Genomic DNA, 60,948 nt, shown 5'->3' with positions numbered 1-60,948 from the left:
TGCGACCCTGTAGAAGGATAAAGCGGCTAGAGATGATGAGATGAGATGAGATATAGCGAAACGCGGCATTGCTGAGTCAGCCATTTTGTTGACAAAATTTGCTAATTTTTGTAACTGTAACCAAGCAACGATCTCGCCAATAGCATTTCAGAAATACGGCCCAGTGTTAAGGAAAAAAAGCCCTCCTTGATTGACCAATCAGAATTGAGTAATTTGGCCCTACAGTCACTTTTTCACACAGGGTCATGTAGGTTTGGATTTTTTTCCCCCCTTAATAATAAAACCCTTCATTTAAAAACTGCATTTTGTGTTTACTTTGTCTAATACTTAAATTTGTTTGATGATCTGAAACATTTAAGTGTGACAAAAAATCAGGAAGGGGGCAAACACTTTCACACCACTGTACATACAGTATTTCAGTCAGCTGCTACTTATCAAGCACAACTTGCAGGCCCACAAGCCTTATGCACGTGTTTATAATCAAGGTCAAAACAACCAGTCAGACTTTATAACACTTCTACATGGAAATACCAAATATATCGGTTAATAAATAGTTCTTATGAAATGAAAGGGCACGCATGTATACCGTGATATAATTTTTGCCATAAACCGCACGCTACTCCATGAACCTCCAAACGAATGAGAGATTCAAAGGCTTCTTGTTGTGTGGTGGTTACATCACAAATGACTTCTTATTCAAAACCTAGTGCACTAAGTATGAATTCGAAGCCATTGTTTCTCAGCTACGTAGTGCGCATGTGTAGGCATTCAGGCAGTCATTTGGGTTAAAGCAAAAGGCTTTTACTTGAGCGGGTAATTTCCCATAATTCTGTGCGTGGCTCTGGCGCTTTTAGGAGGTGTGTGTGGCTAATTCTGGTAAGTCGTTCATTCATTAATTCTTTTGGAGAAAAACAAAATGTCGTTGTGTATGTGAAATAATATTTAATTAGTAGTTTGTTGGGAAACTGAGTGATGTTCAAGCTCCTCTGGCTACCAGGCTAAGTGTAAGCAGCGAAGTGCTAGCTCATGTTAGCTAGCCTGCAAGCTAAATAACGGAGCTAATGTTGCACAGATACCTCAGAAAAACATCCAGTCTGTGTGTAGGATTAGATTTTATTTTAGGGTGACCAGACGTCCTGGTTTTACCGGGACAGTCCCGATTTGGGGTTGTGTGTCCCGAGTCCCGACAAAAGTCTGTCAGGACACGGATATGTCCCGGTTTTCGCCACTCGCGACGTTTGCGACTGAGCAGCGTGGAGAAATGATCATTAGCGGAGAAATGGCTGCATTTACTATTTTGATGAATTGACAGGAATCGCAGGCTTCCCTGGTTACTGGCCCTGTGGCATGGGTGTTTATTTAGTCACATTATTCCAGACAACAGAACGTGTTGCCATGCAACAATAAAATAAACATTAACTGGCGCGAATGTTCTTTGTCTAGCAGCAGTAATGCCGCAGCAATTATGCCGAAAAGAAAATGTACCTTTTCCAAAGATTTCCAGGGCACCTAGCCCTTCCTCCGAGAGGCGCAGAACAATGCGCACCAAGCCTACTGCACACACTGTAAGTGCTTTGTTCCTGTACTGAGTTGGGCAGCCTATGCTGCAAATGCTGTGCGCTCCTGTGGGGGCTTTCCTCGGGCTGTCGCGAACCCGGTGGCGGCCATATTGGAAGTCAAACGTCGCTGTGTCAGTGCATTGTTGTTGCTCAGCGAAGCAAAATGCCGAATACGTGTGTCATTGTTGGCTGTAGTAGCCGGGGGGAAAGGGTGGCAAAAGCTTCCACAGACTCCCTAAAGTCGTGACAAACCAGGGAATTGCAGCACAGGAGAAAAGCGAGCGGAGGAGACGACAGTGGCTGGCTGCCATTAACCCATCAAATTTAGGACAACTTAACTGTATCCGGATTTGTTCTGATCACTTTCGCTACGTTCACACTGCAAGGCTTAATGCTCAATTCCGATTTTTTTGTGAAATCCGATTTTTTTGTGAGGTCGTTCACATTAACAAATGTATGCGACTTGTATGTGATCCTCAGTATGAACGAAAAGCGACCTAAAAGTGTTCCGCATGCGCATTGCAGGATACGACGACGTCACACGCAGTGAGCATGGCCAGTGTTTACGGAAGTAAAACCGCCCGGTTGCGGTATGACCCATCCAATCTAGCTTGAATAGCTGCATCCCCCCAAATGGAAATCAGCTCCCTAACCTCTGCGTCCTTCCATTGAGAAGATTCAGAACCTTCACAGCCCGACGCGTCCCTCGCATTGATGTCATGCGCAGGGGCGCAGATACGTTTTTTGAACTGGGAGGGACAAAAAACTGGGGGGGGACAAAGCTGCCAGCAAACCAACCCCAACCCCGATATGCCTGTCAAACTTGTTGTGGGTTACCATAGCAACCAAGCTCGAGCTCGCAACCTGTGCAGTCTGCGCAGCTCAACCAACCGAATATCAGTCTTTGTTTTATGTGAGTTGTTGCAACTATGTATACACTGCCGTGCACCTCAATAAACCGAATGGTAATTAGTCTTTTGATTTTTCCGTGAGGTTTGCCTTATGCAAAGAAAGACAGCATAGACGGTTTTTCCTCCCTGTAAGTGGGGGGGACCGAACGAGGTGAATTTAAATCTGACTCGTCCCACCCTCTATCTGCGCCCGTGATTATGCGCCATGTTGTTGTAACTTTTTTTGAGAGACCCGCCGCCTACTTCAGCGCAGAATAGTGACGTTTGTGGCTTGTTGATGACGTGTAAGTCGGATGAATGCGACCTGGCGGTTCAGACTGAAGTCGCATATGAAAAGAGCGGATAGGAATCGGAATTAGGACCACATATCCAAACGGCCTGGGTCGGATTTGAAAAAATCGGATCTGTGTCGTTCATATTGTCAATAAAAGATCGGATACAGGTCACATATGGGCGAAAAGATCGGATTTGAGTCACTTCAGCCTGTGATACAAACTATTATCTTTTCTATGTCCTTTCAGCAATGATTAATGGATATATTTGTCACATTAGGTAGCTGGGCGGCACGGTGGTGTAGTGGTTAGCGCTGTCGCCTCACAGCAAGAAGGTCCTGGATTCGAGCCCCGGGGCTGGCGAGGGCCTTTCTGTGTGGAGTTTGCATGTTCTCCCCGTGTCCGCGTGGGTTTCCTCCGGGTGCTCCGGTTTCCCCCACAGTCCAAAGACATGCAGGTTAGGTTAACTGGTGACTCTAAATTGACCGTAGGTGTGAATGTGAGTGTGAATGGTTGTGTGTCTATGTGTCAGCCCTGTGATGACCTGGCGACTTGTCCAGGGTGAACCCCGCCTTTCACCCGTAGTCGGCTGGGATAGGCTCCAGCTTGCCTGCGACCCTGTAGAAGGATAAAGCGGCTAGAGATAATGAGATGAGATGAGACATTAGGTAGCTTATGTCTACTGCAGTGCATTTGTTGCATCAAATGGCATTTAAGATCTAGGCCTAGTAATGTTTATGTACACATGCTGTTAGTACAAGTTACATACCAGGCCTACATTTTATTCACTGACTAAAATAATTGATAATTATGCGGCAACAAGTTGGGGTCAGCTTTCGGCTACATTCACACTGCAGGCTGAAGTGACTCAAATCCGATCTTTTCGCCTATATGTGACCTGTATCCGATCTTTTATTGACAATATGAACGACACAGATCCGATTTTTTCAAATCTGACCCAGGCCGTTTGGATATGTGGTCCTAATTCCGATTCCTATCCGCTCTTTTCATATGCGACTTCAGTCTGAACCGCCAGGTCGCATTCATCCGACTTACACGTCATCAACAAGCCACAAACGTCACTATTCTGCGCTGAAGTAGGCGGCGGGTCTCTCAAAAAAAGTTACAACAACATGGCGCATAATCACGGGCGCAGATAGAGGGGGGGGACTCGTCCCACCCAGATTTAAATTCACTTGGTTCGGTCCCCCCCACTTATAGGGAGGAAAAAACGTCTATGCTGTCTTTCTTTGCATAAGGCAAACCTCACGGAAAAATCAAAAGACTAATTACCATTCGGTTTATTGAGGTGCACGGCAGTGTATCACACATGCAAACTCCTCACCTTTCGGCGAAATTCGCCGTTTTGGTCCCAAAATAGGTCACTTGTGTGAATCGTGTAGATCCGAAGAGTTTTTTTTGGGGGGGGGTAGGCAGGCTACAACGTTATTGTTGCCAAACATTTCACTTACAAGGTTTACAGCCAATCGAGATAAACAGTAACACGCGCTTCTTTTCCATTGGAGTTCTGATCAAGCTGGTGCGCAACCCACTGCTGGTTGCCAGTCCTTGCTTACGAATATTCCACAGATTCAGACCGCAGAGTCACCTTTTTATAGAGAGAGCTGGCAACCTCATCTCGCGACTGGATCTGAACATACCAATGGAACAGTTTCCAGCGCGCTCGGGGGTGAATAACTGGAAAAGTCGTTGGATTTTGTTGCTGTTACGTGTTGAGGCAAGTCTTTTACAGTGCCAGAAATGTGTACATAAATGTAACTATGTCTAATATGTTTTAACATACGTGCTGAAATCAAGTTTAAGACGTAACGTTAGCTTGCTCCATAAGACGGCTACAGATGTAAATACCAGCTGCTATAGCTTACTGTCGCCAGATGTGAGAGATATGAAAACGAACACATGATCAGCTTAGTGGTGTGGTATAGAGAAATTCCCTCTTCACAATGGATGGTTTTCAAATAGTTTTTTTTTTCGAGAGCTAGAAAGCTGACTGTGTTTTTCTCCTAAAAATAAGCACCAAGCGTCTTTTCAAATCCCCATGACAACCGCTTGTTCTAGCTTGCTCTGGCTGTAGAGCGCAAGCAATGCAGGGTTTCCCATACACAGACCAGTGTGTTGCGCAGCGCCACACAATCAGACTCGCGATTTAAAAAAAAAAAAAAAAAACCCAATCGAAACATTAATGTCTGCCTGCCTCGCGCATACGACGGCGCGCGAGAGAGCGCATATGACGGAGTGTGCGAGACAAAGAGCATCCTGATTGGGTTACTCAGCAAAATAAGCCAATCAGCCTTCAGTGTGGGCGGGCTTCTCTTTTGTCGAGGACCTAAGTTTTCAGCTGAGTCAGTGCGGCCTACAGGATCGGCATGGCAGAGAGAGCGCGCGCCCCAAAAAACCAAAATACAAAACCCACTTCAGCTCAGATTACACAAAAGAATCTCCCTGCCTGATAATCTCCCTGCCTGATAATCTCCCTGCCTGATAATCTCCCTGCCTGATAATCTCCCTGCCTGATAATCTCCCTGCCTGATAATCTCCCTGCCTGATAATCTCCCTGCCTGATAATCCCTGCCTGATAATCTCCCTGCCTGATAATCTCTGTCTAATAATCTCCCTGCCTGATAATCTCCCTGCCTGATAATCTCCCTGCCTGATAATCTCCCTGCCTGATAATCTCCCTGCCTGATAATCCCTGCCTGATAATCTCCCTGCCTGATAATCTCTGTCTAATAATCTCCCTGCCTGATAATCTCCCTGCCTGATAATCTCCCTGTCTAATAAGGGTCAACAATAATGACAGTTTCGCACGATGTACTGCTTGCAGCAGTGGTTTCAGCATTGCCCATGGTGGCTTAAATGATTGTAAAGGTCATGTTGAGGTGAGGAGTGTCATTTCATGTGCATTATATTTAGGTCTACAACAGGCTGTCATGAAAAGACCAAACTTACTGAAGATTTCCATAAAGTAACAATGTATGAATATACATCATATATATCACATATACGTCATATACAAGTGTGTATCTTTTATAAATGAGGTTAGCTTATCTAATGTAGTAGTATGTTGGGGAGAATCATAGTATCGTATCTATATTTCTGATAAAATTTTAGGTATGATACCGTGTATAATTCTCCTACTTGTTGCTCATTTCATAGGGGGACGGGGGGAATTGCTGGCATGTGCCGCGCGGGAGCGTCTGCCCAAATTTTTTAGGCCGAGATGAACTTATAGTTTATTTAAAAAAAAAAATCCAATATGTAATGCCCATTGTACACGCCTGTTCTTTAATTCAAAATCACCATCTCGATCTTCAAATTGACCGTATGGTATATGTGGTATGGTATATTACACAACATCCTGTCCAGATAAAACCTAGTTAGTACACACAACAGTTGAAAGGGAAGTGATGAGTGATGTTGCATGTTGCCTGCTTAATACTGGTTGCAATTTTTTTTGTAACGTAGACTACGAAATGTACTTTTGCGCGCGTGCCGTGTGTCCGTGCGCCCTTCTCACCTTTTTCACCCCTGACCAGTTTGCATGCCTGTGTATACATAGTTGCAACAACTCACATAAAACAAAACAAAGACTGATATTCGGTTGGTTGAGCTGCGCAGACTGCACAGGTTGCGAGCTCGAGCTTGGTTGCTATGGTAACCCACAACAAGTTTGACAGGCATATCGGGGTTGGGGTTGGTTTGCTGGCAGCTTTGTCCCCCCCAGTTCAAAAAACGTATCTGCGCCCCTGCGCATGACATCAATGCGAGGGACGCTTCGGGCTGTGAAGGTTCTGAATCTTCTCAATGGAAGGATGCAGAGGTTAGGGAGCTGATTTCCATTTGGGGGGATGCAGCTATTCAAGCTAGATTGGATGGGTCATACCGCAACCGGGCGGTTTTACTTCCGTAAACACTGGCCATGCTCACTGCGTGTGACGTCGTCGTATCCTGCAATGCGCATGCGGAACACTTTTAGGTCGCTTTTCGTTCATACTGAGGATCACATACAAGTCGCATATATTTGTTAATGTGAACGACCTCACAAAAAAATCGGAATTGAGCATTAAGCCTTGCAGTGTGAACGTAGCGTTCCATTCCTTCTCACTAACAGTGTATGGATCTACATTCCCAATGAAACGTACCTTCTCAGCATAACGCTCCCGTGCCTGCTTATCCAAACTTTCACAGTAGTGCTCCATCACTTCAGATGTCTAAATTCTTTAAAAAAAAAAATCAAAGCTTCTAAGCCCTCTAACGCGGAAACGAATCGGTGAATGTTTACTCTATGATGTGTACTCTTGCTGCATTCATGTGCTATGGGAAGATGATATTTTCCAGTTGGGAAGTGGTATTTACCAGTGTGTTGTGTTCACATGCTTTTGTTGTTGTTAACAAATTAAAGATGGTGGACCAGATTCAGAATCAGGCCTGTTATTTGGCTAAAACAATTATAGATTGCCTTGTTCATCAGCTGCAGCAGGAATACGAGTTATCAGAAGTCAAAAGGTAAAAAATGCTGAATATTTCCTGATCATGACAAGTAGAGATTTTCTTAACACATTGAATGCCACGCAGTTTTTGGAAATTTGGCTGTAGCCACAATGAGAGTAGCCAGTATCTAGATCATTGTTGGCGTTCTTTGGACAGCCACAGAATATTTTGTATTAGGATAAAATATACATATTATAATAATATAATACACATAACATGACTCGTTTAAAAGGTGAGAGTCAGCTTTCCGTAGGTGAAAACCACTTCTTTTTTGGTTCATAAGTTAGTCTTGTACCGCTCGCCGCCATGTCGAAAAGGTTAAAGTTCATCTCATCTCGGCAACTCGTGTATCAAAATTTTCTACGAGTTGCCCAGTGGAAAATACCACAAGAGGGGGCGTTCATGTGTGCTTTCCATGTCGGCGTTTGGTATTTACCATAATTCCCATAGCACATGAACGCACCATCTATGCGCGCTCTGGAGCGAGTGACTTCCAAGATGGCCACGCAGACCGCATGGTTACTATTTTTAGCATCATCTCGGAGCACTCTATTGCTGAGAGAGGCCCTTCATGTAATCTTTTTTTTATTCACCTTGTTATCCCGAGATAACGACCTAATTAATTCAGGATCTCGAGGAAACAACACAACTAATTCGAGATCTCGAGAAAACAAAACAGCGGTAGAGACGAAGCCAGGCCAGTCTTCTGCGGAGGTGCCGCGGACTAATTTTAAAATGATCCCTTATTAAAAGACTTTAAGTGCCATTCCACCATTGGATGTATTCTTTAGCATAAAATACAATATATTTTATGACAACATGACTAGACAGAGAAATCTTTTAGCTTCAAAATGATATATCAAACATAATTTTTTGACAACGACAAGTATATTAATTTTGCGACCAAAGTCACCTACCCTTTTAATTTCCGCGCGGTAGTGAAACGTGATGTCATCGGCAGGTTCCCCTTCTTGTGTACCACGTCACGTGTGACGTGGCACAGATTATCAGCAATGGCGGATAGAACGCGATTTCCACTTGTCGATTGCTGTGCCGATATTCACCATCGACCGTCTCCTTTGGGCATCACTTGCTATTTTCCTTCGCTTCTTTTCCGAAGCTGACAATCGCGTTCTATCCGCCATTGCTGATAATCTGTGCCACGTCACACGTGACGTGGTACACAAGAAGGGGAACCTGCCGATGACATCACGTTTCACTACCGCGCAGAAATTAAAAGGGTAGGTGACTTTGGTCGCAAAATTAATATACTTGTCGTTGTCAAAAAATTATGTTTGATATATCATTTTGAAGCTAAAAGATTTCTCTGTCTAGTCATGTTGTCATAAAATATATTGTATTTTATGCCAAAAAATACATCCAATGGTGGAATGGCACTTTAATGCAATCTCTCCCTGTGTCAACCCCTGATCACAATATTGCCTTATTAGGTGATCGATTATTATCGATTAGTACGGGACAAATGTGTTGTATGTGTTGCAGTAGTACACATTATGCAAGCGTGTTTAACGTTAGCAAGACAGCTATTATATTGGGTAGTGGAGCTAAGTCTAACATTTGACTTGCCACGAAACACCTGCATAATGTGTACTACTGCAACACATAGAACACATTTGTCCCGCACTTGCACTTTGTTGAATTAATTCAATATCACAGTCGCCACTGAAGTCCACTCCATCCTTGTTTACCGTCAATGGATCGGTCACTCGTCAAACAGTCCGCCAAAGTCCGAGTAGGGAATGGCTGAGCGTAGCTGTAAGTCAAACACAAGTTACCCAATGGGAATGCGTTCCTGGACAGCCCACCCACACGTCAAGTTTGTGCCAAAACTGCAAGCAAAAAGTCAGGGAGCGCAAACGAGAAAGCTGGAATCACAACCAAAATAAATTACGTCAAACAAAACTAAGACGCGGAACAAAAATAAAAGGTTTCTGAAGAGTAATAGACTGATATTTTGCACGATTACACAAATAATTTGTTTGCCAGTCTAAAAAAATTTACTTTTTTTTGTATTTTGATTTGTCGTTTTTGTTTGATATTTCAAAAGTATTGTATGAACATTCTGGCACAAAATTGACTCCATAGAAAATCAGACAACAGATGTGATGATAGGGAATAGGCCAGTAGCCTAAATTTCAACTGATTTATTTCACCTTTGTGAAAATGCATTGCTTGCATATTAACATCAACATTTTATGCGATGAACTTTGTTTTTTTTTTTTTAAACAATAGGCTATGCATTGTAACAGCAACGAGCGCGTGAGCCTAATCGTTGTCACCTCTGAACCTTTACCCAAAATGCCTCTGTTTAATCGTAACCAGTGTCGGCTATTAACTATTTTGAAAACATGAACCCTGAGTTGACAACAGCATCAAACAAGTCGAGACAATCCGTGATACAGATTAAAGACACATGAAACAGATGAAAGACAACAAAAAATGTTTCAGAAACACAACCCACCCACCCTAAAGAAGATGCCATTTTATTGCATATATTTACATGATGAGGGAATTTGCTCCAGTAGCGCTTTATTTCCCGAGAGCCTGCTGTGAAACTGTGAGCAAGTATCGTCGAAATTGGCCCGGGTAATGAGCAAGGCTTTGAGAGTAGGCACGGTCATGCGATTCCTCTCATCAGTCCAGGTGTTGCTCATGTGTGAAAATATTCACTCAACTGGAGCATTGGTGCCAGGTCGGCACATGGCAAGCTGGCAAAGCTGGCTGACATTGCTGTAAGGAATCTCCCTACCCTTGAAGTGCGCCAACATCTCCTCCCAGCGCTCATGCGTGCGGCATTGTCGCGTAGTAGTTGACAGCCGCTAGCGCAAAAAAACGTTATAACGCAGCCTCTATATTGCAATACTGTACAAATAGATACATTGTAAGGTTGACTGTGCACACACGCTCATTGATGCTAAATTGCTAGAAGCTTTATTGACATCTCGTTGGCTATGTATGATCGCTGTAACCGGGACAGTTTGTTAGTGTTTGGTGTAAACCGGGACATTTCAGCGTCCCGACGGACCTTTGTCGGGACAGGGGACATGCAGCTCAAAATCGGGACTGTCCCGGTCAAACCGGGACGTCTGGTCACGTTAAGCTAGTTACTTGTACACAATAATAAGGTGTATGATGAGTAATGTTTCCTGAGGATGCCTGTGGTAATTATGGTCTGTCAGTCGAGAAGAGATCTCCGTGGAAATCAGAGATGGTGGTATGATCAGTGTTCCATAATAATGTAACTATCTCTGGGGTTTTTGGTCCCATCTGAATCCATCATGCACACGGCTGGAAAGATTGAGGAGAGACCACGTGATGTTTGCCCAGTCTTCAACTTCCCAGTATCTGAGCCTGAGCCCACTGTTGCCTCATTCCTGTTCCTGACTGAGAGGAATAGAACCTGATGTGGTCCTGTGGTGCTGTTGAAGCCCATCCACCTCAAGATTTGAGTGTCATGCGATCTGAAAGGCTTTTCTGCTCACCACGGTTGTAAACAGTGCTTAGTTGAGTTCCTGTAGGCTTCCTGCCAGCTCAAACCAGTTTGGACATGCTGTATTTGCAGAATTTTCACGCACTGGATTTTTTTTTTTTTCCCCACCATTTTGATACTGTTGTGCTTTAAAGTGATACTGACATGAACAGGTCCCTTCTGTGGGTCAATCCATGTGAAATCACCAGAGGCCTCGCTACTGACCATCTCAGATTTGCTTCATACTTAATGAATGAATGAATGAACCCTTTATTGTCACTAGTCACAAATACCAGCGAAATTAGCCATCAACCCGTCCATACATATACACATGCATACAGTTGACACAGGGGGAGTAGATGGGACAGGAAGACAGGGATGAAAAATACAGTAGTAATATGAGGGGAGGGGAGGTGAAAAAAGCAACCCCACACTATGCTCCTGTGGGGAGTACAGTGTGGGAACAATTTAAAAAAAAAACAAAACACAGTACACATGACTCGGGACTCGAGGGGGAAGGGGGTGAGGGAGAGGGCGATCATGGTAGGGGGGGAGGGGCAGAGGTATAGGTAATCCAGCGCAAACAAGCAGTCCGGTCCTGCAGCCAGACGGCGCTTCCCGACTTGTCACACTGGGGTCAAAGCGGCGGCCGTGGGAAAAGGGGGGAGGAATACGAGAGAGTCTAACAGCAGTGACCTCTGGGGGGGAATTGTTTCCCCAGCAACGGCCTTGGCCAAGGCCAGTGCTGTCTGAGGGAGCCGAAAGCAGATAAGATTGAGATTGTTTGGTCTTGGGGCGAGTAGACACATTCCTTTACACGACTACTCTGTCTGTCCATTCTGGTCTTCGAATCGAATCCATTCTCCTTTGCAAAGCTGAAAGCTTCTCCATGATGTTATCCATGTTGCGGTTCAAATTCTGAATAGCCACAGTCTGAGTGCCGACAGCTCTGCCCACTGCTTCAATCATGTCGGGCAGCTTTATGGGGCTTTGGACAGCTGTCACCGTTTTCTGATTTCCTTGATAAACCAGGGCAATGCCTAATCCAATCAGCAAAAGTCTTGTAATCATGGTTCCGAATAGGTAGATGTCTTCAATGTCCTCCACAGAAAGAACTGCCAGGCACACGACCCGCCACCGCTCCCACACATCCATTGTGTAGCCAGCTGTGAGCGTTCCGGCAGGACAGGCTGGTTCCCCCAAACCCAGGCTTCTCGAGAGAAGATTGTGTCAATTGCGTGAAGAGACCAGTTTATCAATTCCATGGTTTTTAGTTTGGAGAGCAGTGCGGAGAGAGTCTCTCAAAAGTATAGACACTAGACAGAAAAGACAGCAGAAGCAGGAAAGATAAGGGAAGGGAGAGGCAGAGAAATGCGACCGCCTTCCGTGAGAGCACGGAGCAGAAAAAAAAATTATGGAAATATTGTCAGTGTGCCCAGTAAATAGTGTACAAAATTTTAGGCTTGTACCTTCATTAGACATGCAGTTAGGTTAACGTGGGGCGGCCTTGGGCTGAAGTGCCCTTGAGCAAGGTACTTAACCCCTGACTGCTCCCCGGGCGCTGTAGTGTGGCTACCCACTGCTCTGGGTGTGTGCGCGCGCATGTGTGTTCACTGCTTCAGATGGGTTAAATGCAGAGGATGAATTTCACTGTGCTTGAAGTGTGCACGTGACAAATAACGGTTTCTTCTTTCTTCTTATTAGTTTGAGATACAGGGGCTTTAAAAAGGGGCGTGGCCCCAATTTCACTGTTGAAACGCGTGGTACAGAAAACGGACCTAACTTCCATAAGTCATTACTTTTAAACTATTCATGCAAGATAGATGAAATTTTCAAGGATTGTTCTTCAATGCCAGACACCTTTAAATACTAAAATAGAAAGTTCACAGTTCAATATTTGCCAAGTTATGGCTTGCTGAAAATCATAAAAAAATGTGCTTTGGAGCAACTTTGACGCCCCATGTCTCCACATTAAAGCACACCAGATCTTTCAAATTTTCTTATTTATTGCTCATGTTATAGTACTCTTTAGGCAACTAGGTATGTGTTCAAAAGAATTCAAACTTTCTGATTTATTAGACTTGAAAAATTAAAAAAAAACAAAAACATTTTGCGCCTATAATTCAAATGCATATTACAAATGTATGACAAGGTCTACCATAAAAATAATTATACCACTGGAAAGAGCTTGTTCTGATTAGTAGCAAAAAGTATTTAGTCAGCCACCAATTGTGCAAGTTCTCCCACTTAAAAAGATGAGAGAGGCCTGTAATTTTCATCATAGGTACACTTCAACTATGAGAGACAGAATGGGGGAAAGAATCCAGGAAATCACATTGTAGGATTTTTAATGAATTAATTGGTAACTTTCTCGGTAAAATAAGTATTTGGTCACCTACAAACAAGCAAGATTTCTGGCTCTCACAGACCTGTCACAACTTCTTTAAGAGGCTCCTCTGTCCTCCACTCGTTACCTGTATTAATGGCACCTGTTTGAACTCGTTCAGTCACACTCCAAACTCCACTATGGCCAAGACCAAAGAGCTGTCAAAGGACACCAGAAACAAAATTGTAGACCTGCACCAGGCTGGGAAGACTGAATCTGCAATAGGTAAGCAGCTTGGTGTGAAGAAATCAACTGTGGGAGCAATTATTAGAAAATGGAAGACATACAAGACCACTGATAATCTCCCTCGATCTAGGGCTCCACGCAAGATCTCACCCCGTGGGGTCAAAATGATCACAAGAACGGTGAGCAAAAATCCCAGAACCACACGGGGGGGACCTAGTGAATGACCTGCAGAGAGCTGGGACCAAAGTAACAAAGGCTACCATCAGTAACACACTACGCCGCCAGGGACTCAAATCCTGCAGTGCCAGACGTGTCCCCCTGCTTAAGCCAGTACATGTCCAGGCCCGTCTGAAGTTTGCTAGAGAGCATTTGGATGATCCAGAAGAGGATTGGGAGAATGTCATATGGTCAGATGAAACCAAAATAGAACTTTTTGGTAAAAACTCAACTTGTCGTGTTTGGAGGAGAAAGAATGCTGAGTTGCATCCAAAGAACACCATACCTACTGTGAAGCATGGGGGTGGAAACATCATGCTTTGAGGCTGTTTTTCTGCAAAGGGACCAGGACGACTGAGCCGTGTAAAGGAAAGAATGAATGGGGCCATGTATCGTGAGATTTTGAGTGAAAACCTCCTTCCATCAGTAAGGGCATTGAAGATGAAACGTGGCTGGGTCTTTCAGCATGACAATGATCCCAAACACACCGCCCGGGCAACGAAGGAGTAAGAAGCATTTCAAGGTCCTGGAGTGGCCTAGCCAGTCTCCAGATCTCAACCCCATAGAAAATCTTTGGAGGGAGTTGAAAGTCCGTGTTGCCCAGCGACAGCCCCAAAACATCACTGCTCTAGAGGAGATCTGCATGGAGGAATGGGCCAAAATACCAGCAACAGTGTGTGAAAACCTTGTGAAGACTTACAGAAAACGTTTGACCTCTGTTATTGCCAACAAAGGGTATATAACAAAGTATTGAGATGAACTTTTGTTATTGACCAAATACTTATTTTCCACCATAATTTGCAAATAAATTCTTTAAAAATCACAGACAATGTGATTTTCTGGATTTTTTTTTCTCATTTTGTCTCTCATAGTTGAAGTGTACCTATGATGAAAATTACAGGCCTCTCTCATCTTTTTAAGTGGGAGAACTTGCACAGTTGGTGACTGACTAAATACTTTTTTGCCCCACTGTACGTATGTTAAACATATACACAGTCATTGGTATTTACAGATTAGTCATAATTTGCAAGTAGAAAATATGTGGACAGCCGATGTCGCATTACAATTTTTTCATGTTTATTACATTTGTTACATACTGAGCAATTTAAACCAGTCCATTGGTTTTGAGATGTTTGCTTGGTCTTCTGTGCGCTGTATTAGTTCACAGTTGTGCAGATTTTACATTTCACTCCCTTGCACTTTTTTCAGATGGGACAACTGTTGGTTTACATTTTAAAATATTGACCATGGAGATTTTGCTGTCTGCTAAAACCACTTGATGTGAGGTTTGTTCTGATATTTACCTCCGCCAAAGAGGTTATGCTTTCGGTAGCGTTGGTTTGTCTGTTAGCAACATTTACGGAAAAAGTTAAGAACGGATTGCTCTGAAATGTTTTCCAGGTGTGAGACTGGGCACAAGTAACAATCCATTAAATTTTGGCGGTGATCCCGGAATTTTTTAAAGGATTCTTGGCGGAGGTCTGCACTCTCCGAGTGCTTTTCTAGTTTCTACATTGCTCTTATAACGCAAATGACATGCTTTAACATGTTAATAAAATGTTAAACTAATCTCTGGTTTCAGTCCAGATGCTTTCAAACTGGCAGTGCCGGGGGGTCGTGATAAAAATCGATATCGTTCAATATGGGAAAATAAATCGTGATAACTTTTTTTGCCATATCGCCCAGCCCTAGGCAGTAGCCACAAAAATGAAGCATAATCCAAGAAAGAACAATTTAAACATCACAGAAGTAAAATATACCAAGTGTCTGTACTTTATATTATTCTACTCTTAACAGTTTTCGAAACTGAAACCTCTGAACCGAGGCTGACATACACACGCTGTCGCCATGACCAAAACTCTTATTTCCTGGAAAAGGCCCGGCGCTGGAGCTCAGTGGGCTCAATACTCTTTTCGACAACTTCCTGTAACAACTCAGAAGTGCATCACAAACGCTTTGTCAACTGAGATTTGGTAGACCACCAGCTAAAGTTTTGAATAACTAACGAGGCGGATGTGACATAACGTGAAACCCAGCAACTGGCTAGTGTTACTGTTGCCCCTTTTCCACCAAAGCAGTTCCAGGGCTGGTTCGGGGCCAGTGTTTAGTTTGGAACCGGGTTTTCTGTTTCCACTGACAAAGAACTGGCTCTGGGGCCAGAAAAACCGGTTCCAGGCTAGCACCAACTCTCTGCTGGGCCAGAGGAAAGAACCGCTTACATCAGCGGGGGGGCGGAGTTGTTAAGACCGACAACAATAACAAGACCACGAAAGATCGCCATTTTTAAGCGACGGGAAGCAGCAGCTGTACAAACGCGAAGTCATTTATTATTATTGTTGTTGCTGCTGCTTCTTCCGCGTTGTTTTTGCTTCGATATTCGCGCCAAGGTTTATGCAAACGTAGCGACGTAACTGACGTATACAGCGACGTAATGACGTGTCTTCTCTTAGCACCGCGAGCGATGGAAAAGCAAGCTGGTTCTCAGCTGGCTCGCAAGTTGAACGAGTTGTGCACCAGCACTGGCCCCGAACCAGCCCTGGAACTGATTTGGTGGAAAAGGGGTAAGTCTGGAGACCCTGTCAAATGAGTGCTTTAAACCTTCGAAACTTCAGAATCACTTGGTGCAAAAACATCCGACAGATGCCAAAAAAACAGTAGATTTCTTCAGACGCAAAGAAGAGCATTTGGTCAGGCAATCTGCTGCATTCACCCAGCAAGCTACTGTCCCTGAGCGGGCCCTGAAGGCATCATTTTTAGCCTCGTACCACATTGCTCGTGCTAAAAAACCTCACTCAATTGGAGAAGATTTGATTTTACCAGCCACCAAAGACATGGTCCAAGAATTGCTTAGTGAGGATGCTGCCAAAAAAAAAATTGATGCTGTCCCACTCTCTGATAACACCGTGAGCCGACGGATTGGTGACATGGCTCAAGACGTATCTGCTCAGCTGTTGGAGCAGGTGAGAGCCAGCGAATACTTCGCACTTCAGCTGGATGAGAGCACAGATTTATCTAATGAGGCCCAACTGCTTGTGTACATCAGATTTATTTCACAGGAAAGATTTGTGGAGGAAATACTATTTTGTAAAGCACTTGAAAGAAGAATTACTGGGAAAGACATTTTTCAAGTTTTGGATGATTACATCGAGTCTAACGGATTGGACTGGACCCGTTGTGTGGGGGTGTGTTCGGACGGAGCCGCAGCAATGACCGGGAAGATCAGTGGAGTGACCGCTCTCATTAAGCAGAAGGCCCCGCATGTAGTGGCCACACACTGCATGCTCCATCGCGAGGCACTGGTCGCAAAAAGGACGGATAACGAGTTGAATCAGGTACTACAGGAGGTTATACAGTTTATTGTTCAGTGCGAAAATATTTGTGTTGAAAACATGTTAGTTAATAATATTCTTATGCTAAACAAATGTAACAATTATTGACTACTGAGTAAAAGTAAGAGAAAACATTCTAAAAGTTGATGTTTCTTTACATATTTTGTAGCATTGTCTGTGGGTTTGCAAAGGGGGTCCCCGGCCAGAAGCTAATGCTGTTTGGGGGGCCTTGGCATGGAAAAGTTTGGGAACCCCTGGTCTAGTCCATTTATTTCAAATGGTGAACCGAATTGTACACACTCACTGGCCATTTTAATAGGAACACTTGTATGTGCATGCGCTATTGTTACACTCATTCTTACAACACGATGACGTAGTGGCTCCTGCCTCTATTAGACAGTAGCCACAAAAATAGTAAGAGAATGGAAAACAAGCTAAAATAGAATAAAACAAAATACAAGAATACAAGTTACAATGCAGAGCGAGGAATTCATCAAAAGCCTCAAATTTGATTGAATAAAAGGCAGCGGCAAAGAAGAACGTATACAGCCTTGATTTAAAAAAAACTGAAAGATGCAGCAGACACAAAGTACTTTGTATTTATTAATGTGGGAAATACGCTCAGTATGATATGTATTTATCACAAAAATACATGCATGTATTTATTTTGAAAACCCACTAGCCGACTGATCTGGCACGTTTTAAAGGGGCACTGAAGTCATTTTAAAACTTGCTTTATTTACTAATTAACGTGTTATTCAATTATGTTTTCGGTTTTAGTAACCTTATATTGTGACTCGTATTGGCAACTAATTGCAATTAAATATTATACTTATTGGCCTGGCGGCACAGTGGTGTAGTGGTTAGCTCTGTCCCCTCACAGCAAGAAGGTCCGGGTTCGAGCCCCGTGGCCGGCGAGGGCCTTTCTGTGCGGAGTTTGCATGTTCTCCCCGTGTCCGCGTGGGTTTCCTCCGGGTGCTCCGGTTTCCCCCACAGTCCAAAGACATGCAGGTTAGGTTAACTGGTGACTCTAAATTGACCGTAGGTGTGAATGTGAGTGTGAATGGTTGTCTGTGTCTATCACTACGTTTACATGCACATAGAGAGAATCGAATTTCTGCCGTTGCTCGACTGAAATCGAAGTTCAAAATGCCATGTATACACCTTAATTCGGCTGAAATTGAACCGAACTTGATTTCTCGGAATCGAGCTACACAACCTAGTTTATGCGATTTCTGCCGAGCTACTTTGTGCATGTATACCCTATCGAGCTAGTTGTCGAGCTACTTCCGGAAGTGACGAGTGACGAGACCACAAGCAGGAAACACAACAGCCTCGGTCGGCATGACAACGAATCATGACAACGGCATGAATCTTTTCTTTTTGTGGCATTGTTTGCACTGTTAAAATTTAGCTCACTTACTGTATCACCAAATACATCTGTACAGCTGTTGCATAGCTGTGAATTGTGTACATAAACAAGTCATTGTATTTGTGTGTGTGTGTGTGTATTTTTTATATATATATATATATATATATATATATGTCCAACATCTGAAGAATGTCAATAAAAACAAAACAATTGAACTTTTTGTGTGTTTATTAAGACATAAGTTAAATTGTAAGCAAAAAAAAAAAAAAATTTTGTAAGCAAAAAATGGACTTTAGAAAAATATTATTGTGCAAAATAAGTTGTCTTACAAAACAGTGGTCTGCGCCGGACAGTTTGTAGCCATAGTCTGTTAGAGCAAGCCTAACAGCTTGAGCACGGAACTGCTAGTGTTGCCAGATTGGGGGTTTTAAGTGCATTTTAGCGGATTTGAATATGTTTTGGGCTGGAAAACGTCAGCAGTATCTGGCAACACTATAGCTCTTCTTCATGACGACAACCGGAAGTGTACCAACACGATGGGGCGTGTAGCGCCACGTGTGGCTCGGGTGCACGATGCACCTCGCACAATAGCCCGATTTCACTTGTGCATGTAGGATTGGATTTCTCTGGCACCCCTGCTGGGACCCTTTGCTCGATTACCGACAGCAGCTCGATTTGGACGTGCATGTAAACGTACTGTATGTGTCAGCCCTGTGATGACCTGGCGACTTGTCCAGGGTGTACCCCGCCTTTTGCCCGTAGTCAGCTGGGATAGGCTCCAGCTTGCCTGCGACCCTGTAGAACAGGATAAAGCGGCTACAGATGATGAGATGAGACTTATTGGCCTATTGTAGTTCGTCTGGTCCACGGCCGGCATTGCTTATCCGTGCGATTTTCACGAGACTTGTGTGAGACTTCGAAACATGAAGTGTCAGCACCGCCATTTTGAAAACTGTTTTCCAAACTAAATATGGCACAAAAACAAGTTGAAATGACAATCACGGCCTACTTTTTTCAAACTTTCCTGATTGCTATCAAAACAAACAAAACTTCTGGCTTGATTACATCAGCATTCGAAAGAGGGCGCGCAAGTCTTTTGAAAAGCCCTGTGTCTGAAATCGCTCCCTACTCACTATATAGGGCACTATATAGTGGGGACACCATTTTGTAGTGCTGTCTGTGCTGAAAGAAATCAGATTAAAAGTCTCAAATTTGATTTAACAAAAGGCAGCAGCAAAGAAGAAAGTATTCAGCCTTGATTTAAAAAAAAAAAAAAAACCTGAAAGATGCAGGTACTTCATATTTATTAATGTGGGAAATACGCCCAGTATAATATGTATTTATCACAAATACATGCATTTATTATTTTGAAAACCTACCAGCCGACTAATCTGGCATGTTTTAACTGTGCGCCAGTAATGACGTAAATACCAGCGCGACAGACTCGTGTCCAAAAGCGTTTTCTTCATCTATATAGTAATTCCTTATATAGGGAGTAGTGAATGAGTAAGCGATTTCGGACACAGGGAACATTGGCAGACGTTGGAAAACATGCTGTACGTTTTACTTCCGTCCTACGATGTCTCGCACAGGTCTTGACGAATCTCATTTACGGCCGTTGCTTTAACATATGGACTGATGTTACAAAGCATATTCCAAACACTCATAACTTGCTATAGTGGTGACAAAATAGCTATCAAAAATGCATTCCTATGTTTAATAAAATGAGAAACAGAATTTTGATAAAAATTTACCTTCAGTTCTCCTTTAACAGTAATAGTGGTGTACAAATAAATATAGTGTACAAAATTTTAGGCTTGTACCTTCATTAGTTTCTGAGATATAGGGGCTTAAAAAAAGGGGCGTGGCCCCAATTTCACTGTTGAAACTAGCTCTGACAGTTCACATAAAATTGTTTTAGCAGACAGCAAATCTCCATGGTCAGTATTCAAAAACGTAAACCAACAGTTGTACCAATTGAAAAAAAGTGCAAACGTATTAACATAAATCAGTCAGTACCATGCGAGGCCTATATGCTGAATCGGGTGCACATCATTCAGGATCTATTGTTAGGTTTTTTGCCAGAAAGACAAGTCTGTCCACAGCATCTGGCTTTAGAGCTGCCCTGTGACAGGTAACAATATTGCCACCTGTGCTAAAAGCGCTCTCTGAGGGCGAGCTGGTGGCAGGGATGCAAAGGTACCGCTTTGCCAGAAGGCTCACTCTGGGATATGCTGTGCAGTGGGTCTTCCACCATCCCAGGGGATTGGTTTCACTGTCTGCATTTGGAGCTTGCAGGTAACTGTTCAATTCAGCCTCAACAGCCTGCTGGTCTGTTAGACCAGAAGTAGCAACTGGCCTTTTGAAAAAGCTGCCAAGTGTCTTTTTCTGCATTATGACTGGTGCAGTTGAAGTCGACGCTTCTGATGGAGTAGTAGGGCTAGACTGTGAGGTCCTCCATTCATCCAGTATCTGACAGGGTTCCTACGCAGTATGGAAAAGTATGGAATTTGATTTTAGTATTTTCCAGGTCTGGAAAAGTATGGAAAATGGAAATTAGGGTATGGAGAAATGTTTCCAGACCTTTGCCGCTACATAGTAAAATGAAGCTCAACATTCCGACATTCAGTTGAATTTTGCCAAAGAAATGTGTTGAAATGCAGAGGGAGGGAAACGGGTGTTCTGTTGTACTGGCATGCGCTCCGCCACACCCCCTGAACCTGCTTGCTTCTTGCAAGACTTTGGACAAGACGCAGGAAAACCCCCTGCTACAAAACGCCTCTTGAACACGCGTGAACACACATCATAGCTCCAGTCAGTGTAAAAATGCTTATGGCTTATTTGGCAGCGTTGCCAGAATTTGCTAGAAAAATAAGGCACATAGACCCTGAAAACAAGCGACCCAAGACAAAAAAAACTGCAAAGTTTTTTTTCTTTGTTTGTTTTTTGTAAAGCCTTTACCCTGTTTAAAACAAACAAAGAAAAAAAACTCTCATATATACTAACCCTGATTAACCTGTATACCCTGTATGCCCCCACATTTTGTATGCTGCTGAATCTGTCCTTTTTTCAGTAGCTTTGTATAAACAATAACCGCTAAATGTAATGCAGTGTTATGTAAGGTGATCGCCTAGGCATTCTCATTGTGAAAAGTAAGTCACATGTACATGGACTGGCATTTAATGTTGTATTTGTTCCTTTCTATTTGTTTTTTGTCTGTTCATATTCTTTTTGGGGGAGTAAAGTCAGTTTAAAAATGCCGTTAAATGCATAGGCCTATTGAGGTATTTCACTCACGTGACCAAGTCATGTGATGCTGCCATTTTGGACGGCACGGCTCGAATCAGTTTGAATGCGAGGAAGGCGACAAACGAAAAACATAAAAGAAAAAGGAGCGAGATGCAGAAAACACCTTCACTATCCAGCGACGTAGGGCATTTACAGGGCGAGCAGAGGGAGAGGTATTTGCAAAAATTGAGGTTAGCAGGCTTAGAGAACGACGTTTACCTGCTTCCACCAGGATTGTTCACTGACGTACGGAAGTACACGCAGCCCTCGTCTTTACCTGACTTCGGCCCACATGATCTGTATACCTATGTCGTTAAAAACCCATCGCCATACACAGGTATTGATCTGAAAGCGTATAAGAGTTTGGATGCCTACAAATATTTTGTGTCAGGCTGGGTAACATGCCTACATCAGCGGGTCGTCCCTGGAGCCGGTGGTCGCCATCTTATTACAGCTAAGGTTTGTTCACATTTTCATTTACTTTCGGTCCTCAGGATAAACAAAATGTTATTAAATGTCATTGAAATAACTTCTTAGTCTGTTGAAACATGGCCCGTTATAAATTTGCTGTTACCAGGCAATGACCAAGAACTGTATTATTAGGGTCGGTGTAGTTGTAGTAGTGTATTAGCAACTAGCTGTTAGCACTAGCTAATGTCAACAACATAGTAGCTGGTATGTTACTGTAGCAATATTTACATTCAGTCATTTGGATGACTGTTAAAACCTTTCAGTCTCAAGTTTTTCCTTTACTGGATTTACTAGTTTACTGAGCTAGCGCGCTCGGCCAAGCCGGGAGCCGTCGCGCGCTCGCCGGCCAAGCCGGGAGCCGTCGCGCGCTCGCCGGCCAAGCCGGGAGCCGTCGCGCGCTCGCCGGCCAAGCCGGGAGCCGTCGCGCGCTCGCCGGCCAAGCCGGGAGCCGTCGCGCGCTCGCCGGCCAAGCCGGGAGCCGTCGCGCGCTCGCCGGCCAAGCCGGGAGCCGTCGCGCGCTCGCCGGCCAAGCCGGGAGCCGTCGCGCGCTCGCCGGCCAAGCCGGGAGCCGTCGCGCGCTAGCTCAGTAAACTAGTAAATCCAGTAAAGGAAAAACTTGAGACTGAAAGGTTTTAACAGTCATCCAAATGACTGAACGTAAATATTGCTACAGTAACATACCAGCTACTGTTGTTGACATTAGCTAGCTTGCCGTCCAAAATGGTGGACACCGGGCGTCACGTGACCCTGTGACGTCAGGTGAAATACCTCAATAGGCCAAGTTTAATGACCTTGAGGTTATCAGAGGTCATATGTCGTTTTACAAATGAAAAATGAATTCGGCACCCAAACATTTAACAAACACGGCCATTTGCTAACTTCATTAATCATTTTAGTACATTTCATTCCTTACAAAGCTGAGAAACTGGGTTCAGCTGAGACGTTTACAGGCCCAAAGTTCAATGACCTCTAGAGGTCAACAGAGGTCAGATAGAGCTCGGCATATTGCAGATTTGAATTCGGCACACCCAAATTGACAAAATAAGACTGTTTGCCGACTTTGTCTCAAAAATGCCTTTAACTCCTTAAATAAGCACTTTTTTGAATTTTGATACCAGTCTATTATAACTCAGGCCAAAATAAAATAGTTTTTGTTCCAATTCGGCAATACTGAATACCAACCTCCCCAAAAGCACAGTGTAGCACAGAGACGCTCAGCGTAGACAACTGTCATGGAAAGTAGTCACTAGACTGCAGTGCAGTCAATGTACCAGAACAGTGCTAGTGTAGATCTACTCTATTTTATTACCTGAAGGCCAAAATAAAATATTTTCCCAGCTACCTAAGAGTACCTACCCATGGTTCAAGCCTGTATTTGTCATTGTTTTCAAGCATTTTCAACACTCGGGAGTAATGGAGTATGTGTATAATAGAGTGCACCATTTGTCTGCCAGATTGCTTTATTTTCACAGAGTCATAGAGAAGAGTGAAATTATTTAGGTGTCCATATTATTTTAAAACCTTTTCAGGATTGTAAAGTACCACAAAGGAATACTGCATTAATACCATAATATTTCGAGGTAAATTGCCGTGTTATGACATGACTGGGCTTGTCTGTATTCCTTTGGTAGTGATGGAAAATAATGTTTATAAGTCCTGGCTTCAGACGCTGTGCGCACACTTGCGGTTTCTGGAGATTCCCTTATCTGCGTCACAACAAGGCGCCGCAGTTCTCGTCTGCTCGATCGTGCCGCTTTGGTGTGGGTTTTTTTTTTCTTTTCCCACTTTATCATCAGTCACATTGTGGGTGAAAAGTTATCATAACTATCTTTATTTTCTAAGAGTCCTGTTCTTGGCTGCAGGAGTGGAACCCAATGTGCTCTTCTGCACTTGTATGCTGAGATGCTTTTCTGCTCAGCATGGTTAAAAGTAATTATCTGAGTTGCTATATCCTTCCTGGCATCTCAAACCATTCTGGCCATTTTCCTCTGACCTCTTTTATTAACACCACCCACAAAACAGTCGCTCACTCGATGTGTTTTTTGTTTTTCACACCATTCTGCGTAAACTCTCAAGGCTGTTCTGTGTGAAAACCTCGAAAGGTTGGCAGTTTCTGAAATGCTGAAACCAGATTATCTGGCACCAACACCCATGCCACAACGAAAGTCACCAGCAATCAGTTTTTCCTGTTCTGATGTTTGACGTGAACTTTAACTGAAGTTCTTAATTTGTATGTGCGTGATTTTATGCATTGTGCTGCTGGCACATGATTGGCTGACTTCAATAATTGAATAAAAGAGGTGTAATGGTGTTCCTAATTTTGTGTGTGTGAGATATATAATGTGTGTGTATCTCACACACACACACACACACACACACACACACACACACACACACAACTCCTCTATTATTATGTTTCAATCAGAAGCCAGCTACTTGGGTAAGCAGTATTTGCACACTACCAAGAAAAAAAACTTATATATATATATATATATATATATATATATATATATATATATATATATATATATATGAGTGATTCCACACTTATGGGTACTGAAATGGGGACATGAACTTATTCACCTAAAACCATTTCTTTTTTTACCATCAGGTCACAAAACATGTAATCTTTAATGAATATGTTAAAAGATAACTTTAATTTTCTGAGATGTAATAAAAACATATTTATATGCCAAAGTCAAGCCTATGAGTTCCAAAATGATGTCTGTTACATTACTTCTGTTACGATTGTCCATCTCACGTCTGTTACAAATTAATTACAATCTAGCTCTATACCATGTTAATCTTATTGAAAGAATGTGTATGTTTATTCTACTACACATGTTTATTAATTATATTTGCTAAAACATCACCTTCCTATGTTTCAAAAAGTAATTCTACATTGTTAAAATTGAGAATATATATGTCCACAACACTTCTGTTACGTTCTGACTTTGGCATATGTTTTTATTACATCTCAGAAAATTAAAGTTATCTTTTAATTAACATATCATTCATTAAAGATTACATGTTTTGTGATCTGATGGTAAAAAAAGAAATGGTTTTAGGTGAATTTTTAAAAATAAGTTCATGTCCCCATTTCAGTACCCATAAGCGTGGAATCACTCATATATATAAAATTTGAAATGTATCTGCTCTTAGAAATGCTTTATTCAGATTACATTTGAAGGTTGTATTATATGTTTCCTTTTGGTATTTGTCATTCAACCTGTTAAATGTCTGTCATCTTACTTGTATTCAGAAAGTGCTCAGATCACAAAGATGTATCGTCCGAAACCGACTCTGAAAGACAGACAGCACTTGTATAAGCTGATCATCAGCCAGCTGCTGTATGACGGTTACACCAACATCGCCAACAGCCTCATAAACGAAGTGAAGCCGCAGAGTGTGGTGTCTCCATCTGAGCAACTTATGCAACTCGCAAAGATCGGTAAGATACCTCTATAAAAGACGCATTGTTTACTGCCCTTCAGCTGGAAAAACATTTCCTTTTATTCATCATGGTCCACAAACTTTTGGCCATTATAAAGTGGATAGAAAAGTCTACACACCCCTGTTAAAGCAAGTTTTTGTGAAGTAAAAAATGAAACTTAGCTAAACGATGTCAGAACTTTTCCCAGCTTTAATGTGAAATTGCAGTCTATCAGCGTGGCACATCTTGACTTGGCAATGTCTTCCCACTGTTTCTTCCAAAAACATTCTAGAGTTGTCAGATTCTGAGGGCATCTCCTGTGCACAGCTCATTTCAGGTCACCCCACAGATTTTTAGTTGGATTCAGGTCTGGGTTCTGGCGAAGCCAACTAACATTGATTTTTCTTCTGGTGACTCCATTGCTTTGTTGATTTATGTATGGTTTTGATCATTTGTCATGCTGAAAGGTGAAATTCCTCTTCATTTTCAACTTACCAGCAGATGTCTGAATGTTTTGCACTAAAGTCGACTGGTATTTGGAGCTATTCATGATTCTCTCCACACTGATAAATGGTCTAGCTCTGGCTGAAGAAAAGCAGCTGTCGAGCATGATGCTGCCACCACCATGCTTCACCATGGGTATAGTGGAATTTTGGTGATTTTTTTTTTTGGGGGGGGGGTGTCTCCCTTTTCTTTTGTGCCAAGTATCTTTTGGGATTTTACCCTTTGGAATTATTCTCATCAAACCATAATGCATTTTGCCATGTGATTTTAGTTGAGCTTGGATTTTTTATTTATTTATTTATTTTTATTTATTTATAAATCCTTTTTGTAAATTTTGGAGGGACGTCCTGGTTTTGGTGATGCCACTGGGATGCTCCATTTCTTTGTACTTGCTGATGGCCTTCACGGTATTCCTGGTAATTGTAATGTTTTGGAAAAAATTTTTTTATACACCTCTTCTGATCAATAGCATTCGAAAAGTGATCGATACCATAGAGGCTTTGGAAGCTGCCTGCCTCTTATTTTTTTTTTGGGTGGACCATAACGTCAGCAGTCAGATGAAACCAAGGTGGTGTTTACATTAGACCGTATCAGCGGATCATCAGATTAACGTTTTTAAAACGATTCGCGTGCACACAGCAACGCCAATACACGGATACGCTAATCACATGACTAATTAGACGGCACGCAAGTTGAAATGTCAGTGCAGCTCAGCGCTTCCTCCTCAGCAGCTGCGCTCCAAACCAATCTGCCCTGAACAGCGAGTGCCCTCTGGAGGGTGCGCACTCCGGCCCTGCGCAGCTCACAGAGCGCGCGAGTGAAGCGCACGAGCAGTGATTCAGGACTGAGCTGCTGTGTGTGTGATCCCAGTGCATATCGGGCATGCGCAAGTCACTCACCACTTGCAAGTGGAAGGATGGCAAGCCTAAAGACAATCATAACTACACAATGGGCAGTATTTGCATCTTACCATGAACAACATTAAGAATGGCAAAGCATTATATTCGTACTTTTATACTCTTTTTAATGAAAATCAAAAAGGTGATACAAGGCGGAAACAATAGCAGGAAGTGAAGTCCGTGCCGTTTTTCAGCAGTCGCGTCACATGACCAAGGTGGCATGAACAACGTCAGCGAATCAGGAAGGTGGATGTCACAGTGACGTTGTCCAATGACGACGTCAGCTAGAGCTCAGCACTGCGTTTCCTCGTATCTCAGTGTTTACACAGCACCGGATCAGATACGAACTGGGTTGAATACGTGGGCCCTGGCGGATTCAAGTTGTTCCGCCTGTGGAGTCGTTTCCCGGCATTTCAATGTGAACGGACGGTGCATCCGCGACGAAAACGAGACGGATACGGTCTAATGTAAACACCACCCAAGATGATGTCAAGAAAATCCTACCAAAACAGCTGGTCGTTATTTGGCAGGGATGTGATTTCTTCTGGATTAATCCAGAATTCTGGATTTTCCGACCTGAAAATGTGACTTATGTGAACCATGAGCATCTGATCACCTGGGGGGTGAGCTGATGCATCTGTAGACTGAAGTATATGAATATTTCCTTCTAAATATCCATGAGGAAGTTTGATTTCAACTCGAGCTAAACATGCCCAATTCCACACCTCCAGACATATGGGGGGTGTATTACGTGCAGTGCAGCCCCCCCCCCAACACCATACACTTGGATGCACTTACCCAGTCATGCTCAGTGGTAGCCTACATCATCAGTTGACAAGAGCACCATTTCAGATCGGATAATTCAGGTGTGCAGTGCCAGAGTGCCTAATCAGGAGAATTCCTGGCGGCTTGCAGGTTGGCGATGCAATAAATTTAACGTTAGTCATAACTTGGAAGTTGCAGCATAGGCTCCAGGCAGCTGCATTCTGAGCCGGATACTCATTTATACAGACACGCACCCCCTAACAGGACACAGTGAGAGCAGCCTTCCAAGATCCCTACTGGCCAACTGATTCCTGGTCACGTGACTCGTTTATAGGGCTGGGTTCAAAAGATCGATCCACGATCCGATATCGATTCATGTTCAAAAAATACAAGATCGATTCAAAAATGTGTGGCTCGATCTCTTCCAGGTGGCTATAGGCACTATTTTCTCGACCGCGCAAGGACCGCTATAAAAAGCGGGTGCCGACAAACGAAACCGAAACTTAAGAACGCGAGATGGCTGAAGCTGCACAGCTAAAATCACCGCCTGGCCTGAAAGCTTGATGTATGGCATTACTTTGGATTCAAACGTTACGAGGACAGAGACGAAGTCGACAGAACAAAAGCAGTGTGCAAACTGTGCCACATAGAGGTAAAATATAGTGGCAATACAACCAATCTCCGCAACCACTTATCCAGGCACCACGCCGACACAGTTTCAGCTAAACCTGCGGCGAATCAAACTGCACTGGAGAAGGCATTTGGTGTTAAACTACATGCACAAACACATGTTGGGCTGTTCCTGTCAATAGGGACAGTTTTTACTTTAAAGTGACAATCCAGCAATATCTAATGGCCCTTTTCCACTACCCTTTTTCAGCTCACTTCAGCTCGCTTCAGCCCGACACGGCTCGCGTTTCGACTACCAAAAACCAGCACGACTCAGCTCGTTTCAGCCCTGCTTAGCCCCTAAAACTCGCACCGTTTTGGAGTGGGGCTGAAGCGAGCCAAGCCGTGCCGAGTGAGGTTGGGGGCGTGAGCAGACACTCCCCTGTGCACTGATTGGTGAGGAGGAGTGTCCTCACATGCCCACACACGCCCCGCGAGCGCGCTGGGATCTGTAAACACCGCAAACCCGGAAGGAGAATAATTACGAATTACGAGAATTTCTGAAGCCTTATGCGCCTCGCCTCATCTATACACTCTTGCCAGTATCTGTCCGCGTTGTCGGTGACAACAAGCCACAGCACCAAGACCAGCAACACTAACGACTCCATGCCCTCCATGTTTATTGTTTACTATCCGGGTCGTGAGACTACCGCTTAAAAGCTCACTGAATCAGTGACAGACAGAGCATCGTGGACGAGTTCGCGGAGCGCAAGGCTCGTCGTATGCCCTTCAAATAATGCGCGCAGTAGGCTATTGATGTTTTATTATGAGCCATGTACAGTATGTCACCTAATGTTTTTTTGTTTCTGAGTTACATGTTCGTTTGAAGGACTTAATGTACAAAATAACATAGTTGCACCCCGTAGTGTTGAAATTGGTAAACACAGTGCATTCAGTGAGGTTTGCACCGCCCTCCTTTTATTTCTGACTCTTCCTGTCACCGTTGCAACCTCTGAGCGCTCATTCGTATGCCCTTCAAATAATGTGCGCAGTGTAGGCTATTGATGTTTTATTATGAGCCATGTACAGTATCCTAATGTTTTTTGTTTCTGAGTTACATGTTCGTTTGAAGGACTTGATGTACTAAATAACATAGTTGCACCCGGTAGTGTTGAAATTGGTAAACACCGCAGTTGCGGACATTTTGTAGCCTAAAATGATGTTATGATGAGCTTTAATAAAGGGCCCGGTCATTTGCCCCGCCCCCGGCCCGGCTCTGACTTGTTCCGCCACTGTCACTGATGTCACTGTTTGCGCTGCTTAACGACATCACGTGACGTCCACCCACTTTCGCTAACTCCACCCAATGTGTCCACCCACTTCCAGCCAGCACGGTTCAGCGCGGTTGTAGTCGAAATGCAACTCCAACAGCCCCGCTCAGCCCGACTCAGCTCGACTCGGCACGGCACGGCTCAGCCGCGTTTGTAGTGGAAAAGCGGCATAAGTAAATCGATATCGAATCGGATCGTGACCTTATGAATCGGAATCGAATCGATCCAGGAAATCTGGATCGATTCCCAGCCCTACTCGTTTACAGTGAGAACTTGGAGTTAAACTTATTTTTCCCTAATTTTCCCTAAAGTGTTTGTTTTACATGGAATTGTTTTATATTTGTAATTTCACACTGAGGGTAGAAAAAGTTCTGACATGATTTATCTTTCTTCTGTACTTCACAAAAACCTGCCATTTTAACAGGGGCGTGTCGAATTTTTACATCCATTGTCGTGCAAATAAGCAGTTAGCTTGTTGACGATGATTTGTGTGATTGCAGGAATGGAGAATGATGACAGTGCAGTGCAGTATGCTATTGGACGCTCCGACACGGTGGCACCTGGTGTGGGCATCGACTTGGAGTTTGATGCCGATGTGCAAACCATGTCTCCGGAGGCCTCAGAGTACGAGACGTGTTATGTGACGTCACACAAAGGGCCATGTCGTGTGGCCACTTACAGCCGAGATGGACAGCTCATTGCCACTGGCTCTGCGGACGCCTCTATTAAAATCTTGGACACAGAACGTATGTTGGCCAAGAGTGCCATGCCCCTGGAGGTTAGCACAAATGTTCAGAACACATTATTAGAGTTGTACTGTTAACCAAGCTGGGGGACATCTTTTTTTTTTTTTTTTGGTCCACAGAAAGTGTTGAGAGAATTGTTTGGAATTATTTTTATCAATTCTTGTTGAAAATTTTGATTTATTACAACGTACACTGTTAATACACGTGTTGCCATAGCAACATTCATAGCAAACTTGAAGAAAATGGTCTGAAGATGTGATAAGCACTGAGGCTCCGACTGTAATATTTCTGCTATGCTAAGAGAGAATTTTCACCCTCTCTGCTGTTTCTCTATGTATTCTTTGAACAGCAACTGCAGTTTACATCTAAAATGATTTATTCGCTCCTTTTCCAGCTTCCCATCTGTGCTATGCAAAAGAATTACACTGTATGTCACAATGTTCGAGGGCTAATCCAGAGTTGGCGTAGTTATTTCAGGCTTGTCTTGTAACTCTGACCTTTTCAGGTGATGATGAACGAGACGGCGCAGCAGAACATGGAGAATCACCCGGTTATCCGAACCCTGTATGACCATGTAGATGAGGTCACTTGCTTGGCCTTCCACCCCACCGAGCAGATCCTGGCCTCGGGATCCCGCGATTACACTCTCAAACTGTTTGACTACTCCAAGCCCTCAGCAAAAAGAGCTTTCAAATACATCCAGGTACTGCGTTCTCAGAGCTACAGTATGCGTACACTGGGAGTGGACGTATCACTAACCCCAGAGTCCGGGACTGTGTGTACAGGCTGTTAACTTTTTGTCTGGCAGACATGTACACTCAGTAGGTTAGTGGTAACCAATGATTTCTTCTCTTGTTCAAAAAGCAGGGAGAAAAACCCTGCTCGCTATCGAATAACTTGAATAAAAACATATATGAGTGATTCCACGCTTATGGGTACTGAAATGGGGACATGAACTTATTTTTAAAAATTCACCTAAAACCATTTCTTTTTTTTACCATCAGGTCACAAAACATGTAATGTTTAATGAATGATATGTTAAAAGATATAACTTTAATTTTCTGAGATGTAATAAAAACATATTTATATGCCAAAGTCAGAACGTAACAGAAGTGTTGTGGACATATAGATTCTGAATTTTAACAATGTAGAATTACTTTTTGAAACATAGGAAGGTGATGTTTTAGCAAATATAATTAATAAACGTGTAGTAGAATAAACATACACATTCTTTCAATAAGATTAACATGGTATATAGCTAGATTGTAATTAATTTGTAACAGACGCGAGATGGACAATCGTAACAGAAGTAATGTAACAGACATTATTTTGGAACTCATAGGCTTGACTTTGGCATATAAATATGTTTTTATTACATCTCAGAAAATTAAAGTTATCTTTTAACATATCATTCATTAAAGATTACATGTTTTGTGACCTGATGGTAAAAAAAGAAATGGTTTTAGGTGAATAAGTTCATGTCCCCATTTCAGTACCCATAAGCATGGAATCACTCACATATATATATATAAAATTTATTTATTTATTTTTATTTGGCATGTGAACCAAATGCCTGCTACGCCACACATATTGGCTTTTACTAGTCAGGTTAATTATTATGTACAGATGATGTAGAGCAGACCTGGGCATTTTACGGCCCGCGGGCCTCATCCGGCCCTTTGGTTCATTCTGACCGGCCCGCGTAAGGTTAATTAGAAATTACAAAATAAACGTATTTTCTAATTTTACCTCATGCATGGACTGAATGTGCATTGCTTTTATTTTGAAGTTGTGTTCAACAAAAACGCAATGCGCGCGACATGAAATCCCACGAAACCTAATCCCGCGATAACTACTTCCGTAATTTGTCCAGACCAACCACAAACTTGTACATCATCCTTCAAACGATCCAGCCAATCACATAGTGCGACGTCACCAGCAGGCGCCGGAGCCGATCTCCGGCGAAAAGCACCAAATGAGGTGATTAGACTACAAATGTGGGCATCATTATTATAATATGATGTATCTTGCTTGATATTTGGAGTAGAAAGACAATATTGTGATGTCTTTATTGTGTTTTGGGGTGAATGTGACTGAAAAAAAATGGTACAAACGTTCACGTTTTGTTAACCATTGTTTTGGGAAATTTGATTGAATAAATGACATTTTTTGTAAGGCAACCTCGTTTTTTCCATACTCTTACCAGTCTTAGCAGCTTGTAAAAACAATGTTATTTACTGCTTTATATAAAGAAATATAATTAATATTATGCAGAATTTAGTTCAGCCTTTTGGTCCGGCCCTCCACAAAATTTTCTGTTTCTCATGTGGCCCCATGGAAAAAATAATTGCCCACCCCTGATGTAGAACCTTTCCAGAATACTACATTTATTGCAGAATCGTTGATAAAAAGATGCAAAAGTGTAGTGCAAAGCTGTTGTATAACTCTCCTGCTCACAAAACACACTTAACTTATTTGTGCACACTGCTTCATTCCAATAACTTGGCTACCATGAGTTTTTAGCGTAGCTGTTTTAGGTTTCCGTGTAACCATAACATAGGACTGGGGGAGTAGATTAGATCTTTTCTTTTCTTTTATTCTTCTTTATCCCTGGTGTGGTCTTGACCACATTTATGCTGAGCAAACTGTTTGTGATTATAAACCACCAAAAATAATGAAGACAAATGGAAAAAAAATACCTCTGATTGTTCTTGTTGGGTGGAGGTTTGTAATTTTTTTTTGTTTGGTTTTTTTTTTTTTTTCCACTACAGGAAGCAGAAATGCTGCGCTCCATCTCCTTCCACCCATCAGGAGATTACTTGCTGGTGGGCACTCAGCATCCAACACTACGCCTTTACGATGTCAATACGTTCCAGTGTTTTGTGTCATGCAACCCTCTGGATCAGCACACCGATGCCATCTGCAGCGTGAGCTACAACCCAGGAGCTAACACCTACGTCACATGCAGCAAGGATGGAAGCATCAAGCTGTGGGATGGCATCTCCAACCGATGTGTGTCCACATTCGAGAAAGCGCATGATGGGGCTGAGGTCTGCTCAGCCGTCTTCTCCAAAAACTCAAAGTACATTCTGTCCAGCGGCAAGGACTCTGTGGCCAAGCTGTGGGAGATCTCCACTGGTCGCACACTGGTCAAGTACACAGGTAAACTTTCTATCCACCTCCAGCGCTCGAAACTAACGGTGTCCCGATGTCCCGGGGACCATAAAAAATGTCATCGGGACACAAAATTATCATATCTGGGACAATCCCGGGACAATGGAAAAAAATAGATCTAGAAAAAAAGTTCTACATTAATATTATTTACAAAGCCGTAACACATACGTAGACATTGACCTAATTTGTCAATTTTAATTTTAAAACGTTAACAGCGAAAAATACATAGTAGCTACACTTTCGATGCACCTGTCCTGCATCCGTAGGCTACAGAGCAGCGCATTCTGTTCTAGAATCTTCGGCCGGAGTCCGCATTATACGGACTTGGAATGGAATTGCTACCGCACACGCTGCGCCGACTCTTGCCAGAACAAAAATGCTGAAGTGGTTGAAGCGGACCGACCGCGGGGAAGAAACTGAAAGCCCAGACATAACGTCTCCGGGACCTTCAGGATCCAAAGTGTCATCGCCTGGTCTGCAGGCAACGCTAGCAACTGAATGAACTTAATGAACACTGTTAGACACGTTATAAAATACAACAGGAATGATGTGGATGATATTGACGGAAGATACCGTTCAACAGAATAAGTGAGTTTTCTTGGTGTCTTTCTAGTTCAGAAAGTTTAGTCAGTCAGCAGCACAACTAGGCTCGGACCTGCCACTATGCTGATGTTCCACCCACGTTTCGGCAGCGAAAGTTCATAAAATGGATAACGGAAAGTTCATAAAATGGATAACGGAAAGTTCATAAAAATGGGAAAGTTCATAAAAATGGATAACGGTAATGGATAACGGAAAGTTCATAAAAATGGATAACGGTCTCATCTCATCTCATTATCTGTAGCCGCTTTATCCTGTTCTACAGGGTCGCAGGCAAGCTGGAGCCTATCCCAGCTGACTACGGGCGAAAGGCGGGGTACACCCTGGACAAGTCGCCAGGTCATCACAGGGCTATGGATAACGGTAATGGTGAAAATTATAAGTTGGCCTTATAAGTGCCAACAGATATTCAAGGTATAAGTAGATGAAATGAACATAAAAGGGGTGTTATTTTCAACTAAAGTGTACTGCAGATGTAGTGAGTTAAAACATTTTCTGAATGAGCTAGTTGGCCCCTTTAAATAAACAGGTATCTATTCATACAGTGAGATCGCCAAAGTTTAATAAACTGAAAATGCAATAACTGTAATTTTGAAGTAGATGATGTATAGGACATGTGTCGCTTGTGTCTTGTGACTTATTGTAAAAATGATATAAAGGGTTCAAAATCGCATAGTTACAAATATAATAGTAACTTCATATGATAATATTAACCACTGGTTATTTCAGAGAGGAAAAAAAATGGGGACACTATTGCTTCCATTCGGGACAATGCAACACAGAATTCGGGACCACTGGGGGACACAAAGAAAAAAAAGTTAATTTCGAGCCCTGTCCACCTCAGCATACATCAGCACTGTACTATTGTCATATTTCCTTAAGGAATAGGGGTCAAGAAGCTGGTCTTTATAAAAAGTATTGCACAGAAAAGTTTTATAGATGTAGAAAACATGTACGTATTTAACACAAACGTCTAATGTGTACATGCACATCGTGTTCCGTTATTGCTCCAAAACCTTTCGGTTAGTTTGACTAACTAGCAGTAGTAAGTGTATATGACTAGACTTGTGTTATGGTTTTGGTCATCAAAGAGCAGAGTTGTGAAGCGTCTTCAAATTTATTCTGCCATGTCATCCAGAGATCATGAGTTTGAATCCAAGAAAGCAAGTGCTGTGCTCTCTGGGTGGGGAGGATGACATGCGCGCTCTCGTCAACCACAGTAACACTAGCCAGTTGCTGGGTTTCATGTTACGTCACATCCGCCTCGTTAGTTATTCAAAATTTTAGCTGGTGGTCTACCAAAGCTCAGTTGACAAAGCGTTTGTACGGAGAATGTGCATTGCTCGCATGAAAAACGCCTTACGCTTGCACTGTTTTAGGTTGTTCGGATCGATCAAACCGTGAAACCGATAAAAGTTTCTTCAGGGTTCCTCGTGACCTAATAAAAAAAAAAAAGGGAGAACGCACACGGGATTTCACAAAAAGACAGTGAGAGAGGTGGCTTTTGAACCTCTCACTGAAATCGAAGGGAGCCGAGTCAAAGCACGCTCGAGTTTGCAGTGATCACTGTGGAAGGTTTGTATCTCCTTCTCAGCTACACTTGTGTTCAAAATAATAGCAGTCCAACACGACTAACCAGATCAATCACTGTTTTTGGTGGAAATTATATTACTACATGGCAAATAATTTACCAGTAGGTGTAGTAGAGTCATAGAAAACCAACAGACCCAGCATTCATGATATGCATGCTCCTGAGTCTGTGTAATCGAATAATTAAGTGAAAGGGACGTGTTCAAAATAATAGCAGTGTGGAGTTTAATTAGTGAGATCATTCATTCTGTGAAAAAAACAGATGTCAGTCAGGTGGCCCTAATTTAAGGATGAAGCCGGCACATGTTGTACATCCATTTCTCTCTGAAAACCTGAGAAACATGGGTCGTTCCAGACATTGTTCAGAAGAACAGCGTGCTTTGATTAAAACGTTGATTGGAGAGGTAAAACGTATACTGTAAAGAAGTGCAGAAAACGATGGGCTGCTCGGCTAAAATGATCTCCAGTGCTTTAAAATGGACAGCAAAGCCAGAGAGACGTGGAAGAAAACAGAAGACTACCATTCGAATGGATCGAAGAATAGCCAGAATGGCAAAGACTCAGCCAATGATCAGCTCCAGGGTGATCAAAGACGGTCTGAAGTTACCTGTGAGTACTGTGACAATTAGAAGGCGCCTGTGTGAAGCTAATCTATCGGCAAGAAGCTCCCGCAAAGTTCCACTGTTAAAAAAAAAAAAAAGACGCGCTGAAGAGGATACAATTTGCCAAAGAACACATCGACTGGCCTAAAGAGAAATGGAAAAACATTTTGTGGACTGATGAAAGTAAAATTGTTCTTTTTGGGTCCAAGGGCCGCAGACAGTTTTTCAGACGACCCCCAAACACTGAATTCAAGCCACAGTACACTCTGAAGACAGTGAAGCATGGTGGTGCAAGCATCATGATATGGGAATGTTTCTCTTACTATGGTGTCGGGCCCATTTATCGCATACCAGGGATCATGGATCAGTTTGCATATATCAAAATACTTGAGGAGGTCATGTTGCCTTATGCTGAAGAGGAAATGCCCTTGAAATGGGTGTTTCAACAAGACAACGACCCCAAACACACCAGTAAGCGAGCAGCATCAGGGTTCAAGACCAACAAAATGAAAGTTATGGAGTGGCCAGCCCAATCCCCGGACCTTAAGCCGATAGAAAACTTGTGGGGTGACATCAAAAATGCTGTTTCTGAGGCAAAACCAAGAAATGCAGAGGAATTGTGGAATGTTGTCAAATCATCCTGGGCTGGAATACCTGTTCACAGGTGCCAGAAGTTGTCAGAAACCGTGGTTATACAGCTAAATATTAGTTTAGTGATTCACAGGAATACTAAATCCTTAAGATTTTTTCAGTTTATACAGTCAATATTTGGAGTTTGTAATGAAAAATGCAGACACTGCTATTTTTTTGAACAGCCCAATGTTCATTTTTCTTCATTTTCTGTAAAGTAATTAAAATATTGATACATTTTTCTTCATGTTTTGATGTAGAATATAATGTGCAGTGTTCCCAATGCATGGAAATAAAAACTATTATAAGGATTTTGAGCTTTACTCACATTTTTAAACACACTGCTATTATTTTGAACACAACTGTACGTCTTTAGTGTTTTCCAAGTACTTTTCTTGCTACGTGGTGTTATTTTCCGGTACTTTTTTTTTTAGTCACGAAGCGATAAAGTCCCCAGCTGTTTCCTTGTTTACTCCTCACAAAGTCCATATGCATGAAGGTCGCGACAAAATTCTTCCCCAGCCGTACAGTTACAATGCGCCGTGATCACTTCTCCGTCTTGTTTAACTAAGATCCAGGTCTTTAAAGAGGTTTGTGATGATCTTTGTGAATGATTTACCTGAGAGATAAGAGCCAACACAAGTCAGAATTAAGCGAACTGTTGTTTCTGTTGCTTGTTTACACTTCAACTTGCAGCGCTTTGTTGTAAAGACATGAACAAAAAGCTTAAAGGAAAAAAAAAACAAACATACTTACACGGGCAAAAACAATGCAGGATTCATTCAGCAGCGACTTGATACCGAGGTCCTTTACCCAGCCACATACAAAAAAGGTTGTAAGCCTGCATATTCTTCCACGCTTTCATCTGTTTTGCGGTGTAGAAGGACGTCTGCAGCACCAGATGGTTCAAGATATCGGGGAACTCGACTGAAGGGTAGAAGGGGTTGATTCCACTGCACGTAGCAATCTTCTGAATATATCTAAAGCAAGCAGTGGCTTCTAGGTTGCAAGCGTACTCTGATACGTTATCTCTAGTTGTTTGCACTACGGCAGCCGTTTAGACCACCAGCTTTTTCACTTTCGGTAAAACCGCTAAGAAAAGTCATGTGACTGAAACCCAGCAATTGTGGGTGTCTGTGTGTTGTACTGCCCTGTGATGCAGCAGTTCAGAAAGATGCATGTCTCGGAGGAAGCTCACGTTAGGCTGACCAAATTAGGGAGAAAATGGGTGGAAGGAAAAAACGCTGGGCATAGGTAAAAAAAAAAAAATATATATATATATATATATATATATATATATATATATATATATATATATATATATATATATTGCATCATAATACTTGAAATTTTCACCATATGCAGTATAGACTACTATAATATTTAGGTTTGCTAACATGATGTCCACAAAACAGTAGTGACCCATTAAAATAGTTGATTTCTAATGAAATTCGAAAAGTTCTGTTTATTTAGAAGTTTTTGTTGCACCGAGTCAGTGCCTGTGATCTCTTGGAAAGGTGTATTGTGACTTAATTGTCTCAATATTAATAATGTCCTCATATCACCAAGTCCTATGACAACCCAGAAAACTTGCTTTCCTACCAAGATGCTTGTTCGCGAGCAATTCCAGCGTTATGGACGTGACACTTGAACTCAAAATGGCAACAAATGACCCAGTGCATGTTTTATTGTCTCCCAGTATTTAAACAGGTGTTGCATATTTTAAGGCTGTACCATACTGGAGAAGTGATAGAACAAGAACAATTCCCATAGTACATCTAGGGCATGCCAGAAAATGCCAATAAAAGATGCGTTATGGATGTGACAGAAAAAGTATCACTTTTCTTGGGTGACTGTACATTTTTATCAAACTCTGTGAAATTGTAAACCTAATGTCGAAATGGAGATATCCGTTTGATAGAGGGGTCCAAGGTGAATATTAAAAAATCTTTGTTTAAAATATTTTGTATTTCATGCAGAGTTTCGGAAGGAAAAGTCAGCGTTATGGATGTGACGAAATTCCGTTATGGATGTGACGCGTCTGAAATAGACATGGCATATGTTTAGAAAATCAGCAATTCAACCACCATAACCCTTTGAAAAACTCTCTAAATATCAGCTAAAACTATCAAAGTTCTTAAATAATATTTAGGATGGCTATTGTTTTGCTGTTTTGTGGATTTTAGCATACATTTCTGTGGCTTGTGGCAATAATATAGAATTGTACATGATCAAAGTTGATTTTAGCTTGGGTTTTACATTATAAGAAAGAAAGACTGACAGTGACGTATTAGGTTGGTTACAAATTGGTTCAACTTATTCACATCTGTAAAATACAGGCCTAGGTGATATCTCTGGGAGTGGTTTTGATGTATTACATGTTGCTTTATTTTTGCATGGTGAGGTTGACATTTACATGGAATTGCCCTCTAGTAGTAGTATAATTGTTTCCTGTGGTGTGTGTATTACAGGAGCAGGACTGAGTGGCCGTCAGACACACCGCACGCAGGGCGTCTTTAATCACACAGAGGACTATGTGCTGTTGCCGGATGAGCGAACGGTCAGCCTGTGCTGTTGGGACTCGCGCACAGCTGAGCGGAAGAACTTGCTCTCACTTGGCCATAATAATATTGTGCGCTGCATCGTGCACTCTCCCACTAACCCAGGCTTCATGACGTGCAGCGATGACTTCCGTGCCCGCTTCTGGTACCGCCGGACCACCACAGACTGAGCAGTCATTGGGCTGCACATGAGTTTCAGGTCTGTGTGCAGGAAAAGCTTAGATGTACCATAAGTCATTTAACAGATAGTATGGTCTTGGAGGTATCAGGACTGTAGTTGTTGTGTCTGAACATCACCTCTAGAGAGCACCATTGTACTCTGAGGAACTTGTAGAGGAACTTTGGCATTTTTAAGCTTCCGTGTCATTCTTATAAGCTTAATGAAGCTTTGTCCTGTGTGGTATGACGTGAGTTCTTTGTCAGGGACAAGTGAATTTGTCATTTTCTCAGTTCATGATTGACAGATTGGATTTTTTTTTTTTTAAATAAAATAAATAAATCGTTTTCATTGTAAAACAAACATCTAGTGAAAACAAATCAATAAGTAACCAAAATGATGACGCATCATATTGTGGGTTGTTTTTAAACTAGGACGGGGGGGAGATAGGGATGATGCATAGTACAAGTTATAAAAGAACTATTACATCCTTCGTAATGTCACTGTCTCTGATGGCAGATCTCCGAGAAACAAAATGCTATTTAAAAAGAGAAAAAAACAAGTCAATAGTGTAAGTTTTACACGAGAGGCTTGTCTATAATCCCTCATCGAAACTATGAATGGTTTTCATTGTTCATGTGCAGCTCACATTGTTTGAACGTGTCTATGCTGACTGGTGTACACAGTATTTTGAATCACTGTCCAATTATAATTACCGTTAAAATTATTGGTATTGGATTTAAATACAACTCCAATTCTAAAACCGTGACGCTGTGTAAGATGTAAATAATGCGATGGTTTGAAAATCATGTTTCACTGAAAATGGTACAAAGACAACATATCAAATGTTGCAACAAATTTTATTGGCTTCTGAAAAATACTTTATATGCTCATTTTTAACTTTGATACCAGAGACGCATTTCAAAAACATTGGGACAGGGGCATGTTTATCGTTGTGTTGCATCACCTCTACTTTTACTTTTAACAACACTCTCTGTAAATATTTGGGAACTGAAGACCAATTGCTGTAGTTTTGAAAGTGAACCGTTTTCCCATTCTTGCCTGATGTACAGTTTCAGTTGCTCAAAAGCTTGAGGTCTTTGCCACGTTTTGCGCTTCATAATGTGCCAAATGTTTTGAATGTGAGACAGGTCTGGACTGCAGGCAGGCCAGTTTAGCACCCGGACTCTCTCACTACAGAGTTATGCAGTTTTAATACATGCAGAATGTGATTTGGCATTGTCTGGCTGAAATAAACCAGGCCTTCCCTGAGAAAAATTTTGTCTGGATGGTAGCATTTTGCTCCAAAACCTATGTATATATCATTCAACATTATTGATGCCTTCCCAGATGTGCAAACTACCCATACCATATGCAGTAATGCAGCCCCGTACGATCGCAGATGCTGGCTTTTTAATTGTGCGCTGATGATAAGCCAGATGGTCCCTCTCCTCTGTAACCCAGAGGACATGGTATCCCTGATTTTCCAAAAAGAATTTCAAATATCGTACAGTTTTTTACTTTGCCTCAGTCCATCATAAATGAGCTTGGGCCCAAAGAAAATGGTGAAGTTTATGGATTTTTTTTTTTTAAACTTGCATTTGTGGATGCAATGATGAATTGTGTTCACAGATGATGGTTTTCGGAAGTGTTCCTGAGTCCACGCGACAGGTTCCACGATGGTGATGGACCCAAAGAGCCAATAGTGGGGTTTGTTTTTGTTTTTTTGTTTTTTTTTTCCCCAAGCCTTGTCCATTGCATACAGAGATTCTCTGGATTCTCCTCCAAATCTTTTAATGATCTCATGTACTGTAGATGTGATTCCCAAATTCTTTGCAGTTTTACATTGAGGAGCGTTATTCTTAAATTGTTGCACTGTTTGCCCACAGAGTCTTTCACAGAGCAGTGAACCCCTCCCCGTCTTTACTTCTGAGAGTTTCCGCCTCTCTGGGATGCTCTTTTTATACCCAATCATGTTATTGACCTGTTGCCAATTAACCTAAGTAATTTTTTTTCCACATTACACAGCATTTGCAGTCTTTTGTTGCCCCTTTCCCAATTTTTTTTAAACGTGTTGCTAGCATTAAATAAAAAAAAATGAGCATTTTTTAAAAACTATAATATTTCTTAATGCCATCCAGGGTTTTTTCTAGAAAAATTTAGTATGAGGGTGCTCACCATGGCGAGGGAGCGAAGCGGGGGGGAGATGGTGCCGGTTGTCCCCCCCCCCCCCCGCCCCCGCCATGCAAAGCCTTTGAAAAATGCTCCAATGGGACATTCTGAGGCTATCTGAGAGGGAAATTGTAACAAATTGTCTGTCAACATTGAAAAAGAAAGAAGTAATCATCTGCCCCGGACAGTCTTTGGCTTTCTTCTGCTTCGTGCCGCGGGATGACATCTTTAAATACCCAAGTGTCGTCAAAAACAACTCGCAAACTACTTCTGTCAAAAGCTCCCGCGCCGGTGGGTGAAAGGTCATTCAGTCTCGAGAAATCTCGCTCTACAAGTCAGCTGACCTTGTATGTAACCCATGTCAAATCTCGCGAGAGCAGCCGCGACAAGTAAACAACTAAACAACATGGCGCCTCAGTCTGGAAAACGCCAATCCGGATTGTTTTTGCACCGTCTGGCGGTGTATCTACTATGATTGGAATATTTTTGGAGCAATTATAACATATTTGATGATCAGACACGTTGTCACGTAGTGTTGCTGGGATGTTTTCACGGAGTCGGTAAGGGGGCGCACGCCGAGAGTAAGAGGGCGCAGCGCCCCTGTTCCCCCGTTTAGACGAAAGCCTGATGCCATCATTTGATATGTTGTCTTTGTACTATTTTCAATGAAATATAGGTTTTATGATTTGCAAGTCATCACATTTTGTTTTTGTGTTTTATACAGCGCCCCAACTTTTTTTTTGGAATTGGGGTTGTAGATTAATAATCTTCAGTGGCACGGTGGTTAGCACTGTCGCGTCACAGCAAGAAGGTTTTGGGTATGAGCCCCACAGTTGACTGGGGCCTTTCTGTATGGAATGTGCTCCCCATGCTTACGTCTGTTTCTTCTGGATGCTCCAGTTTCCTCCCATAATCCAAAGGCGTGTGAATTAGGTCAACAGGCTGGTTTAAATTGCCCATAGGTGCAAATATGAGTGTGAATGGACGGTTGTCACTGTGTTAGCCCTGCAGTGGATTGGTGACCTGCCGAGTGTGTACCTTGTATCTCACCTGAAGTCAGCGGGGATTGGCTCCAGCTTCCCCTGTGACCCTGATGGATAAGCAGTATAGAACATGGAAGGATTTTTTTTTAAACCCCAGCCACAATTTCCAACTTTTACTCATTTGGCTGAACTTTCAGTTTTCTGTTTTAGCCAGCATTAACTTTTTCAGCAGTTTGTGCTACAGTAGCTCTTCTGTGGGATTGGACCATATGGGCTAGCCTTCATGCCCCAGAGAGCCTTTGATACCCATGACCCTGTCGCCATTTCACAGGTTGTCCTTCCTTGGACCACTTTTGGTAGGTTCCCACTGCATACTGGGAACACTGCACAAGCTGTGGCATTTTGGAGATGCTCAGACCCAGTCATCGAACCATCACAATTTGGCCCTTGTCAAAGTCTCTCAGATTCTTACACTTGCCCATTTTTCCTGCTTCCATCACATCAAGAACTGACTGTTCACTTGCTGCCTAATATATCCCACCCCTTGACAGGTGCCATTGTGATGAGATGATCAATGTTATTCACTTCACCTGTCAGTGGTTTTAATGTTATGGCTGATCAGTGTTAGCCTGGGCCTGCCCATCCTAAGCGTGATGCAACACGAGGGCCTGTTGCGAGCTTAGTCTGGCCAGGCAGGCTATCTACAGCATTTCCAAGCTCCCGAAAAATCGGGAACCAATCAACTTTGAGCATCTCCAACGGCCCTGGGTAGAGGCGTGTTCAAGGCAGTGACGTAGTAGAACTGCGACCGGAAGCCATAGATTGTTTACAGAATCTATGCCGGAAGCGCTTCATTCACATCACGAACATGGAGCAGCGGCAAGCCTTTAACACAGCGGTAGATGCTGTATTGAAAGCATTCAACGGGAAGTTCTCATTGAAAACGGAGCAAAGAGCAGCCCTGGAGGTATTTATTGAAAGGAAGGACGTTTTTGCTTTGCTCCCAACCGGCTTCGGTAAGAGTTTAATTTACCAGTTAGCCCCGTCGCGTCTCATACGTCAGAGGAAAGAGTGATGTGATTGGTTTAAGCTTCGTCACAGCCTTTTCTGGCTTCGACCAGTAGCAAACTGAGGCATTTCAGGGAGGCGGGTCAACCACAGGCTCTGGGAAATGGTTTGGCTTAATAGCTTGGCCAGACCAAATGCTCGGAGAGCTTTGAAGTCGCGTTAGCCAGGCTAGATCAGTGTGTGTTTGTACTTACAGCTTTTCTACCAGAGAAAAAGAACAGTTCAAAGAAATCTTAGAATGCCCAGTATTTCCATGACATTCATGTCCATGTATGTCAACTTATGACTGCAATTGTGATATCAGTGGAGACTGTTTGAAAACCGTTTAAAATCAGTCTAAAACTATGCTTTAAAGCAAACTTTGTAGGCCTTTTTCCAGTTGCCTCCAAAGTGAAATTAAAATAACCCTAGTTTCCCAGTTTGTATTATTGCTGCGTGTTGATACCAACATGCTGCCATCTAGATGACATCTTAAGTATTTTTAAGTTCGTTTCTTAGACAAGGATTTTAAGATCGTTACGTTAAGAGTTTCAGCGTGAATCTTCCGCCTTCCTCAGAACTGTCACCAGATGTCAGGTGGTGACGTGTCTTATCAGCTGATTTTACGTTACGGAGGCGTGAACGTCCCGCCCGATTTGACAGGTAGTTCACGCCTCCTGCTGTCAGGTCACTCCCCCAGGACGGCGCTCCAGGTGTGCGACAGCGCATACGTTCTCTCATCCTGGTTTATCGTCCTTTGTGCCCGCTTGCGTATCTCCACTGCCTCTAAAATCCAACACTGGTATCTGTTTGTTAGATGAACGGCAAGGGATTTCATAGATGACATTGCATTTGTTGTCCGGTCAAATTGGGCGGGACGTTCACGCCTCCGTAACGTAAAATCAGCTGGTAAGGCACGTCACCACCTGACATCTGGTGACAGTTCTGAGGAAGGTGGAAGATTCACGCTGAAACTGTTAACAAGGTAACGATCTTAAAATCCTTGTCTAAGAAACGAACTTAAAAATACTTAAATAGTCAGACATAATGAACTTCCACTACATAGATGACATCTTTTTTTTTTAAAGGAAGGTCTTGCTTCTATTGGCAAGACGATGCCAAACTGCACTCTGCACGTATTTACAACTGCAAGGCTCTGTAGTAAAAGAGTCCGGGTGCTAAACTGGAGTCCATTCCTGTCTCTTATTGAAAACATTTGGTGCATTATGAATCAAAAAATATGACAAAGGAGACCCCAAACTGTTGAGCAAATGAAATTGTACATCAGGCAAGAATGTGAAGGCATTTCTCTTTCAAAACTACAGCAATTGGTCTCCTCAGTTTCCAAACATTTACAGTGGTGCTTGAAAGTTTGTGAACCCTTTAGAATTGTCTATATTTCTGCATAAATATGACCTAAAACATCAGATTTTCACACAAGTCCTAAAAGTAGATAAAGAGAACCCAGTTAAACAAATGAGACAAACATAATATACACTGTGTGCACAATTATTAGGCAAGTTGTATTCCTGATGATTAATTTTATCGTTGAACAAATACAGTGCTCTGTCAATCCAAATTGTTAATAAACCTAAAACCAGAATGATTAACAAAGGAAAGGGGAGTTTAGGCCTTCTCAGGGGAATATATAAGTGTGCAGAATTATTATGCAACTAAATGAAAAGCTTAAAGTTTCCCATCTCACTTGTTTATTTTAATTTTCAGTGTAACAAATAAACAACTCAGAATTAACAAATAAACACTTCTAGCATTTCAAAAATATTCAGTGACCAATATAGCCACCCTTCTTTTCAATAACTGCCATGAGCCTTCCATCCAGTCTGTTAGTTTTTTGATTTGTTGACGATCAACTTTTTGTGCAGGAGCAACCACGGCCTCCCAAATGCTATTCAGAGTGGTGTATTGTCTTCCCTCGCTCTAAATCTCATGCTTAAGAAGGGGCCACAAGTACTCAATAGGGTTTAAGTCAGGTGAGGAAGGGGGCCATGTCATTACTTTGTCATCTTTAAGGCCTTTGCGGGCTCGCCAAGCAGTGGAGTACTAGGGTGCATGTGATGGTGCGTTGTTCTGCATAACAATCATGGCCTTCTTGAATGATGCAGACATCTTCCCATACCACTGCTTGAAGAATGTATCTTTTAGAAACTGGCAGTAGGTTTGGGAGTTGATGTTAAGTCCATCTTCAACCTGAAATGGTCAAACTAGCTCATCCTTAATAATAGCAGCCCATGCCATTACCCCTCCACCACCTTGCTGGTGTCTGAGTCAAAGTGCCCTGTGTCCATTAGTTATCCAGCTATGGGCCCATCCATCTGGTCTATCCAGAGTCACTCTCATTTCATCCGTCCATAAAACCTTTGGAAAATCTGTCTTCAGATATTTCTTGGCCCAATCTTGACATTTCAACTTGTGAGTCTTGTTTAGTGGTGGTCGTGTTTCAGCCTTCCTTACCTTGGCCATGTCTCTGAGCACCGAACACCTTGTCCTTCTGGACACTCCAGGTCGGTTGCAGTTCTAGAATATTGTGGCACTGGAGGATAATGGGTTCCTGGTAGCTTCATGTTTAATCCTTCTCAAGTCTTTTGCGGTTAATTTGTGTCTTTTCTTCTCCACACATTTTTTGCGACCCTGTTGACTATTTGCAACAAAACGTTTGATTGTTCTGTGCTCACATTTCTATAGCTTAGCTATTTCAAGAGTGCTGCATCCCTCTGATAGGCATTTTACAATTTTTGTCTTTTCAGTGTCTGTTAAATCTCTTTTTTGGCCCATTTTGCCTGAGATAAAGAAGCTGCCTAATAATTATGCACACCTTAATATAGGGTATTAATGACTTTAGGTCACACCCTCCCTCATTACACAAATAAATACCACCTGAGAATGCTTAAATCCAATTAGCATTCAAGTGTATCTAGCTTGCGGTTGGAAAACATGCATGGAAATAATGGTAGGGTCAGAGTACTCACTTGCCTAATAATTGTGCACACAGTGTACTTGGTCATTTATTTATTGAGGAAAATGATCCCATATTACGTATCTGTGAGTGGCAAAAGTATGTGAAGCTCTAGGATTAGCAGTTAATTTGAAGGTGAAATTAGTCAGGTGTTTTCAATCAATGGGATGACAATCAGGTGTGAGTGGGCACCCTGTTTTATTTAAAGAACAGGGATCTATCAAAGTCTGATCTTCACAACACATGTTTGTGGAAGTGTATCATGGCACGAACAAAGCAGATTTCTGAGGACCTCAGAAAAAGCGTTGTTGATGCTCATCAGGCTGGAAAAGGTTACAAAACCATCTCTAAAGAGTTTGGACTCCACCAATCCACAGTCAGACAGATTGTGTACAAATGGAGGAAATTCAAGACCATTGTTACCCTCCCCAGGAGTGGTTGACCAACAAAGATCACTCCAAGAGCAAGGCGTGTAATAGTCGGCGAGGTCACAAAGGACCCCAGGGTAACTTCTAAGCAACTGAAGGCCTCTCTCACATTGGCTAATGTTCATGAGTCCACCATCAGGAGAACACTGAACAACAATGGTGTGCATGGCAGGGTTGCAAGGAGAAAGCCACTGCTCTCCAAAAAGAACATTGCTGCTCATCTGCAGTTTGCTAAAGATCACGTGGACAAGCCAGAAGGCTATTGGAAAAATGTTTTGTGGACAGATGAGACCAAAATAGAACTTTTTGGTTTAAATGAGAAGCGTTATGTTTGGAGAAAGGAAAACACTGCATTCCAGCATAAGAACCTTATTCCATCTGTAAAACATGGTGGTGGTAGTATCATGGTTTGGGCCTGTTTTGCTGCATCTGGGCCAGGATGGCTTGCCATCATTGATGGAACAATGAATTCTGAATTATACCAGCGAATTCTAAAGGAAAATGTCAGGACATCTGTCCATGAACTGAATCTCAAGAGAAGGTGGGTCATGCAGCAAGACAACGAGCCTAAGCACACAAGTCGTTCTACCAAAGAATGGTTAAAGAAGAATAAAGTTAAATGTTTTGGAATGGCCAAGTCAAAGTCCTGACCTTAATCCAATGGAAATGTTGTGGAAGGACCTGAAGCGAGCAGTTCATGTGAGGAAACCCACCAACATCCCAGAGTTGAAGCTGTTCTGTACGGAGGAATGGGCTAAAATTCCTCCAAGCCGGTGTGCAGGACTGATCAACAGTTACCAGAAACGTTTAGTTGCAGTTATTGCTGCACAAGCGGGTCACACCAGATACTGAAAGCAAAGCTTTACATACTTTTGCCACTCACAGATATGTAATATTGGATCATTTTCCTCAATAAATAAATGACCAAGTATAATATTTGTGTCTCATTTATTTAACTGGGTTCTCTTTATCTACTTTTAGGACTTGTGTGAAAATCTGATGTTTTAGGTCCTATTTATGCAGAAATATAGAAAATTCTAAAGGGTTCACAAACTTTTTCAAGCACCACTGTATAGTGTGTTGTTAAAAGTAGAGGTGATGCCACACAGTGGTAAACATGCCCCTGGCCCAACTCCATTCAAAATGAGCATATATTTTTCAGTTTCGACATTTGATGTCCTATCTTTTGTACTATTTTCAATGTGGTTTCTATGATGTGCAAATCATGTTTTTATTTACAGTTTACACAGCATCTCAACTTTTATGGAAATGGGGGTTATACATATCCATTCCATTGATGAGGAGCTTTAAAATTTACCATGAAAGAGGGTTTTTTGTTTGTTTGGTTTTTTTAAAGTTGGAATCAACTTTGAATCCAGAAATTTCCATCTGCAGTTCTGGATGCTGTAACATCTCTGGATATCATACTGACAAGCAATCAACTGAGTTCAAATTAAATCGTTCCTTTGTCCTCGTTACTTGAGAACATTTGGTTTGTATGTGGCCTTTAAAAAAAATTAAATTCTGAAATATGACTTGTATCACTCTAAGTAATTCATACTCGTACCAATCTTCTCTCTGGCAATTAATCAGCAAGCCCACAGAGCTTCGTGCATATTAACGTTTGTGGATTTTTGCTCTGTGCAGCCTGTTGCTCGGAACAATTTTGGTCAGTCTGGTTCACAACAAAGAGGTACAACCATGACACATACTGAAATACCTTGTGGTATGATGCAAACCATGTCACAAATGCCTCTTTATAAAGTATGTGACGTTTCATCAACAACCACCGAAATGTGATTTTTAGGTTGCTTGCATGTTTGTTAAAAGTAGGTCTGTGAAAAATAATGTACAGAGGTTGTATAGAAGGGTCATTCCACGCCAAACGTCCGAATGTTCCCGCTCGACCATCTCAGATTTACCTGAAAAAATTCCACGAGGTTCACACACTTCCCAATAGGAAAAGTCCCAAATTTCAGCTCCCAACTCATTATAGTTTTGTCATAAAAAAATATTTAGGCAGCTAACCCCAGACACGTTTTCAGCAGAGTTTTCTAGGGAGCCACTTTCACATTGCTGTATCTAGAAAACTATTTGAGCTAGGTCTTTCAAATTTCCAAGGGCTAATATCTGGCTAAAGTACTTGTAGTAGATGGACTTTTACACATGTGCTTTTGGTTTATCATAGCGTTCTGGCGGCTTGAATTTGCTCGAAAATTCAACTCTTCAAATCTGGCAGCATATTTGAAGGACTGTTGAAAGTATAATGTTAAAGACAGAGGCTTGATATTGCACATGCACCTTCCCACAAATGCTGTGTACTTTGTATTCAAAAACTGTCCCTCTGTGAAGCATGGTCTAGAAGATATTAAGGTTTAAAAATTGGAAAAAATAATTTGGTGCCATTTTTGGCATGGTATAGCAAAAAAAATGATAGGTCCCACCAACATAAAATTGGCTGTTTTTGAAAGATTAGATATATGTTTCTAACATATCCAAAAATTGTGATGGTGTTTTGCCTTAATGTTGCAAAATGATTTTTTGAAAATGAGGTGTTTGCACACATACACAGCATTCATGGTCTATGAAGGCACTTCCAGATGCTAAGAGAACGCCTTAAATTCATTACATACAGCTTAAACTCAATAAAATGCTTCATTTGATTCATGATAAACTATATTTGAAGGTCAACTTATATGTAATCATTAGGTATAGAAACAGAAATGTGTCAAATTGAGCATGCACACTGCAGAACATAATGTGGATGCAAGTGTCTCATACCATCCCCACATCAATCAGATTCCAAGGCACTCTAGTAAATGTTCACACCTGTATTTAGAACGAGCCACTTGCAATCAGATTGACTATTTAAATGACTAGAATGAGCAGGCTCACAGTTTTCAAGATGGCATCTTTGGCTCCATGTTTTATTGGAGCTGTGTTGGGATGTGCTGAAGACTGCCACAGGTTGGATTACACCAAGAGTTATGCAATGTAAGTCTAACTACTTTAATACTTACTTTACATTAATACTTTTCTTGCAACTTTGCTGATTGACCATCATTTTGACATGTTATGCTTCTATTGTTTCAGACCAAGACAACTGGTATCCATCACTTCTCTGTCAAAAGATGACCAAATGCTCCTGAAGCACAGGTGTAGTCTGCAGGATGATGTACTACCTGATGCAACTATATGTTTGTACCATAAGAAAATAAACCTGGATTGTTACTCTTCTCTACAAAAAAACTGCAGCAACCCATATGGCTTACATGCAAGACCTATGAAAAAAAATCTTCGCATCATCTCTCTGTCCCAAGCAGAGGCCATTGGAAAGACATCTGTAAAGGCTGGAATGAAAGTATGCATGCAGTGCAAGAAGCATATGTATAAAGTGTCAGTCAAAGTTCCATTGCAAGAGCATGTTGATCATGATCATGTTGACTATGTACAACAGGAAGACATAAAAGACCAATTGGATAAGTGCTTCACTGCTATTGGACTTTCCCCATGTAAAATCTCACGAGTCAGTCCCAAGCATAAGGAAGCGTACATTAAGAGAAAGGTTGAAGAAGTTGGCCACAAGACCAAGGAAATGCTACATTGGTGTGCTGCAGTCCCTTCAACGTCATGGGCTGCTCCTATGATGACCACATCATCTGCTGATGTGAGTGATGTTGGCTATCTTGTCACAGCTTTGAAGCAAAAGTTATCAATCACGACTGGAAAGCAGGAGCAGATCAAGTTATTAACTTTGGTACCACAAAGCTGGAGTATTGCAAAGACCATTGATGAATTTGGTGTTAGTGAGCGTCTAGTCAGACGAGCAAGAGATCTGCGCTTAGAACATGGTATTTTGCCTGTCATCACACCCTCAATAGGAAGACCACTGAGTACAGACACTGTAAACAAAGTTATTGCATTTTTTCACCAGGATGATATTTCTAGACCACTGCCTGGTAAAAAAGATTTTAAGAGTGTCAAAGAAGGAGACAAGAGAGTACACAAGCAAAAAAGATTAATTGTAATGAATCTGAATGAAGCCTTCCAGCTATTCAAGCAATCAAACCCTGACCTGAAGATAGGAATCTCCAAATTTTGCTCACTCCGTCCCAAGGAGTGCATAACTGTAGGTGCTAGAGGGACACATTCTGTTTGTGTTTGTGTGTACCACCAGAATGTGAAGCTAATGCTTTCTGCTTTCCCAACTGAAAACCAAGCAGAGAAAATCACCCACACAGATCTCCTGAACCATCTTGTGTGTTCCACACAGAACATGGAATGCATGTTACACAGGTGTGAAGAGTGCCCAGGATCCACAAATCTAGAACTTTTTGAATGACAAAGTAAGTGATGATGTAGACAACATTAGCTTCAAGCAGTGGGTGACAACTAACAGAACAACTCTTTTGGACTACACCATCTCAACAGAAGACTACCTGGATTTGCTCATGGAAAAAGTAAACCAACTGTCGGTTCATCACTTTATTGCAAAGCATCAAAGTCATCGTTTATGCCAACTGAAGGAAGAACTGCACTCAGATGAATGCATCATACTTCTTGACTTTGCTGAGAATTACTCTTTTGTTGTTCAAGACGCCGCCCAGGGTTACCACTGGGATAACTCCCAGTGTACCCTGCATCCTTTTGTGATCTACTACACGGAGGATGACCAGCTTAAATGTTCAAGTATGTGCATAGTGAGTGATTGTCTTAAGCATGATACAGAAGCTGTGTACACTTTTCTGTGCAGTGTTATACCCGAAGTGAAGAAGTTGCTGCCCACTTTGAAGACCATTCACTATTTCAGTGATGGAGCTGCTGCTCATTATAAAAACCGCAAAAGCTTTATCAATCTGCTTTATCACTCATCAGACTTCGGTGTTTCTGCGGAATGGAACTTCTTTGGAACATCACACGGTAAGTCACCATGTGATGGAATAGGTGGCACAGTAAAGCGAGAGGCTGCAAGAGCGAGTCTGCAGGCCACTGATACAAACCACATCCTAACCCCTGAAGACCTCTTCAAATGGGCGGAAAAAAACATCCTAGGGGTGAAATTTATGTGGATAAGCAAAGAAAGTGTAAAGTCCATGGCTGACAAGCTGGAAAGCAGATTCGCAAAGGCATTCACGCTGCCAGGTACTAGAGATAATCACTGTTTCAAGCCAGTCAATGCCACAACAATTGAGGTCAGCAGAGTGTCTGGAATTGCTGGATTTTTGGTCAACTATGAGATAGAACATATTGAAGAAGAGTTTTCACATGGCCTCCAGATCAGTGACATGACACCTGGCCAATATATAACCTGTGTTTATGACCATCACTGGTGGGTTGGAAGCATCAGAGAGACATCTGAAGATCAGCAAGATGTTCAGATACAATTTATGCATCCACATGGCCCAGCAAAAAGTTTCTTCTGGCCAATGAGAGAAGATTTGTGCTGGGTACCTGTGCAACACATCATCTCTAAAATAGATGCTCCTAGAACTACAACTGGACGTCTATATACAATTCAGGAATGTGACATCGAAGCATCTGAAAGATTCATTAAAGAGTTCAGATAATTTACAATAGCTTTCCCCAAGTTGCCAATGCATACAGTTTTTTTTTTTTTTTTTTTTTTTTTTTCTTTTAAATCATGGTACAACAGATATGTAATGGTTTGTGACAAGTTTCAGTTTTCACCAATATTGGAGTTCCAATATTGCAATACCTAAAAATGGCATATAGGCTATCCTTCTAGTGTACTTTACCATGAATCAAATGAAGCATTTTATTAAGTTTAAGCTGTGCAAAATAAATTCATGGCGCGTTCTTAGCATCTGGAAGTGCCTTCATAGGCCATGAATGCTGTGTATATATGCAAACACCTCATTTTCAAAAAATCATTTTGCAACATTAAGGCAAAACACCATCACAATTTTTGGATATGTTAGAAACATACATCTAATCTTTCAAAAACAGCCAATTTTATGTTGGTGGGACCTATCATTTTTTTGCTATACCATGCCAAAAATGGCACCAAATTATTTTTTCCAATTTTTAAACCTTAATATCTTCTAGACCATGCTTCACAGAGGGACAGTTTTTGAATACAAAGTACACAGCATTTGTGGGAAGGTGCATGTGCAATATCAAGCCTCTGTCTTTAACATTATACTTTCAACAGTCCTTCAAATATGCTGCCAGATTTGAAGAGTTGAATTTTTGAGCAAATTCAAGCTGCCAGAACGCTATGATAAACCGAAAGCACATGTGTAAAACTCCATATACTACGAGTACTTTAGCCAGATATTAGCCCTTGGAAATTTGAAAGACCTAGCTCAAATAGTTTTCTAGATACAGCAATGTGAAAGTGGCTCCCTAGAAAACTCTGCTGAAAACGTGTCTGGGGTTAGCTGCCTAAATATTTTTTTATGACAAAACTATAATGAGTTGGGAGCTGAAATTTGGGACTTTTCCTATTGGGAAGTGTGTGAACCTCGTGGAATTTTTTCAGGTAAATCTGAGATGGTCGAGCGGGAGCATTCGGACGTTTGGCGTGGAATGACCCAGAAGGGAAATTTACTGGTGATGCTTTGTCACATAGATTTTTTTTTTTTAAGGAGCGCTTATGCTGAAATTCAGCATTGTACAATGCTAAATCATTACAAATCATTCAGCTGCTTATGAAATAAAATTTGAGACTAGGTATCTTTGACATTTCCAACCTGAAAATACTAAGTGACACACAAAACAAGATGGGGAGAGCTGTTATAAGAAAATACACAAAGTGGATTTACTGCTACCAGCCTGAAGTTGACTATTTTCCATTAACAGTAAGTCCTGAGTTGTCTTATTCTTTCGTGCCACAGCAGTTTACCAATTACAATTGTATATTTATTGGAGAATGATGCATACTTTTTATTCATTTATAGTTATATTTAATGTTGTGGATTGTTCATGAGACAAGTTAGTTCCTTACATTATAGCAGCTATGGACAGTCATTTCCTCCATGACCACCCCCCCCCCCCCCCCCCCCCCCCCCCCCCCCCCCCCCCCCGTCGTTAATAAGACTTACTGAGAAACCAGAACTTTGACTGTTACAGAGCACTGACACCGGACACTCCTTCCATAAATGTTAAATGAACATCTAACAGAAATCAATTTATTAATAATTGTCTTAAATTACTTTTTTTATTCAGTTTATTATTAGCCTTAAGCCTCGGTCACGACCGGCCGTACGTGCTCCTACGACCGGTCTACGTGCAAAAAAAACGCACGGAGGGCGCGCGTGAAACGGGCAGAGGGCGCGCGTGTGACGTGCTGATTTTCGAGCCGTAGACTGGCCGCAGACCGGCCGCAGAGGTTCTTTGTCATGTCAAACAAACTCTACGGGCGCTTACGTTTTTTTTTTTTTTCAGGTTGCAAGACAAACTTACAGCCAACGTGCATCTTTCTCCATGAACAAAAAAACCGCAGCGATTTGGGAAACGCCAAAAAAATCGTACGTCCGGTTGTGACCTAGGCTTTAGATTATGTAGTGTCTGCCATACAAGTCGCCATGAATTGCTTATTATAGAAATGCTTATATATTCGAGCACATTAATATAAACCTGTGATTTGAAGACATTTGGTTTTGTGATAAGATGAATGAGACCATAGATCAGAATTTCAGCTTTAATTTCCTGATATTTATGATTTGTTCAACTTTGAATACAGGATCTTCGGTGGCAGAGCATCCAATTTTTAAGGTGTGCTAAAGTATTGGGATAGACAATTCTAAAGTAAATATCATTTAATATTTGGTTGCAATAACTGCATCAAGCATGTGGCCCACTGACTGTTGTTTCCTCATGAGTCACCTGACTGTATCATCGAATTGTTGTATTCTTTTGTTTTGCTTTTCCAGGCTTGTACTGCAGCTTCTCCCTTCAGAAGGTGAAATGCGTGCTCTATCAGGTTAAAGGACTCGTGATTGGCTTGTCCAGTCTAAAACCTTCATTTTTTTTTCCCTTCCCCTGATGAAGTCCTTTGTTGTGTTGGTGTGTGTTTTGGCTCATTGTCTTGCTGTATGATGAAGTTCCTCCTAATTAGAGTGGATGCATTTCTCTGTAAATTGGCAGGCAGAATGTTTCTGTAGACTTCTGAATTAATTCTGCTGATACCATCATGAGTTGCATCAACAATAAAGGTTATTGAGCCCATTCCAGACGAGCCATGCGAGCCCAAGCCATGACGCTATGTCCACTGTGCTTGATTGATGCACTCGTATGTTTTGGCTCATGTGCAGATGCTTTGCTTGAGCAATGGCTCAGATCAATTTTCCTTCTTTTCTCAGGTTCAAAATGTCTTGCTTTTCTCCCACAGACAGCTCTCTGGTCTTTAGGTTTATCTATTTTTTTTTTTTAACAACAAATGTGTTCTTCACAGGTAATACCCAAGGCTCAAACCAAAGTAGACATTCGGGTATTAAATGTTTTAAACAATCAATCTAACAGGGTACATCTGGACAATTGTCAGTCGTGTGTTCCAGTATTTTTGATCACTTGAAACATGGGTGGTTTCAAACAAAAGGTGCCATTTTCTCATTTATTTCATATATCTAGATGTCAGGAAACGAAAGCTGAAATTCTTTCTCATTTATCTTTTCAACTCAAACCCAAATATCTTCGGTGTATAGAAAAAAAACAATAGAATTGGCTTTACTGTTCCAATGCTGTTGGAGGGAACTATACACTCAGTACGTTTACATGCACGTCCAAATCGAGCTACTGTCGGTAATCGAGCAAAGGGTCCCAGCAGGGGTGCCAGAGAAATCCAATCCTACATGCACAAGTGAAATCGGGCTATTGTGCGAGGTGCATTGTGCACCCGAGCCACACGTGGCGCTACACGCCCCATCATGTTGGTACACTTCCGGTTGTCGTCATGAAGAAGAGCTATAGTGTTGCCAGATACTGCTGACGTATTCCAGCCCAAAACATGTTCAAATCCGCTAAAATGCACTTAAAACCCCCCAATCTGGCAACACTGGCAGTTCCGTGTTCAAGCTGTTAGGCTTGCTCTAACAGACTGTATGGCTACAAACTGTCCGGCGCAGACCACTGTTTTGTAAGACAACTTATTTTGCACAATAATATTTTTCTAAAGTCCATTTTTTGCTTACAAAAAAATATTTTTTTTTGCTTACAATTTAACTTATGTCTTAATAAACACACAAAAAGTTCAATTGTTTTGTTTTTATTGACATTCTTCAGATGTTGGACATATATTTGTGTGTGTATACACACACACACACACAAATACAATGACTTGTTTATGTACACAATTCACAGCTATGCAACAGATGTATTTGGTGATACGGTAAGTGAGCTAAATTTTAACAGTGCAAACAATGCCACAAAAAGAAAAGATTCATGCCGTTGTCATGCCGACCGAGGCTGTTGTGTTTCCCTTGTGGTCTCGTCACTCGTCACTTCCGGAAGGGGCAGTGCTGAAGTAAGTAGCTCGAATATGTAGCTCAATAGGGTATACATGCACTAAGTAGCTCGGCAGAAATCGCATAATCTAGGTCGTGTAGCTCGATTCCGAGAAATCAAGTTCGGTTCAATTTCAGCCGAATTAAGGTGTATACATGGCATTTTGAACTTCAATTTCAGTCGAGCAACGGCAGAAATTCGATTCTCTCTATGTGCATGTAAACGCACTGACTATATGGCCAAAAGTATGTGACCATCACACTTTTTTTTTTTTTTTAAAGTGGGTCTTCCTTCTACTGTTGCTACAAAGTTGGAAGCACACAATTGTATGCAATGTCTATGTATGCTGTCGTATTACGATTTCCCTTTGCTTGAACTAAGTGCCTGAAATATGACACTGCTGCTGTGCACAAAGCAAGGTCCATGAAGAAATGGTTTGCCAAGATGCAATGGAAGAACTTGAGTGTTCTACACAGAGCCCCATCTCTGACTGTGCACCAGGCCTCCTCACACAACATCAGTGCCTGAATTCCCATTGAATGAGCAAATCTTCAGAGACGTATTCAAGAGTTTAATGAAAAACCTTCCCAGAAGAGTGGACAATAAGCACGTATGGGTGTGAGTTGTGTGTCCACAAACCTTTTGAGCATATAGTGCATCATTAACGTTGTCTAACTTTTTGGCATATGTACACCTTGGGCTATTTGTATCATGCAGTTCTGTATCTTAGATACTTTGGAACTGACTATTGTTTTAATAACATTCACATGTTTGGTCCATGTGGCTCTTATCCACCAAACAGCTTTCCAGAAATGCGTTACTGCTTCCTTCATGTTTAACTTTTAACACGATGCTTGTTTGTAAATGTATTCATATAGCCGAGGGGAATACCGTTCCTTCTAATAGTTTCAAGATCCTCATTTGTGATTCTGGTTTTGGATTGGTTCTTTCTACAGTTACTGCCCACAGAGTTTTACTCCATATTTTAGGATTTGTTCATGTGATCTCAGAAATGTAGGGTCTTTCAAAGCTTAATTTGGATCAGTGATGAACTGGAGGCTGGAAACATGGAGCACGTCTGCTACCTCTCTGGATGTTCAAAAATATGAGCACTGCGGAAATGCTGCTTGACCAGTCAAACTAGTGGACTGAACTAACTGTTGTATAATAAATGAGTGATATGGGCAATTAATGATAGTTTAGTTCAAACATATGGGGACATTTAACATTGTTTTAACTTTTTTCCCCTCCAATTAGTGAAAGTGCATTTATCTACAATACACTGCTTTCAATATACTTGGCAGAAAATAACAGCACTGCGTGTGATTTTAGGATTTTTTTTTTTTTTAATATGTGGGCATGTTGACTGCCCTCTTCAAATTCGATCACTGTAAACCACTGACTTTCTGTTCCCACAGCCAATTCTCTGTGGTTGTTTGCAACCATTATCCTGTTGCAAGAGCTACAGGCAAATCTTTCACTCCTTGGAAGAGGAAACTGATACCCCCTAGGCCTCCAGCCGTTACAAAAACATCAGTCATCCACCAACAGATTTCACCCCTTCCCCCTTTTTTCACAAAACATGCTAATGGTGTTCAAAAAAGCTCCAGAGTTTTGAAACTGCTTAATGGTATTTTTCTAAAATTGCATGTATATGACTGAGTGGTGCCCTAGGGAAACTAGAAAGGTGCTTGGTAGAGTTCAAACCTCCACCAAGCCACACATTGTCATCAAAATCAAATCACTTGAACCGAGAATAATACTAAAGCTGGGCACCAAGGACGCGTTATCCTAATGGGCTTCATGGGCAGCTGCCCGGGGCCTCGGAGGTAGCGAGATCGGAAAATATGAAACGATATTTTCAGAAGTTTTGATCATATTGATAACATTTTTGATGCATTTCGCCACCCGTCAGGAAGCCCACCTTGTCCCGTCGCATAAATCGCCCGTCATTGTCAATATGATCACTGTCCACCATGTCTTCACACGCTACGCCAGCTTGAGTTCAATGATTTAATTAATGACTTCGCTTTCCAGAAAAGTAGGAAAGTGCCCTTGTAAGTTGACCCATGGCTGTCAAACTGAATGCGCAAAGCTGTGTGCCACTACTGTTTGGGACATTACGCGTGTGAAAGGATGAAATGTTTCACATAGCCTAACATTTTGAGGTTTATTTCTGAGAGGCAAGATATTTTTCTTTCTTTGTTATCGCTCTTTGTTTTCACAAGTTAAAAGTTGCCTGGATTCCAAAATGAAAACGAACGGTTATATCTCATCTCATTATCTCAAGCCGCTTTATCCTGTCCTACAGGGTCGCAGGCAAGCTGGAGCCTATCCCAGCTGACTACGGGCGAAAGGCGGGGTACACCCTGGACAAGTCGCCAGGTCATCACAGGGCTGACACATAGACACAGACAACCATTCACACCTACGGTCAATTTAGAGTCACCAGTTAACCTAACCTGCATGTCTTTGGACTGTGGGGGAAACCGGAGCACCCGGAGGAAACCCACGCGGACACGGGGAGAACATGCAAACTCCGCACAGAAAGGCCCTCGCCGGCCCCGGGGCTCGAACCCAGGAACTTCTTGCTGTGAGGCGACAGCGCTAACCACTACATCACCGTGCCGCCACGAACGATTATATCCCAAATGAATGTTCTTGTTCTGAATACTAAAGAAACTGTTGTAGGCCGAGGTTATGTTCTTGACATGTTGTTCATTGACTCACTCATTCAAAGGCTTCTTGAGGCTAAACTTTAGTTAACCAGACTTGTCAACAGTGATGTCTGATGGATTTTTTTCACCGTGCAATTGCCTATTTCACCATTGCTTTTTCTCGATTAAATAGGTGTTGATGGATATAAAGTTTTATCGTTCAATAGTATTTCTAATTGTGCCACTGTCATTATTTAAGTTTCTGTGTCTAGTTAGACAGGCACGTCTGAGGGGGTGAATTTGCTGAGCGCATTTGACAACAGGTGGGGGTGGGGCCTCGGGGGTGTGTCTGCCCAGGGCCTCAGCAAGGGTTAACGCGGCCCTGCTGGGCACCAAATTTCATCAAAATCCGCTCGCTACTTTTTGAGTTACGTTGGGAATAGACATATTCCTGGATCCACGTATGTATGTGGATTTGCATCAAAATCTAATTAATTGCTCCTTGGCCCATAGCCCACCTTTGGTCAAAATTTCATCAAAATCATTTTACTACTTTTTGAGTGACATTGGAAGCAGGCAAACAAATAAATGGAGGCAAAATATAACCTCCAACAAAGTTGATGGAGGTTATCCTAGGCATGTACTAAAGATATAATAGCCAATTTTTTTTCCTTACTGTCAAAAAATATGGAGAACATGATTTTTTTAAAAAGTAATTGTTTAAAGTGCGCATCACGGGTAAATTCAGGAGCAAGATCAATGTAATTCTCCTATTTTATATTAAATTTTGGTCAAATATCTGTCACATTTTGCATTTTGTGCAATTTTTTTACCTTGCGCAATACCAGAAAAATTCAGTTGAAATCCAGCCATTTGAGGCGAATTCGTCCGCCTCTGGAAAAACTTGGCATTTGGGTTTCCTGGCAAACATTGATTTTTGTGATGTCACGTGCGGGACACCTCCTTCTGAATCCTACATCAGCGCTGGTTTGTTTACGAGAAACGACCTGGTGGTTTTCTGCAGATTTCTTCAACGTTATCACAGAATTATTAAAATGGTTAACAGATGTATCACAGGAGGGTGTAGCAACACCAATCTTGATGGGATTAGTACTCATCGTTTTCCAAAAGACCAGACCATGAGAGAGAAATGGGAGCGCTTCGGGCGAGGCACCCAGAAGCCGAGGACCAAAGCAGAGCCGAGAAAAAGACCAAGAAAATTGGCGATTCACAAGTCGACTGTTGCCAGGGTAAGAAATAAGAGAGACTATACTCTAAATTAGGTGTTCCTGTGTTTGTGTAGTACATGGATAATGTTATTTATTGACACACAAAAGTAAACAACACAAAAGCGCTGGGCGATAATACACTTCACATGTATCAAGGGATATACGGCGTGTCAGGGCTTGAGATCTTGGGACCTGTCAAACACATTAAATGTATATACAACCCTGCTTAGCTGATTCCATGTGTGTAGCTTATGAAATCTTTCTCCTACAGTAGCCAGTACTCTTCTAAATTAAGAAATATATAAATACATAATAGTAATTACAAAAAATGATTTATGTAACAATAGATAGATGAGCATTGATACATGAATCCATGGGTTTTAGGGATGGCGAAAACTAA

At 42.0% G+C, this 60,948-nt stretch overlaps 1 protein-coding gene across 1 annotated transcript; it reads left to right on the top strand.

Annotated features, from left to right (window-relative positions):
• The first annotated feature begins 789 nt into the window (after positions 1 to 789).
• cstf1 (cleavage stimulation factor, 3' pre-RNA, subunit 1) lies at positions 790 to 39,956 on the top strand. Its single transcript, XM_060909890.1, has 6 exons — positions 790 to 876; positions 25,255 to 25,443; positions 30,034 to 30,311; positions 30,785 to 30,982; positions 33,051 to 33,441; positions 39,347 to 39,956. The coding sequence occupies exons 2-6, from the start codon at positions 25,275 to 25,277 to the stop codon at positions 39,604 to 39,606; spliced, it is 1,296 nt and encodes a 431-aa protein (XP_060765873.1). The 5' UTR covers positions 790 to 876; positions 25,255 to 25,274; the 3' UTR covers positions 39,607 to 39,956.
• Positions 39,957 to 60,948: the final 20,992 nt, after the last annotated feature.

This window comes from Neoarius graeffei, chromosome 26 (genome assembly GCF_027579695.1).
Source record: "Neoarius graeffei isolate fNeoGra1 chromosome 26, fNeoGra1.pri, whole genome shotgun sequence".
NCBI classification, from domain to species: Eukaryota; Metazoa; Chordata; class Actinopteri; order Siluriformes; family Ariidae; genus Neoarius; species Neoarius graeffei.
Note: the sequence above shows the minus strand (reverse complement) of the source record. Positions and strands in the feature narration are given on the sequence as shown.

What these genes read in the sequence shown, in the direction of transcription:
- cstf1 (XM_060909890.1), top strand. Translation starts at nt 25,275, where the DNA reads ATGTATCGTCCGAAACCGACTCTGAAAGACAGACAGCACTTGTATAAG. An exon ending in AGAGTGCCATGCCCCTGGAG is followed by an intron (nt 30,312 to 30,784) that starts GTTAGCACAAAT and finishes TGACCTTTTCAG; the next exon opens with GTGATGATGAACGAGACGGC. An exon ending in CACACTGGTCAAGTACACAG is followed by an intron (nt 33,442 to 39,346) that starts GTAAACTTTCTA and finishes TGTGTATTACAG; the next exon opens with GAGCAGGACTGAGTGGCCGT.